This window comes from Hippopotamus amphibius, chromosome 3, assembly GCF_030028045.1.
Source record: "Hippopotamus amphibius kiboko isolate mHipAmp2 chromosome 3, mHipAmp2.hap2, whole genome shotgun sequence".
Classification (NCBI taxonomy): domain Eukaryota; kingdom Metazoa; phylum Chordata; class Mammalia; order Artiodactyla; family Hippopotamidae; genus Hippopotamus; species Hippopotamus amphibius.
The window spans coordinates 154553999-154624658 of record NC_080188.1 but is presented as its reverse complement, the minus strand read 5'-3'; the positions used below and the strand labels follow the sequence as shown (position 1 = coordinate 154624658).

Below are 70660 nucleotides of genomic sequence, written 5' to 3'. Positions count from 1 at the left end.
GAACTGTGACGAACAGAATGAGGTTTTACTAACACCAGGTAAATCATCAACTCATAGATGCCAGAACTGGGGCATCTGTAAACACCTCCCTCAGTTTAAGGATCACGGACAAAACTGCAGCCCAAGAAGGAAGGTTCTTCTCATGGCATACTCCACCTACCATGTTCACTACTTAGCTGATGTTTGGACTCTCCTCAACTGGAAACCATATTTACAAAGAATACTTAAAATGTAAATATCCCTGGGAAAATAACATACTGATATGAATTCATAAGAGAATATAAACGATTTGATGAAAATGTTTTCTGAAGAGTAATTTTTGGTAGGGGAAGGCAAGGGTGCAGGTTAAAAGACAGACATAGTTCCTACCCACTTGGAGGTCTTGATTAACGAGAGTTTCAGAGATGGACAGGAGCAAGCCATGCATGACGGGAATAGTTTGGTTCTTGAAAGTGAAAGGAGTAGGCATTTGGGACAGTGGGAGGTGGGGTCCTGGAGGGGCAGCACAGGCCCACAGACCTCACCTTCTTATGACCTTGAGAGCTGACCCAGACCACTGTCGTCTGTGCTGTGCTGGGAAGCTTGAGACTTTATACATCTGGGGGCATGAATGGCTGGAGCTGACCCAGTCCTTAATTTCAGTGAGCTCGCAGGAAATTTCTGAAAATACCGACTTCTAGCAGTAACGCTTGCCTCTTTTTAAAAATAACATTTTGTGTGCATGCGTCTGCCTTCCTGGCTACATTAGGATATGTCGTGGGTAGAGTGGGTGGCTGGCTATGTTGGGATGTGTTGTGGGTAGAGTGGGCAGAGGCTGTTTGGAACCATGAGGTGACCAGAAGCCTATTTTCAAATCTTACGTGTAACTTTTCTGCTTTTTGCTTGTATAAAGCTTCTGATTGAGCATTCTCTTTGGGTCAACACCTTGAAAGAGAAAGCCATGTTATGACAGTCTGGTCAGTATCATAATTGTCCTTCCTACTTAGAGCAGGGGTGGGGAAGATTGTGAGGGTACTTGAAATGCCATCACACGAAAGTGAAGGAAATGGGGATGTGTTTAGTTTGGGGAAGAGACTCCTCAGGGGACTTGAGAGCAGACTTCAGCTATTTAGAGAGCTGCTCTGTGGAGGAAGAGATGGAGTTTTCTGTGTTCTCCTGAGGGCAGGGGGCTGGGGGAAGGTTACAGGAATACAGATATTGATAGTCAAGAGTAAATGGGCTGCTTCAGAAGGTAGGGAGTTCTCTGCACGGGAGGCACTGGAGCATGGGCTGGATGAGTGCTTGGTGCAGAGTAAGCATTAAGGGCTGGTTGGTCTATATTATTTTTAAGTGCTTTCTAACCCTGAGATTCTCTGATATGAGGCTGTGGACAATGGTCAGTTGTCACAGACAGAGCAGTCTGAAGAGACTTAAGTATGACCATTCATCCAACCAAACGTGTTGGTCTGTTGTGTTCGAAGCACTGTATTTCTCATGAGAAACTAAAGTCCCAATCCCAAGGCACAAATGGCTGTAATACAAAGTGGAATGTTGTATAGGCTGTAAAGAGGTATACACTTCTCTTCCTTTTCTGTTAGATACAGAATCTGGACAAGCGGGCAGTTAGGCTAGAACCTAGGAGATTGTTTGAGGATGGCTAAGGAGAATGTGTCAGTAGGAAACAGAAAGAGGGGACCAGGTGAGGAAGGTGTTAGGGATGATCAGTCCCACGCTGCTCAGAGAGGCTCCCTTGCCTGCACCCCGCTGTGCAGCTGGCATATCTAGTTACCATGTGCTATCGTCTGAATGTGGGTGTCCTCCCCAAATTTGTATATTGGAGTCCTAACCCCCCAGAGATGATGGTATTAGGAGGTGGGGCCTTTGGGATGTGCTTCAGTCATGACAGTGGAGGCTTTGTGAGTGGGATTATAAAAGGAAGTCCACAGAGCTCCCTCGCCCCTTCCACTTTGTAAGGACACAGAGAGGTGTTGGTTCTGACCCAGGAAGCAGGCTCTCACCAGAATGCAACCGTGCTGGTGCCATGATAATGGGCTTCCCAGCCTACAGAACTGTGAGAAATAAATTTCTGTTTAGAAGCTATGCGGTCTGTGGTATTTTGTTATATAGCAGCCTGAATGGACTGAGACATCATGGAACATTTGACTCATTCAACCCACTCCCTCTGCCCAGACACCATGCTCACCAATTAGCATGATGGTCATGATTTGGCTTTTTATGTTAACTTCTCTACAGGAAAGATGTGTGACAGAAGGACCTCATCGCAGCACTTATCTCAGCGATCCAATTGTTTGCTTGTTCGTCTATTACCCTGGACTGAGGTTCCTTGTGGCCCTTTCTCTTAGCACAGTGCTTGGTACTTAGCAGGAACTCATGAACTTTTTGTTAAGTGATGAAGGCTGGAGGGAACAATCACATCCAATTGGAGTGGAAGTGGGCAGTGGGCAGGAGAAATAGGGAAATAACATTTGAGAGCTGGGCCTTCCTTGAAGTGGGAGTTCCTCATTTCATATTTACTAAATCCCTATTATGTACCAGGCTCTAGGTGAGGAGACACTGGGTGTACAGAGATGATCGACACGGTACTTGCTTTCAAGGAATTCCAATGGAATGGAGGAGACATTCCAGGCTGAGGGAGCTACACACACAGAGTCCTGGAAGTACTTGATGTGTTCGAGGGCTCTAGTGTGTGTGGCTTGAGATTAGGCTAAAAAAGGGCTAGACTGTAAAGGGTCACTAATCAAAATAGCAAACGCTGTAGGATGGTATGGCCTTTAAACCTTGCTCTTTACAGCCCTGTTGGGCCAGAGTTTGGACTTGAACCTGGAAGCAGCAGAGAAATCAATCACTGGACACGCTAAATCAGATGAGCAACATAAGCAAATGTGGGTTTCACTAATTTTCCTTGTGGTAATGCAGAGGATGGGCTGGAATGCCTGGATACCAGGAGAGAAGGTAGAAGGCTACTGCAACAGTCCTAGCAAGAGAGGGTGAGAGCCTTTGGGACAGGCATGAGGAGGGGACAGATGTGAGATATTCCAGAGATTAGGTACAATTGATTACGGTGACCAATTGTGGAGGATGAGGAAGAAGGAATCATTAGAGATGACTGAAATGTCTGTGTAATGCTTTCAAGTGAAATTGGGAAGGAGGATTTAGGGAGGTGTGGCAGGTGCAGCTAATGAACTCAAGTTGTATATTCTGAGATGGAGGGAGGGTCACGAGGACATCCAGGTGAAAAAATTCTGCAAGAAATTGGAGGGGACTTTCCTAGTCACACAGTGGTTGAGAATTCGCCTACCAATGCAGGGAACATGGGTTCAATCCTTGGTATGAGAAGATCCCACATGCCATGGAGCAACTAAGCCTGTGCACCACAACTCCTGAGCCTGCATGCCGTGAGCCCGTGCTCCACAACAAGAGAAGCCACCACAATGAGGAGCCCGCACACCACAACGAAGAGTAGCCCCCACTCGCCACAACTAGAGAAAGCCTGAGAGCAGCAGCGAAGATCCAACACAGTCAAAAAAATAAAACAAAAAATAAATAAATAAAATTTTTAAAGAGCTTAAAAAAAAATTGGAAACATGGATACAGATTTCAGGGCAGAAGTAAGAGTCAGAGATAAAGGTTAGGGGTCATTAGCATTTGGGTGGTGAACAAAGCCTTGGAGAGAATGAGGTCCCTTGTGGGGAGTGTGTTGAGGCACAATAGCCCAAAGATAGATATTCCAGAATCTCTGAAATATCTCACATCTGTTGCCTCCTCATTCTTGTCCCAAAGGATAGAACTCACTCTTCAGAGCTGGTGGAAGAGAAGCCCCCAAAGAAACAAAAACTGGCCAGAGAGATAGAAGCAGAATCATGGAAGCTGAGAGAGAACTGTGTTTCAGGGAAGGTGCCAGGAAGGGATATCTAAGCCTTCTTTGGAGGTGAGGGGATGTCTACCTAAGGAGGTGATGTCTGAATTAGTCTTAAGGATGGAGAACAGGACGATGCCTGGAAAGCTGAGGTCGGATCTGGTGATTAGGATGGCTGTAGCCTTCACCAGGGAAGAGTCAATGGTGGGGCCAGTAGACATATTCAGTGGATTGAAGAGTGAGTGCAAGGTGAGAAAACATAGTGGCAAATATAAATCATTATTTTTTGAAGCTAAAGGGAAGGAAAGAGAGGAAAAGGTAGGGTGAGAGTTGAAAGGGGATGCTTCCTTAGGCTGGGTGACTCAAACCCCAACATGCTTCTCCACGTCAGGCATGTTTGTGCCCTTTGCTTACATGATCTAGTCATTCCGTGAGGATTTACTGAACAGCTCTCAGGGCAGGGACTGTGCTGCGTGCTGGGCTGCAATGGGGAACAAGACCTCTCAAGGACCGGGGCCAAAGGGTTAAAGAGACAAATAAGATATTTCAGGTCGGTGCAGTGAGTGCCACAGACAGGGTCAGTATTGGACGTGATGGGAGACGCTGGAGGTCAATCTAGGGGTTTGGGGGGGACTCCCTGGAGCAGGAGACATCTGAGCTGAGACCTAAAATAGAAGATAGCCAGCCAGGTGGGGCAGTGCAGGGGAAAAGGCATTCCAAGCAGAATGTTTTTCCTGCACATCCACCCCCAACAACTTTCTCTAAATCCTAGACACCCTGGATGCCCACGGAGAACAGGAGGAGCCTCCCGCGTGTCATACCCCCAAGTCCCAGCACTTCGTTTTTACCCTTATTTAACATGCCTTCCTGTGTCACAGTGGTTTTTACCTCATCTATTAGAAACTTCTAGAGAAGAGACTGGTCTTAGTCACCTGTGTATCTCCTGAAGCACCTGGTGCAGTGCTGAGCACATGGCTAATGCTTAAAAAAAATTTTTTTATATGAAATCTTCTCAGGGCCAAGGACCACTGTCACGGCTAATACATTTTCAAGGGGGCCACTGGCAGGGTTAATAAACAGAGGTACAAAGGGAAAGGAAAAGTAGACATAAGAAGAAAAATAAGGCTGAGAGAGAGGGCTGGGGTGGGAGGCGGGGAGGAAGCAAAGAAAGGAAGATAAAAGTGTACACAGGGTGGGGAGGGATACAAATTCCAAACAAAATCTAACCAGAACTCTCTGCTCCACAAAACCTTGCCTTTGGATTCTTTCGCGTCATGAGCAGAACCCCCGATTCTCCCTCTACATGAAGGCTCTCCCACTGGAATCTGATTTCTAGGCATATCTGATCAATTACATGCATCACAGCTGCATTTTCTCAGGAATGGGGAGAGGCTGAGAGAAAAAGGGGAGGAAAAAAAGACCTCCAGACCCAACAACTTTCCCACTTTACAGGGTGAGCCCAGACAGAATTCAAATTTCCTTCCCTTGAGAGATGGGAGCTGGTGGCTATGTCACACTTCTGAATTGGGTACACAACTCACAAGCTAAGTTCTCTAGCATAGCAAAACTAATTTTGTTTTGCAGCTGGATAAATAAAGTAACGAAGAAAAAAGCTGGCATTACATATTTTTGAATTAGCACCAAGTCTTTCAAAACTACACCTCTTTCAGGAAATGTTCCTTAATGTGGTGGGAGGTGGTAATTTCACTCCCTCTCCCAATCCCTCCTCACCACAAGAAACGCTGCCTGTTTAGAGCTGCACTTACCCGTTCGTCTGCCCTGCTTTGCTTTTCCCATCATCTCTGGATCCTTCACTGAATTCTTTGTCTATGTCAATAGGATCAAAAGAGATAACATGAAAGAACTCTAAAAACAATGGAAATCGTAGATGAGGATGGTCTCTGAGGGTGTCAGTGTCACTGGTTCAAGACTGAAAGTTCCTAGGAAAAAAGAACAAAACCTCTTTGAGTTTATTCTACAGCTAACAGCTTAGTGTTATGCTGAGCAATAGTATTGGTGAATTAATTGTATTTGAAAAAGAAAAAAATTTCCAGCCAAACACAATATATACAAAAGAGGAAACAAAACTTCTAGTTTAAAATACAGAGCAATATGTAACCTGTAAGGAGTTACACACGAGGTGGATTTCATGAGCTTTTGTCAATTAAGTTATACCTTTTCTAAAGGACAGTTAAGAATAAAGTTCCCTTCTCTTTCTCTAGAACATACTCCATATCATTTTTCATAAGCCTGGAAAAAAGTACATTTATCAAAGACCAATACAATTATTTTCGGTTAAAAATATAATGGAGGAGGAAAGAAGTAGCCCGGGTGTAGATTCCAAAGATGAAAATTGTATGAAGTTATTCCTGAGGTGTGTTTGTGACAGGTCATTAAATGTATTAGATAGTTGCTATGCCCCAGGCATGTAACTGCAATAACTCATGTCTCGTCATGTTTTCCCCTCTGGGAAAATGATGTGTTGTGTGAAGGTTACAGTTGGGGCTGAAAGATGTTGCAATGAGCTTTCCTCATAGTCTAGAGGCCACAAGTACCTTGTTCAAGGTCCTTTTCATGATTTTTCTCTGGACCTTGAATATTCTCTGATTACAAGTCTTATTACTGGGGATGAAACGTCTTTGCCCAGAATAATCGCCTTGGTAAAAAGACATTTCTAACCGTCATTTCACTGGTTGTCTTTGGCAAATTTTGGGTCCTTGATAGGTAGTGGGGCTTAGCAAATACTGGCAAATTTGATAGACAGCTAGTTCGCATTTTATTTTCACAGATAACTTTTCCTCTATCTAAGATCTCAATCCTCACAAATATAGTAACTATAGGGTCATTTAACAAGCGTTCAGGCATAGTTTGATCAATCATCTTTTTCTTTTACTCTATACACCACAGACTACAAATGAAAGGTATGATTTTATTTTTAAAGATGTTGAAAGTGAGGCCCGAAAAGATAAGGATATTGTTTATTTAGGATTTTATCAAGAGGATTTCCTCAGGAGGATCAAGCTTTGGGAGACTGAAAGGCTAGAACCTAGAGATCCCTGATTTTTCTTCTTTCATCTCAGACATGATGCAGTTTGCCTCACATCTGTCCCTGCCTGGGGTTGTTGGTGCTCCTTTTGATTTAAGGCTCTCTCTTTATTTTGTATGCTGCAAGACATGATCTGAAAGACACACCAGGCAGCTGAACGGCTCCATGCTTGCTCAGTGAGTCAGAGTTAGAGTCCATGAAATACTTCTTTAGGAAAAAGGGATACAGTCAACCTTCAGTATCTGTGGAGGGCTGGTTCCAGGACCCCCCAAGGATATAAAAATCTGAGGATGCTCAAGTCCCATATATAAAGTGGTGTAGTATTTGAATATAAAGTACACCCTCCCATATACTTTAAATCATCTCTAGATTACTTATAACACTAATACAATGTAAATGTAAATAGCTGGCACACAGCAAAGTCAAGTTTTGCTTTTTGGAAAGTTCTGGAATTTTTTTTCAGAAGGTTAGTTGAATATGTGAATGTGGAACCCCTGGATACAGAGGGCTAACTGTGCTAACTTCGGGTTAATGATAAGGCAGTGAAATTGAAGAGAGGGAAGGGGAAGTCACCTTAAGAAGAAATGATTATAACTTACTGTTCCTTAGAAATGTAATTAAATTAGGGGAACAGGGGTGACATGGCTGGGATAACTGTGAAGGTTAAAACACACAATCTAGGGCAGATCAGGCAGAAAACATGTGTTTAAACAGTGAATAAAATCTGCAAATTACATGTGAGATAGCCCTGAGTAGCTAGGGCTAAGAATAGGAATCCATCTATCTGGTGGGAAAATGATAAACAAGATAACAAAAAAGCACAATCTTTTTGGTTGACCAACATAACCACCCCGGAGTGTGCAAAAACAGAACCATCTGTTGTGTAAGGAACCATGGAGAGAGATTTTATATTTATAGAATCCTGAGTGGGAAAAACAGGCACATTAGTAAACTTTTTTTTTCAACTCACTAATCTGAAATGCACTTTTCTTCTGGTTTCTCTGCTGTCAACATATACTGTGTTTAAAAAAACAAACTAACAAAAAATCCAGTCAATTTAAAATCAGACAGACTTGCTATGACTAATTTAAGAACTCCCAGAGTAGGCTCTTTTCCAAAAATACATAGCAATTGACAATACTGGCAGCTCTGTCTACAGGGTTATGATATAACTACAGACCCTGAGGCTAAATCAGATGTTTACTGCTAGTTTGGGCACAGCACGGTAGTCTGCAGAGGAGATCTACAACCCTTAACTGCTCTTGGTATGGGACTTTAAAATGAAATCGTCCCATAAACAAATGTTTCCAATGGATGTACCTGAAACAACCTACCTTAATAATTCTTATTTTTTCTCTTGGGTTCTAAAATGGAAATTGTTGCAAGGAAAAAACTTGTAGTAGGGGCCAAGCCTGCTTTTCAGATGTTGCATGTTCCTTTTAAAAAACATATATCTTAGTTGCCTCTTTAGTGCAGTGGACAGCCTGTCAGTCTCACAAAACACATTTCTTTTGTAAAAAAAAAACTATTTATTTATTTATTTGGCTGCTCCAGCTCTTAGTTGTGGCACGTGGGATCTGATTCCCTGACCAGGGATCGAACCCAGGCCCCCTGAATTGGGAGTGCGGAGTCTTAACCACTGGACCACTAGGGAAGTCTGAAAACACAAATTTCTTAATGAAAATATGTGGTAAAATTATTTTAGAAAAGCTAACATCTTTAGGTAGCGTTGCTTTTCCACGAAAACCTCTGTGTGTTATAATTACTGTGTATTATGGTGGAGGTTGGAAATTAAAGGAAGTGATGATTCTCTTCCAAAAGCCTTCAAACGGATAAGATTACATTTCTTTCTTTTTTTTTTTTTTTGAGTCCATTTTATTAAATTATTTTTCTAGGAATTTTCCCTTCAACTAAGTTTTCATATGTATCTTCATAAAATTATTCATAGTATTTTCTTATCATCTGTTTAAATATAGACTGGATGGTGATGTCTCCCTTTTCATTTATGATATTGGTTATTTTAAAAATCAATTCTTATTGGAGTATAGTTGATTTACAATATCGTGTCAGTTTCTGCTCTACAGCAAAGTTAATCAGTTATACATATACATATAGCCACTCTTTTTTAGATTCTTTCCCCATCCAGGTCATAAAAGAGTATCCTGTAGAGTTCCCTAAGAGGATCACATTTCACTCGGTGAGTTCAATTAATTTTACCAGGGGGAATTCCCTGGCAGTGCAACGGTTAGGATTCCAGCTTTTACTGCTGTGGCTACTGTTCCGTCCCTGGTCAGGGAACTAAGATCCTGCAAGGTGCTTGGCTCGGCCAAAAAAAATTATTATTTTTTTTACCATGAATTCAACTGTGGGGATGAGGAGGCAAAAATGACATCACATTCACTGGGTGTCTACTATGTGCCACATAATGCACTAAGCACATTATAGCCTTTATCACATTTTGTCTTTTCAGCAATGCTGCACATCATTATATGCATTTTACATGAGGGGACTGAAGTTCAGAGAGGTGAAGCAACTCACTGCAGGACACACAGCTAGTAACCAACACACCGGCCTGTCCTTGGTTTCCTGTTAAATGGGATACACGGTATATTTCTTGGAGGTTTTGTTCAGCAGTCTCTACCTACCTTCTGCTGCTAAATTGTTCAAGCAGTTTCTTGTACCAAGCGTGACCAGCTTCCTTAAGAATTGTATCTAATGAGAACCTATGGGCTAGACACTGCAAGGTGATTATGCAGCTTATTTCCTTTTCATTACAGCTCTAAGAGACTGGGTTCTCTCCATTCTACACATGATGAAACTGTTTGGGGAGGTAAAAAAAAAAAAAAAAAAAAAGCTGCTAAAGACTGCCGAGTTAGTGAGAGGCAGAGCCACGGATGGATCCCAGGTCTCGGACTCCAAGGCCAGAAGGAGCCTTCCCCACGACACCAGCGTTTCCATTTGTCAGTCCCGGCCGCTACTGAGCTACAGCACTGACTGAATGTTCGTAATCTTCAGCGTTCGTAGTGCTCTGGGATTTGGCACTTCGAGGAGAAAGCTGTGGCAGTACCGACCTCTCCGTCCACCCAGCCAAGAAGGCAGGACGGAAGGCCTGGAGGGAGAAGCCGTCACGTTTAAACTTCATGACAACACAAGGGGGCCCCTGGAGGACGCTCGGCGAGCGCCACCTCTCCCCTCGGGCGGGGGAGACACGCAGGGGCCCCAGGCCCTCCAAGGTGCCGACCCAGGTGGCAGCTCTGGCGTGCGGGTTCGGGTCGTGAGCCTCCGTAAACAGCAACCGGTTCATGGCCCGGCGGAGAGCGCAGAGGGGAGAACCCCAGGGGGCACCCCTGGCCCCCCAAAACAAGGGCGGGGGGGGCGGTGGCGGCCGGCCCCTCCCTTCCCGCCCCCGGAAGTGACGCCCGGCGGCTCCGGCGTCCGGGAGGGGCCCCGACGCAGCTGGGGGGTTTGAGAGTGGCGGCGGCCGCGGATCGACTGGCAGGCCCGGCCGAGGCCAGGAACGCCCCGAGCGCGCGCCCGGCGGGTAGCGGCCCCGACGACCCGCGGCGCCGCCGCCGCGCGCGGGGGCGGCGAGGGCGGGGCGCCAGGAGCCGCGGCGGGGGCGGCGGCGGCGGCGGGAGATGCGGGCGGCTGCGGGCACCCCGCGGGCTCGGCTCGGCCGCCGGCGCCTTCTCCGGCTCCGCCGCGGGGGCCGCAGCGCCTGCCGCGCCGCCCTCGAGTTCCCAGCGTGAGAAGGTGGCGGGCGGAGAGCAGCATCGTGTTCGAGGCGGAGACCCGGAGGGAGCCCCGCGCGCGGCGTCGGTGAGCGGCCAGCCCAGCACGCGCTGTCCACCCCGCGCCCCGTCGGGCTCTCTCGCGGCCGCCGCGCCCAGCGGTGGGGAGCGCGGGCGGGGGCGAGGGGCTCGCGACACAACAGGAAGCGAGCGCGCGGGGGCGGGCGCGGGGGCTGCGGCGCGCGCTCCCCTGGGGACCCGCCTCCGGCCCGCCGGCCCCGCCCCGCCGGCTCCTTTAGTCCAGAGGCGCGCAGGTGGACGCGGGAGCGCCCCGCCCTGCTCTCTTCGCCCCATATTTGGTCCCGCCAGGCCCCTGGGGCAAAAGGTGGTGGCGGTGGGTTTCTTTTGTTGTTTTCTGGTTTTTGCTGGGGTGGGGGGCAAGAAGGGAGCAGTTGTGACTTTCTGTAGGGACAGGAAGTTGGAAAGTGAAAGTACAGTAATTCAGTGCTTACCCAGGCCGGGCGAGGTTGCGGCTCTTCCCCCGGACTTTGATCTCCTCTGGGGCGCAGGGTCATCCGTGCCTCTTCCTCTCCGCCAGCTCGCTCTTCATCCGGTGTCAAGTTTCATTTATTTTTCTGCTCGTCTCCAGCAACCCCCCTCCCCTCTTTACTTTCCGCTTAATGTACAGCTGCCGCGAGGCTGGCGGCTTCTTCATTCCTAGTAAGATCAATTGGAAACATCTTTTGGGGGCTGAATCTTAGTAACTGGCTTTGGGCAGGAAACCGAGGGCAGTGTTGACTGAAGTAGTCAAAAGCCACACAGGTGGTTTTTTTTTCCAGGCTATTGCTATTGGAAGTTTAGGGCATTTGAATACAGACTCTGGAGTTTTATTCCTGATCAGAACGGTTCACCCATCTCTTTGGTTGATGGATCAGATTCTCCCTCCCCCTTTGCCATCTCCCGCTCACCGCCCCACTGCGTGCAAAACTTGGTGCTTCAGTATTTGAGACTGTCAGTGGTGTTTTCGTTAAAATATATTGTGATTCAGTTTTCCCCCTCAAGAACCCTCCCCTCTTTGGTTTTGTTTAAATGTTAAAACTGAGTAAGTGGAATCCATTTAAGGAAATGTTTTTAAGTTTTATTGTAATGTAACAGTACAATTTTAATATTCTGTTAGTATAGGGTACTGTATAGATACACTAGGCTACTTTTTGACAACTACGGTGATTTTAAGTCAAAACTAGTCTCGATACATTCCGTAATTTGTTTTTGTTTTACTTAAGCAGCACTCTGAATATGGAGACATTTATTTTTTGGGTCTTAGCTACTGTTTCTGAAAGATAGCTGGGCTGTGGGTCTCCACAGCAACTGGACTATGTGTATTATAAACATGTTTAGGGTGGAAAGGTTTCATTTAATAGAGACTTCCTTTCACTAATGAGTTACTGCAACATGCTCCTTCATTTTAGCACAGGGATTAATCTGCTCTATTTGTTAAGTTAGAATCAATTGTTTTCTACATTTAATCCCTCAAAAATCAGATTCCTTCATTTGGATCAGTTAAGTATTTCCCTCCCTCATTGTACTTGTACTAAAAAACTTTTAAAACTGTAAACTTTTGGGAAAAAACTTTAATTGTAGAAACATTGAGATTTTTGTGAGAAGAAAAATAAAAGGTTTGGGGGGTTTTTTGGCTGATGGATGATAAGAATTAAAGTATTTAATATTTTTGACTATTTCACCTTTGTAATTTTAAACGATTGCCTTCTGTAACTTTTTCCTTTAATTCTTTTATAGCCGAAGAAATCATTGAATTTAATGTTAACAGCACACTTTTAGGAACTAAAATGAAGAGGTTCAGCTTAACTATATGCCCAAAGGCTTATTTTCAATCAGAAAATAAACCGATATCAAAATTGAATGAGTAAAATATTCCTTTAAAGTACCCGCTGAGGATGTCCGTTTTATGTCTTTGTTAGTTTTTTGCAAAAGAAAATTTTTTTTCCAGTACTTCAGTCCCAAACCACGGTGCCCATTTTCTTTCACAATAATTTTCTATCCCAGATGCTTTTTAAAGTATACTAAAGAAGCTTCAGCGTTTTCCACACAGTTAGGGTCTGCCCTGCAGTATCCAACAGCTCCACCAGCATTCGGCTAAGGACATGCTCTCTGCTAATAACCAAAGGGAGAGGTGGAAGTTAAACCCACACCACCTTGGTAACACCCATTTGCTCAGGATGGCACTTGTGTGCTCATTGCAGAGATGTTGATGGTTATTTCTGTCTTTTTGCATGTATTGCTTAGCCATTATAAACCTGTAGGACTCAAGAAGCCCTACAGGTAAGCATTAAGATTTGGTTTGGGGAATTTTTCCAAAAATAAATGGGATTATAGGCACCAAATTTGTAATAGTCTTGAGATTCCAGTTCTCTGTCCGCCTTTCCTCCTCTCCCTCCTCTTCCCCTCTTTCTAGCTTCATATTCACACTGCTGTAAGCATTCTTGATACGAAGATGAGGTCTGGAAATATGGAGACTGACTTCTTTGGTTAAGCTGAAATTTATTAGGGAGTAGTTGTAACAGATTTAGAGTAACAAATAATTGTTTAAATGGGAAACAAATTAGTTAAAAAGTAACTTGCCATGAACAGGCATCCTCAGAAGAAAAGCCTCTCTGGTAAATTCAGAGAAATGACGGCTCCCCCCCCCCATACTTGATGGATATAATATATCAATAAGGCCACTATTTTAACCCAGCTTAAGTGAGGCTATGGGAAGCTATGATTTCTAGTGAGCATAATTATTTAGCATTAAAGTAGCACTTCATATCTGTAGATTGTTATCATTCAGTATCTAATAATGTAAAACTTCTTCACAACCCACTGGTGATACGAATGCTTTTGTCCATCTAGGGAAGTGGTTTCCCTAATGTACATGACTGTGATGAAGGAGACTTGGATTCATGGCCTCAGTTTCTCCATTAATTGTTAACTGTGGGAGACATCTCCCCTTTTCTACTCTTTATTATTTTCCCATCTCTACTTTTGGACGACAGTATCTCTGTATAACCAGCTTCCAAGTGATAACTGAGGATAATGGGAGGACGTTTTGAATGTCTCAGAAAAGTTACAGAAACTCAGATATTTTCCAGTACAGTTCCTCATCTCTGCCCCTTTTGGAAGCAGACATAGTTGACCCTTTGTGAGTTATACATAGAGTTAGGTTTCTCAGGCGTAACTTTTGTATTTGTAGGGTTTGTTTTTAACATCTTTATTGAGATATAATTCATTTACCATAAAATTCACCTACTTAAAGTGTACAGTTCAGTGGTTTTTGTATATTCACAGAGTTGTATAACCACCACCACGATGTAAATTTAGAATATTTTCATCACCCCGTTAACAGTCACTCCCCTTTTCTTCTCCCCACCCATCCTCCATTCCCAGCCCTAAGCAACCACTGATCTACTTTCTTTGCCTATTCTGGACATTTCATATAAATGGCTGGCTTCCTTCACTTAGCATAACGTTATCAAGTTTCATCCATTGACATAGCCCATATTAGTATTTCATTCCTATTTCTGGCTAGTATTCCACTCTGTGGTTATACTACATTTTGCTTGTCTACTCATCAATTGATGGACATTTGGGTGGTTTCTACTTGGATATTGTGAATACCACTGCGAACATTCCTGTGTAAGTGTCTGTGTGGACATATATTTTCACATCTCCTGGGCATATACCTAGGAGTGGAATTACTGGGTCATATGGTTACTCTATGTTTGGTGTTTTGAGGAACTGCCAAATTGTTTTCCTAAGTGGCTGCACCATTTTACATTCCCATCAGCAATGCATGAGGGTTTCACTTTTCTCCACATTTCTAGCTATCACTTATCAACTCTCTTTTTGATTGTAGCCATCCTAGTAGGTGTGAAGTGGTATCTTATGTGGTTTTGATTTTATTTCTCTAATAACTAATGACATTGAGCATCTTTTCATATGCTTATTGGACATTTGTATTACTTTTTGAAGAAATAACTTTTCAAATCTTTGTCTATTTTCGATTTTTTTAATTGTAAGAATTCTTTATACTTTTTTGATGAAAGTCCCTTATTTGAAAATACTTTCTCCCATTCCAAGGATTGTCTTTTCACATGATGGTATTGTTTGCAGCACAAAAGTTTTAAATTTTGATGTAGTCAATTTACCTGTTTTTATAGTATTATAACAGAATTGATTTGATTTAAGTCTTGTTCTGATCCAGTGAGGTCTAATTCATAGATTTAAAAAAGGCAGTTTTTTTGTTTGTGTGTGTGTGTGTGTAAGGTTCTATTATAGACTTTTTAGGGTGTTTTTATATATATTTGGCCAGAGTTTCTGCTCTAAAAAATTCTTCCTCAAAAACAAGATGTTTTGAAGTATTGGTGAGGAAACTAACTTTGTGAGAACATTTCCTTGCTGCTCCATTTCCTAAACCAATGGTTATTAACTGAGACGATATTGTCTCCCAGGAGAACATCTGGCAATGTCTGCAGACATTTTGATTGCCAAACTGGGCAGGAGGTGCTACTGGCATCTAGTGGGTAGAGGCCAGGGGTGTTGTTAAACTACAATGCACAGGACAGCCTCCAGGAACAAAGAATAATCTGGCCCAAAATGTCAGTAGTGCTGAATTTAAGAAACTCTGTCCTAAACAGGGAGATCCTAAAACTTGAGATACTGAAAGATTTTTCAGTTCCAGTCTTGATAATCAAATAAAGGTTGCTAATCAAATAAAAGGAGGATCTGTGCAGGTGGAATCCCAGTGGACAGAATGGTGGCAGAACTTGTAAATTAGGGAACATTTTGCTGAATTTTCAGTGCTGCCAATTTACATGTAAATTATATTTATAATAATGGAAACTATTTGGAGGAGAAATAGTAGTGGAGCAAAAGTAGATTATTCCGTATACCTCGGGCCACCCTGAGACACACGACATATCCTAGCATATAAACCAACTGGGCTAATTTAGATAGGTGCTGAAATGGTGGTGGTCTCCTCAGAGAATATGACAATGGGTTTTTAAGATAAAATTTAATAACAGTGATATTCTACAGGTTGGCATCCATCAGTCTGCTCCTGTAATTTATGGAACTGGCTTTATCCCACAGCAAGGATTTTCTTTTTTTAATATTTATTTATTTACTTATTTTTGGCTGCTTCGGGTGTTAGTTGCAGTATGCGGGCTTAGTTGCCCGGTGGCATGTGGGATCTTAGTTCCCTGACCAGGGATTGAACCCTCATCCCCTGCATTGGAAAGCAGATTCTCAACCACTGGACCACTAGGAAAGTCCCTGCAAGACTTTTCTTAAGTGGCATGGCATGCTTAAGAGTTTGGACTCTGGATCCAGATTGCCTGGGTTTAAATCTCAGCTCCACCATTTACTTGTGTGACTTTAGAGAAGTTACTTCACTCTTTAATGAATCATTTTTTTCATATGTAAAATAAGGCTGCAGTAGTGTCTGTCTCATAGGATTGTTGTGGGGATGAAATGAATATAATTCATCTAATACAATTAGAGTACTTAAAACAGTGTCTGACATATAGTGTTGGCTGTTAATTGTATATCTTATCTGATGCCTCTTTCAGCTCATTGCTATGGACAGTGCTATCACCCTGTGGCAGTTCCTCCTTCAGCTCCTAAAGGAGCCTCAGAACGATCACATGATCTGCTGGACCTCTAATAATGGGGAGTTCAAGCTTTTGCAGGCAGAAGAGGTGGCTCGTCTCTGGGGGATTCGGAAAAACAAGCCTAATATGAATTATGACAAACTCAGCCGAGCCCTCAGATACTATTATGTGAAGGTAATACACACGCATCTCAAAACAAGAATTGTTCCTTCTCTTCTGTTGAGGTTAGAGGTACTAATGTCCTGGTTTATTTGTTTATTAAAAGAAATTTTTTTAATTGAGGTATAATTGACAAAATTATATTGGTTTTGGACATACAGCATAATGATGTGATATGCGTATACATTGCAAAATGATCACTATTCTGGTTTATTTTAATTCAGTGTTATAGCTTCAGCAGTTTGGATTTAGGATGAAAGATGTAGATATTCCAGGTGTATTTCTGCAAATTCTTATTCAGTACCCAACTCCCACTGCACATATTTTATTCCTAATTGCAGTTGTCTTTAAAGAAAAAATGATTATAGAGTTGGAATAAGGAAAAGGAAATTTAAGATTTTTGAGGATGAATAAATACTCCTGTTTATATCATAATTTACTTTAAAAACTGTCTCATATTTACTCATTTTTTAGCTCTCCTTAATTTTTACTATTTAGTTTAACCCGGAACACAAATTAAACCTTAAAGAATAGCTGTTAATACCTAGATTTGATTTCTTAGTTAAAATTTTTTTAATTTCTTCTTATTTTGAATACATTCTTGGGCACTGAAGTAAAATAAATGCCTCAAATGGATACAATTAGAGTGAGAAGCTGGGATCTTAAGTTTCTTTCACCTTTGAGTGGTTGATGTTACCAGCTAGTTCCTGTATGGAGAGACTAGGTAAGAAACTGCTGGAGTTTCTGAAGGAAGTAGGAAACTTAGAGGAAATAATATTCTAAATTCCTTTTTACTTCCTCAGGATGTGAATGGCTGGTGTGTTTGGAGTTATTTGAGACTGCAGTTCAGCAGTGTTTGACTTCATACAGACACTTGGTTGACAGTGTTAAGCAGTTAAAATCTCTCAGCTTTTATCTAACATATTAGTTCAGTTGTTAATAAGACATTGAAATATGTTTAACTTGTACTGCATAATAGTAGGAACTGTGTTTGGTATGGCTAGATAAATTTAGATGATTTTGAAGCTTACAAGTAAACTACTTATCGAATAGAGAACCCCATTAGGTAAGCTTTTTCATGAGCTATGGGGGGTAAAGTTTAAGAAATGCTTAAGAACGGTTTAACAAAGTCTAAGAGTCTTACTTCATTTATCTACAGAATATCATTAAAAAAGTGAATGGTCAGAAGTTTGTGTACAAGTTTGTCTCGTACCCAGAGATTTTGAGCATGGATCCGATGACAGTGGGCAGGGTTGAGGGCGACTGTGAAGCTTTAAGCGTTAGTGAACTCAGCAGCAGCAGTTCCAAGGATGTGGAGAATGGCGGGAAAGAGAAGCCATCGCAGCCTGGTGCCAAGACCTCTAGCCGCAATGACTACATACACTCTGGCTTATATTCTTCATTTACTCTCAACTCTTTGAACTCCTCCAATAGGAAGCTTTTCAGATCTATAAAGGTTGAGAATCCAGCTGAGAAACTGGCAGAGAAAAAATCTCCTCAGGAGCCAACACCATCTGTTATCAAATTTGTAACAACACCTTCCAAAAAGCCAGCAGTTGAACCTCTTGCTGCCACCATTTCAACTGGCCCAAGTATTTCTCCATCTTCAGAAGAAACTCTCCAAGCATTGGAGACTTTGGCTTCCCCCAGACTGCCTTCCCTGGAAGCACCAACTTCTGCATCCAGTGTAACTGCCACTTTTACCACCACACCTCCTATTTCGTCCGTGTCCCCTCTGCAGGAGCCTCCTAGAACACCTTCACCACCGCTGAGTTCCAACGCGGACATGGACACAGACATGGAATCAGTGGCTTCTCAGCCAATGGAACTTCCAGAGAACTTGTCACTGGAGCCTAAAGACCAGGATTCAGCTTTGCCAGAAAAGGACAAAACAAATAATTCATCAAGGTCCAAGAAACCTAAAGGGTTAGAGCTGGCACCAACCCTCGTGATCACGGGTAGTGATCCAAGCCCACTGGGAATATTAAGCCCATCTCTCCCTACAGCTTCTCTTACGCCAGCACTTTTTTCACAGGTAACGCTTTTTTTCTTTTTAGTGCCACCATTTTTTGTTTTGTTTTTACTCACCTTTTTTTTTTTTTTTTAATTTATTTATTTATGTATGTATACTTATTTATTTATTTATTTTTGGCTGCATTGGGTCTTCATTGCTGCGCACGGGCTTTCTCTAGTTGTGCCAAGCGGAGGCTACTCTTCATTGTGGCTCACGGGCTTCTCATTGCAGTGGCTTCTGTTATTGCAGAGCACGGGCTCTAGGCACGGGGGCTTCAGTAGCTGTGGCTCTCGGGCTCTAGAGTACAGGCTCAGTAGTTGTGGCGCACGGGCTTAGTTGCTCCGCAGCATGTGGGATCTTCCCGGACCAGGAATCAAACCCGGGTCCCCTGCATTGGCAGGCAGATTCTTAACCACTGCGCCACCAGGGAAGTCCCTGTTTTTACTCACCTTTTAAAACAAATCCAGAATTCATAACCTCAAGTTCTCATTCTGCCACGTAGGTTTACCTTAGAGAGGTTATATGACCCTGTGAAGGTAACCCAATTCCTCACCTCAATTAGGATTGTCAAAGTAAAAGATTTGGAGTATTGTGTTAAAAAATACATTGTTCTACAAATAAATATTTCTTTTTTTCACTTCCTCCTAAAGAAAATAAGTATATTCCCTCTCCCTCCCTCTCTCTCACCCTCTCCCTCTCCCTCTCTTTTGGGTCTTTTAAAACAACAGTGATAATCTCAAGTTAGAAAACATTAGATCCTGAGAACCTTAATAAAAATGGTGTGATGTTGAGTAACAAGTTTATACAGTTATTTTCATTAGCAATTTCTTAACTTGCTTATCTCATATAACATTTAAATAGCTAGATTACTCCCAGACCTACTCATTATTAAGGGGAACATATGTTTGTGACTCAGTTAGCCATAATTTCTCCATACCCAAATTCAGATTGGTTTTGTTTCTCTGTTTGAAAAAGATTCTACCAAAAACGGGTTAGAAAACATTTTGGCCTTTATCTTTCCTTGGGTTGTAAAAGTAATTTCTAAGTTCTTCCTCATGATAAGATTTCAGACTGAGAGATACTTGGAGTGGAGAATAGGACGCTATTTGGGTTCCGGGCTATTTGTGTGTTATTGTAAGGATGGAACAGAATCCTGAGAAGCTGCTGAGTGATGTTTTTGGTTTGTGTCCTGCAGACGCCCATCTTGCTGACTCCGAGCCCCTTGCTGTCCAGTATCCACTTTTGGAGTACTCTCAGCCCTGTTGCTCCCCTGAGCCCAGCCAGGCTACAAGGTGCTAGCACACTTTTCCAGGTGAATTACCGAAACGCTGTCTTTTGTCATTGGGGCAAGGTGAATGAAGAGAGAGGCAAAAAGGCAATATCCCCTCTTAAGCTCATCGTTGTAAAACTTCTACTTAATAAATATGCTTAGATTTGTTTTTGAATTTCTAAGTGTTAATTTTCTGGCCAGCAAACAACTCAGATAAATATTCATGGCAGTTTCCTTTTCATTATTCACTATTCCATACATTTGAATTAGACCAAGAATTGTTCAATACTGTAATAGATTTTGAGCCCATCCAAGTTTTTTTTGGTTATTTTAAACGCTAGAAATCCTCTTTTCTAAAAAAAAAAAGTGTATGTATATTTTTAGTGGGGTTCTCTGCACATAGGTTTCCCCTTTTAACTGAGGATTTTTAAAAAATAGAGAAAACTCTTGAGAAGAGTATACCAAATACTCCCATTTCCCCCCACTCAGAATTGATATTCATCAGCATTTTAAATATATATATTTTTTTAAATGAATATTGTATTACCGTTTAACCAAGATCTTAGGACTAGATCTTGGTTAAACGGTAGGCTAGACTTTATAACTTGTAGGCTTTCTTGTAATTGTTTCATTCACTTATTCAAGGGTGACTCCCTAGGAGATTTTCTCTCTTTTTTTTTTTTTTATAAATTTATTTATTTATTTATTGTTTTATTGGCTGTGTTGGGTCTTTTTTTGCTGTGCGCGGGCTTTCTTTTTAGTTGTGGTGAGTGGTGGCTACTCTTCGTTGCGGTGCGCGGGCTTCTCATTGCCATGGCTTCTCTTGTTGAGGAGCACGGGCTCTAGGCACGTGGGCTTCAGTAGTTGCAGCCCGTGGACTCAGTAGTTGTGGTGCACGGGCTTAGTTGCTCTGCGACATGTGGAATCTTCCTGGAGCAGGGATCGAACCCGCGTCCCCTGCATTGGCAGGCGGATTCTCAACCACTGCACCACCTAGGAAGCCCTGGGAGATTTTCTTAGATTTTGTAATTTAAATTTTCATTTGTTCTTTTGGAAATGGAATGATAAGGGGAAAAAAAAAGAAAACTAAAAATCTTTCTATTGCTGCAACTTTTTTCTTTTTTTTGCAGAAACTTGTAAATTATTGAATAGTGTGTTGAGAATTTTCTGTGGTTCATTTTCCAGTTTTCTTTGCCTCTCACAAACAGATAATTGAATTACAGAGAGAAAGTCATAGTGCTTATGTAGCTTCAGCCTTGGAATCTCCATACAGATTTGGACTCAGAATACAAGATGCGGAGCCGTGTTGTAGAATGAGCACCCTATAGACTATTTGTAGCAGTTAAGAGATGGGTGTCTCCGTCTGGACCTCTTTTTGATAGTCTGTGATTTGCTATATAATTGAATTACACTCTGTAGTGCATGCTGTCATTTATTGAACTTTCTAAAACCTTCATTTTGAAGTCAAGTGTGACCCTGTGTACCTTAGCATCTGAGGGAAAGTATAGGTTTGTTCTTTCCATTCCATCAACGCTGGAGAGTGTTAATATTTAACATGTAAGACAAACACATTTTTTTAAAAGTTTTTGTGACATCATATTCCTCCATGATAAACAATTACTGCCTTTGTCCTGTGAGCCATTGAAGGTAACTGTTGTGTTCTGCCTCAGGGAGTATAATAGGGACAGAAAGTGAAATTTAGGGTTGTGTAGTAGGATGATAATGTGTTTTATTTTCTTCCTCAGTTTCCCTCTGTGCTGAACAGTCATGGGCCATTCACTCTGTCTGGCTTGGATGGACCTTCGACCCCTGGCCCATTTTCCCCAGATCTACAGAAAACATAACCTATGCACTTGTGGGATGAGAGAACCAAGGAATAAAGAAACAAAGACATTCAACATGATTACATTTAAAGTGAGCGATTGATACGTCACAATGCTGATAATAGGCTATTGTGATTTCTGCCATTCCCCATTAAAATGCTTTTTTAGGATTCCCTTTGAATAGGACTCAAGTTAGACTGTGTATAAAAATGCCTTAATTGGAGTCCAAACTCCACCTCCCTCTTTTTCTTTCTTTTTAAAGAATATTTTGAATTGTGTGTTAAAGAAATTTTTGGTGGGGTTTAGCGGCTAGCTATGCTTTGCAAGAGAATTAAGAACAAAGTTACTCCTCCTGCCTTATTGGGACCCTTTGGCCAGGAAAAAAAATTATGCTTTGAGCATGTTATATAAAGAAATATTAGTTAAACGAAATTGGCCATATCTTTAGGACTTAAATGTGCTCTGTTGAATACTAAAAGTGAGCTGTGCGTAAGCAGTGGAGGAAAAAGAATCACTCCTATTCACACAAAGTAAGATTGGAGCAGGCCTATTGGGGAGATTCTGTTTTGCTGTGAACTATAACATGTAAGCAACTCCACAAAAAGGCACTTATTTACACTTATTCAGGGTGGATCTCTTAGCCATATGTGTGATCTTGTCTGAACCTGTCAACAAAGCATGGAGCTAGTTTATTCCCACATGGGGAGATTTTTAAACCTGGGGCGTAAAACAGTGTTTGGAACAAGCAGTGAGAATAGGGCACTCACGTCTGGCACAGAAATGTCCTCTGCTCTCCGAGTGCTGTATGATTACACCCCCACAGAGTACAGTGTGGTAAATGATGGCTTTCAGGGGAACGAACCTGGGGTTTGAAATGCTGAGGCGTCTCTGAGTCAAAGATTCAACTAAATAACTTGCAACAGCATGTAGGGCTTTTCCCAATTAGAAGATAACCCGGCATGAAGGACCTTTTTTTCTGTCCATTTTATCCCATTTCCTGCTGTATATTTATGTTTTAAATTTAAGGTTGTTAGAGGTTGCGATAGTTTCACCGATGTAATTAGGAAGATGAAAAGCAGAATGAAGCCTCCAAATCTGTAGAGAAGTAAAGATATGTTCATTTCTTTGAGGTTTTTGTTTTTTTTCTTAGGAAGGAGCAGAATTCATTTGTAAATGCTCATACTTAGGAGTGGGATCATTCATAGTAGTAGTGAAAAACTTAGGCCTTTATCTTTCCCAAATGTATAAAATATTACCATATAGTAATCGATGCCAGGTGCAAACAGATTTGTTGATCCCCTAAACTGATTTGATACCAACATCACAGTGGAGTCTTTTGAAAAACTTGGTTTTAAAGTCCAGGATTAGATGATATGCTGCCGTCACCCTGCCCATCAAACTAGTCTTTTAACCCTAGAAATGGTTCCTATAATTGAACCACCTGAACTAAATGGAATAAGGGAGTAGTAAGGACTCGAGGGCTCAAAGTGACACTGCTATAAACCAGCATCTTCCAGATGTATAATGTTCACTTTAAATTTGTTTTATACAGTATAGAGAAACTCTAGTATAAGATGTCCATGCTGGTTCATTAGTAGTGGAAAGACAGTATTCAGGCAGCTGCCTTTATATTTGGAGACCTGTTAGTGGTTCATTTGTGGTTATCAGTTGAAAAGTTCTGTTCCTGAGATGTGCAATAGTGGTGTTGAAAGGTAGTGTTCGGTAGTGATGGGGAACAGACATACTGGATTTTCTTCCCACACTGAATCATTTAGTTTGCATGCCTCTTTGAAATTAGACTGCTCAGCATCACTGTGGACTAGTTTTATTAGGTTAATTCACATTTTGTACATTAGATAAGTAAATATTGATGGCTTGATTTAGCTAGATATTTTAAATTTTGAAAGCACAAAAGTATCTTATTTTGAATCAAAGGAGAAAAGCCATTGGTTTGTTTCCATGCATAGTATCTTTGATAATCGTCTCAGCACAGGGGTGCCTGGGAACCAAGGGCACCGTTAAAACTCAGTCAAAGCAACTTCCTAGGAACCAGTTTCAGTGAGTCCTCTGCCTGTAAACCTCTCCTGGAAGTCTCTGAGAGGTGTGGGCCTTAGGAGGGTCGTGATGATCTGCTTTCCCTTTGAGATCAACTATTTTGGGGAAGTTGGTGTGTGTGTTTGTGTGTATGTGCGTGCTCACTTTTTTACATGAAATGAAACTGCAGCCGTAGCGCGTGTGTATGAGGCAGATCGTCCTATTTGTAAACTACCTCCTTCCTGGAAAAGTCTCTGTTTTCTATTTTTTTGAACATCCACAGAGTTCTTCTTAGCATCAAAAGGTGACATACCACTTAAGATCAGTATTCATTGGAGAGACTTATATTTGGTAGCTGTAGCTGGTATCCATCACTAGTCACTTTGCCAGGATGAATGCTAGTGGGCAAAAGTAGCCCACGTTAAGATAGGGGAGCAGGTTTAGTGAGTTTTGGCGACTTCTGCTGTGATTAGCTTAGCTTTGCATTTGCTCTGGCCAATATCTAGTCAGCTGCATGCTGGGAGATGTTTAACCACCAGGCTCTCTGAAGGCAAAAAAAGGCCCTTAAATTGCAGCATTTGCTGATTTCCAAAATGTCAGTTACTCCCTCTGTGGCTGATTTTAAGCCACCACTTTGGAGTTGAGAAGGGATGCACACAGTTGGCTCAGGGCCACGCACTTAACCAGCAAACCACTGCATTTATTCCACCCTAGGGTGGATTTTCACATAATTTCTAAAATAAGTTTTTCTTTTTGGTTTGTCACAGTGCTTTTGTGATTAATATTTCTCATGGCATATTCTGTGTGTTCAAACAAAGGTGGAAACTTTGGTTTTTTCTGGGTTTTTTTTAATGTTATACGTAATGGAAGAGTCCAAAAACCGTCAAACAGTCAACCTTAAGCTTCTTAGAGTTAAAATATAGGTTTAATTTTTCTACATCTTGGTGGTTAAAATACAGGTAATAGTAATTTTTTTCTTTAGATTTTGATGTGGGGAAGATAAGCCCATGGGCTTGTATAGTAAAAGGGTACTACTGGATTTTTTTTAAACTCAAAGAATTCCTTGAAGATTTACATACTATGTTAGAGATCAAAAAAATGCAGGACTGACTGTTGAATCTATATACACAGCACAGTTTCTAGTTTTCTCCATATTGTGTGTCACTTAGGCTTGGAGGAGAAAATAAATCAGGCTTGGAATTCTGGAGCTGTAACTGCAGGCTGTTGATATTATCACTTCAGTTCCATTCACACCTAGCATTGTGTGATGTCTAGTCTAATGACATTGTTTCATCCTGATCTCAGAACTTGTGTTATGATTCTAAAGTTGTCAAAGGCAGTTTTGTACATCGCTAGTGAATTTATGCAATTAGAGCCACTCATCAGCATTTCAGAAAAGCAGTCTCCAACATTTCTGAACACACACCTTGATCACTAAAAGGCCTTGAACACAAATACCCTATTGCAAATTCATATGTATATATGTTGAGTTATATACTGCTATACTAGAGTTGTATGTACGCTATAAGACATACACAAAAGCAGAAATTAAGGATGGCATAAAAATAAGTCTTGAGTAGAAATTCTAATATTTTTTTCCTGCACCGAGTAGATTGTCTTGTGTACCCCCCCAGAGGCATGTACTCTACTTTAAAGACCCCTGACTCAGGGTACTGTATCTCAGTCTAATGTTGAAAAAAAAATGTGGAAGCTTTGGTTGTGATATATGGGGAAACCCTTTACATATTTGATCTGATTTTTATGTAAAATCCTGAGAAGAGATTAGGAATTTTTCAGCAGAGCTTGTCACCAACTTTCTGAAATTTCCTATTTCTTTTTCATAAGAAATGTGTTTTTCATACGTTGCTAAATAGCCCATTACCAGATGTTTTCCAGAGCTTCGTGCCTATTATTTTTGACAGCCTGTTGTCTCTTTCCTTTTCATATTAGGTATGACTTTATAATTTAGTTTTATTTTACTAGCTGCTCACAAACTTCTCTTGGCCTTATTAATGTTATATTTTACCAACAATTTCAGAATTATTTCAAGTTGCTTTATGTTAAAATACATAACAACCTCCATTTTCTTGCTGCATTAGTAAGTTTTTATTATTATTTTGTAACATTTTAGCATCTGAAGAAATACTTTCTTGATGGGTCTGTTCTATCTGTCACTTCATTTACTGTATATATTTTATTTCCCACACCGGGAATCTAGAATTGTGCTGAGGTGGCATTCTTAGGTGTGTAAAGAAGTACGGCGACAAGTGCAGGTCTCTTTGCAGAAGCCTGGAGCTCTGAGTGAAGGACCACACCAACAGGAAAGCCAGACTCCTCACAAAGTACGTAGTCTGATCTGAGGGTGTGACAGGATGGAACTGAGAAGTTAATTGTTCAGTTCATAATAGCGTGGTGGAGGCCAACCATAATTGTCTTGAGCAGGTACTCTGATCAGAGAATTAGTTCGATGGAAAGTGTTTCGTTAATTATCTTCTTGGTTTGGGGTCAACAATTAAATGTTTTGTTACTGTTTTTAATGCTGCTGGCATTGCCTGAAACAAGGTACCCTGTTATTCCTCTGTGTCATCAGAACTCTGCTTACTGAGGTTGAAGTTTTAATCTTAGAATCTAGAATTCTTGTGGGTGGTGGTATATTAAGCAAGAAAAGAAGGCGGTTTGATTTCATTTCTCGTACTTGGTGGAACCTGTTAGGATGAAAGTCATGTTTTTACCTGTAAATAGAGCAGATGTGAAAAGGTGAGTAGTTGATGTAGTATAAATGTTCCATTTGACGCTGCCAGTTTCTTCAAGCTACTTTTTGAAAAAAAAAATTGTGATAGATGGACAACCTGCCAGAAAATAGTGATTTCTAGGGTGCTGCCAGCCACACTTAGCCATTGTGAAAATGGAAATCAGAGTGGTTTGTGTGAGAGAGGAAAGGTTAGCTCTAAGCTTTTTACAGAAACCAGGAATTTAGGCTGTTGTTAACGTTTTAAATGAAACCTTTAACAAGAAAATTTATGAGGGATACAATCAAATATAAGTTTCTTTAATCTTTTGAGTATAATATACATCAAGAAGTTTTATGAGGCTTACATTTTTATTTTAAAATATTTAATTAGGAAACTAGAGCATTTCTTTCCAAGTCATTCTGATTGGCTGAGTGCATATATGTGTGTGTGTATATACTGATGTATTGACTGAGTATATGTTTGTGTGTATGTGTATAAATAAATCTATTTTTCAGAGGGAACATACGGTCATCCTAGTCTAGGATGGTTCCTAGGCTATTTTATAATAAAATTTTTTAAAAATTGGCTGCACTTTGCAGTTGTCACTTTTAAAAAATTAATGCCTTGCACATTTCAGTTTTTTTAAATGCATAGAATCATAGGCCTTAAAAAGTAATTGCTTGTCAACATTTAGAAATACTGTACAGTGCTACATGTGACATACTCTAAGCAAAGTCATCTTAAACTGTTTGCTTATGTTCATGTAGTATTGAGCAAATAAGAATGTTCTTTCTAAAAATTTCTACACTTTTGTGTAAAATCCTTATGTTGGATTCTAAGTTTCTCAGAGAGGAGGTTTATACTAGATGTAGTATTTCTAAAATACAGATTTAACTATGATTGATACAGTGGTGGAGGAATTCTGGCATTGTAGCCTATTTATCCTTTTGAACTGTTCATAAAAAGCATTAGCGGAAACCTCAAAGTATCTTGGGGTGAATGGTCTTCTCAACTTTGCCTTGTTTCCCATCTCATAAGGGTCCATTCTGGTTCTTGTCCCCTCCAGGGATTATGAGCCCTGCAAGGACAGGCCTGGGATCTTCTGGACGGGGTGGGGTGGGGAGGTGCCCTGTGGCTGGGCCTGAGTTCTAGCCAGTGGAATCATTCAAGCTTGCCTAGAGTTCAGGGGTGGGGATGCCATATACTGGTATGAAGTCACTTGGCACTTTTGGGGCACCAGTATTATCACTGTTTTGCTTTTAATAACTGGAAGCACTTAATGATTATTTTGTTTAATTTCAACTTAAGGATATTGAGGGTGGGGGAAGTTAAGGTTTATTTCTTGTTTATGTTTTCTAGAACTTAGGACTGTTTAGAGAAGGGATAAGTGGATTACCCAATGAGCCATTCTAGGCTCTGTAACGTATGCTCTTTGGCTAGGATGCTTTACGGTAATTTACAAGTTTTTAATATTGTGTTTTGTAGAGATGTATGACTTTTAATGGTTTGCAGTTGGTGGATTATACTCAACTTTGTGAATTCACCAACTTTAAAGTTTCTTTTCTGTTTCATCATTGTTGCTTATTGTCTGTCATGTAAGGGACACAGTCCCTTCTGAGACATTTCATACTTTTTGTTTTTGATGGCAGTATTACCAAGGGTCTTTATGTGTGCATTACATTCATTGCTTATGTGATAAAGTAGCATATTGTATGAACTTCCCTGTTCAGTATTAATGAAATTAACTAAGATGCATATATGTAAAGACAGAAATGAATGCAATTAATTTTTGATTATTTGAGGCCTGTTTATTTGGTTTGGCCATTTGACCTTTTCTAGTCATAATCGTATGTATTTCTTCACTTTTACCTTCTAGCAGTTTCATTTATCTTTGTGGGTAGGGAAGATTAAATATGAAACTCAGTCCAGTCATTTTGCTACTGGTTGGCTTTGGTTTGAGGCAAATAAAATTTTTGACTAAAATTAGTTTTTTAGAATTATGCTCTTTTCACTAGATAATCAAGTTGGCTTTAAAAAAAAAAAAGTGTTCAATTTTGTATTTTGAAGAACAGCTAATAATTTTCTGTGAGCCCTAGTGGATCTTCAAGTATGGATATCACTTGAAAATTAATGTTATACTTTTGATTTTCACCCACCCAATCTATAAATCAGAAAGAAAAGCATATGTCTGCTATGTTGTTAACATAGAGATGTATTCTTTTACATCAGTGTCTTGTTTGGCCTCTGTGGTAATAAGAGCTTGTCAAGGTGCTTTCCTCAAACTTCGATTCATTCAACTGAGAAGACAGTTACTTCACTGTTTATTTTTCTCCTGGTTTATTTTATTGAAATCTATCTCTTATAATATCTAGTATCCACTACTTTTGTATAAACAAAATACTTACATATCATGCCAGTGCACACCTACCCAAAAGACTGTGTTACTGTTAAAGTGTCGTTAATAACTTGTCTTGATTAATCTCAGTGTAATTTACATGAGGGAGACCTTCAAAGTATTAAAATCACTTTTCTTTCTTTTCTTTTTCCTAAAAAAGCAGTTCAAATGATGGTAACTGCTAACATTTATTAAAATCACATGAATTGTTGATGCAGCTGGAGAGAAACTGCCACATCTTCTAGCTAAGCAGTCTGACTTAACCTGTTGGGAAACTAAGAGGTGTTGTTTTAGGGTGATTAGGATGGCTGTAGCCACAGCCTTGAGCTCTACATGGGTGTGGCAAAGAAACTCTACAGAGTTTAGGTTGGTAAGGAGGAGCATGTGCTAGCATTTTGAGGGCTTTATGTTATGCTGCTTTTAAGAGGAAGAAGTGTAGTTGATACTCAGTGCATCTCGACATAGTAAGGGGTTGCTCTGAATAACCAATCAGGTGATTCTTTTTTTCTATGGCTTCAAGTTTTATGCGAAAATATTGTTAAATTCTGTAGTGATGATATGCATCTTTTTGGAAAGATGATACATTTTTGAAAACTATTTTATGTAAGAACTGACAGAGGAATTTGCTTTGTATAATGGCACGCTGGCTTTAAAAAAGCACTGTATCAAATTTACTAAAGCCCCAAATTATACAGATATGTTAATAGATGTATGTGCAACTAGATATGGACAATTGTATTTTTTTAAATAAATATTTTTAACAAGATGACTTTCTGAATTTATTTCCCTCCTCTCACATCTATTGAGGTAGTCTCTGTGTATTATATTTCTTTCCATCTATGCTAAATGTAGGTAAGGAAAGTTCAGCTTTCCCAAAGGTTATCATTAAAAGCCTGGCCATCTACTATCTGATGTGTATCTACATTAAAATATTTAAAGCCTGTATTGAGGTAGGGAATAAAAAGGGGAAATTGTAAAATGATTGTAGATATAAAAAAGGAATTAGAAGAGTACTGACAGGCTAGAAAAATTATTTGCCTTGTGAAATCTTTTTATTTTACTTTAAAAATTTATTTACATTTTTAAAAAGTACTTAAATTTTAATCAGATTCTTTTGTTTTAGCCTTTTGTAAGAAGCAGCTTTTGCTTATTTCCACTCTAGGCACTGTTTCTTCACGTAGTTTTTGAGATTAGAAACTAGAGACTTCATTTCTTTTAGCAAATGAAATTAGGCCTGTTTAGAACTGGTCTGATAAAATATACATGGGGGCTAATTGGGTTAATCGGTGGCAAAAATCTCATCAGAAGTCTGTTTCATATCTCTAGATGAAAATAAGAGTAACAAACTATTCTGCTGGCGGGGTGGGGAGGGGGCGGGGTGCGACAGTTCGCTAGCCCTGGTGAGATGTCCCTTCAGATGGTGGGGCAGTGTTCACTCAGCACAGTGGGTTGTGACCACTTGTGAGGACTGCTGGATTCTCCTAAACCAAAGTTCTCAAAATGCGTTACCTAGAACAGTAGTCCCATGAGGGAGAATAAGTTGGGAAATGGGGTCTTCACTTCTTAGAGAGTCAAAATGCATATTAGAATAGGAAAAGCTCTAAGAAGTCTTTTAGTAAAAAAAGTCTGTTTACCATTTTCTAACCTTTCTGATTGCTGACACATCCTCTTATGAGAGGCATAATGTCTATTTTGTGTGTCATAGGTGCATCTAATGAGAAACTAATACCCTAATATTAGGTAATTTTCCAGGGCTGGCATTATTAGGTAGGAGATAATCATTAACAGTTGTAAGATTTCACATTGATTGTCACTACAAAGCACTGCACGTATTGGAATACACCCTGTAACTGAAGGGAGTCCATGAAGTTGACTTCATTTGGAATCATTGTACAATAGGAGGACATTATATAATGAAAAAGGAAACAAGAACAAGAATTTCTAATAGCTGGGCAAGTTAGGTGGCAAGCAGTGGTGCCAAGGAGGTTGCTGGAACATCAGAGTTGATTTCATGATTCTCGTGTGTTCTGAACACACCATCATCATTTGATAGAAATCCCTCTCTAGTCAAGGTCACCTTCCGTATTGCTAAATCCAGTGGTTGATGTTCAGTCCACATGGGACCTTGTGGCAGCACTGATTACTTCCTCCTTCTTAAGATGCTCTTCACATGCCTTCCAGGAAACCACATTCTCTCCTGAACTTCCTCCTACTTCTCTGGTTGCTTCTCTCATTTGCTCTGCTGGATCCTGTTCTTTTTTTCAAACCTCTCGGTGTTGCTCAACCTTCAATCTCTCTCTCTATTCACTCCCTAGATCTCATTCAGTCCCGTGGCTTTAAACACTCCTTATATGTAGGTGACCATGAAATTTATATCTTTAGGCTTGACTTTTCTTTTAACCTGTAATTTTATATCTATCAGCCTCCTTTTTAATCTTTAAAAATTTTTTAATTTATTTTGGCTGCACCAGGTCTTAGTTGCGGCATGCGGGCTCCTAGTTACTGCAGGTAGGCTCTTACTTGGAGGCATGCATGTGGGATCTAGTTCCCTGACCAGGGATCAAATCCAGGCCCCTTGCATTGGGAGTGAGGAGTCTTACCCACTGGACCACCAGGGAAGTCCCATCTGTCTGCCTTCTTGACATCCAAGATAGCATCATAAAATGAACATGTCCTGAAACAACTCTTGAGTACCCCCATTGTCTTCCAGTGTTAAATGGCCTTATCACATGCCCATTACACAAGTCAAATGCCTTTGGGGTTATCCTTGATTCCCATCTTTCTCTCCTGCCCCCACAGCTGATTTATCAGGATTGTCAGTTTGACTTTCAAAATATACTTTAACCCAGTCACTTTCACTACTTCTGATGCTGTCAACGTTGTGTAAGCCACCACCATCTCTTACATAGTTTACTGTAGTTATACCCTTTCTGGTGTCCCCAGTTTCATCCTTGTTCCACAGTCTCTTCTTCACACAACAACCAGAGTATTACGTTTAAACATGTAAATCAGATCATGTACCTTGCCTGCCCACAACTCTCCCAATAACCTCACATAACTAAAAAAAAAAAAAATCCACATTTCTGCCATGGCTTACGTGATCTGACCCCCAGCACCACCCCAACTTGTTTCCTGCCACTCTTCCCCCTTCCTCACTGCACTTGGCCACACTGGCCTGCTTGGTGTTCCTCAGACACTATAAGCATATTCAGTCGAAGGCCCTCCCACCTGCAGTGTCCCCTGCCTGATAGGGTCTTCCCCAGGTCTTCGGATGCTTGCTCCTGCCTCTCATTTCTGCACAATGGCACCTTTTTATTTTATTTTTATTTTTATTTATTTTTTAAGCTCTTTATTGGAATATAATTGCTTTACACTCTTGTACCAGCTTTTGAGGTACACCAAAGTGAATCAGCTGTATTTATACATATATCCCTATATCCCCTCCCTCCCGTGACTCCCTCCCGCTCTCCCTGTCCTGGCCTTCTAAGACATCACCCATCATGAGTTGATCTCCCTTTGTTATACAGCAACTTGCCACTAGCTATCTATTTTACAGTTGGTAGTGTATATATGTCTATGCTACTCTCTCACTTCGCCCCAGCTTCCCCTTCGCCCCACCCCCACCCCCCCAACCCTGTGTCCTCCAGTCCATTCTCTGCATCTGCATCCTTATTCTTGCCCTGTCACTGGGTTCATCAGTACCTTTTTTTTTTTTTAGATAACGTATATATGAGTTAGTGTATGGTATTTGTCTTTCTCTTTCTGGCTTACTTCACTCTGTATGACAGACTCTAGGTCTATCCACCTCATTACATATAGCTCCATTTCATTCCTTTTTATAGCTGAGTAATATTCCATTGTATATATGTGCCACATCTTCTTTATCCATTCATCTGTTGATGGGCATTTCAGTTGCTTCCATGTCCTGGCTATTGTAAACAGTGCTGCAATGAACATTATGGTACATGTTTCTTTTTGGATTATGGTTTTCTCTGCGTATATGCCCAGTAGTGGGATTACTGGATCATATGGTAGTTCTATTTTTAGTTTTTTAAGGAACCTCCAAACTGTTTTCCATAGTGGCTGTACCGACTTACATTCCCACCAACAGCACAGGAGAGTTCCCTTTTCTCCACACCCTCTCCAACATTTATTGTTTCTAGATTTTGTGATGATGGCCATTCTGACCAGTGTGAGGTGATACCTCATTGTGGCTTTGACTTGCATTTCCCTGGTGATTAGTGATGTTGAGCATCTTTTCATGTGTTTGTTGGCCATCTGCATGTCTTCTTTGCAGAAATGTCTATTTAGGTCTTCCGCCCATTTGTGGATTGGGTTATTTGCTTTTTTGATATTAAGCTGCATGAGGTGCTTGTATATTTTGGAGATGAATCCTTTGTCTGTTGCGTCATTGGCAAGTATTTTCTCCCATTCTGAGGGTTGTCTTCTTGTCTTGTTTATGGTTTCTTTCGCTGTGCAAAAGCTTTTAAGTTTCATGAGGTCCCATTTGTTTATTCTTGATTTTATTTCCATTATTCTAGGAGGTGGGCACCTTTTTAGAAAGGCCATTAGAGCATCTCTTGACATTCCCTCTTCCCTTTCCCCTTCCCTGCTTTATTTTCCTTTATGGCATCCAATTATAACACACCCTGTGGCATGGTGTTTGTTTACTGTCTGTGAGGCAGAGACTTCTATCTCATTCTCTGCTGTATCTACACCTAGATCAGTGCTTTAAACCTAGCGGGTGATCAGTAAATCTTCTTTAAATGAATAAATGAATTCTCTAAAAGACTTTTATGTCACTGTGTCTTCCTTCTGTGCATCTGGGGTACTGGTGGATTAGATTCCCACCTCCAAGTGGCAGAAGGAAATCTAGGAACAGGGTGATTCCACAGCACTCTGAAATGTCAAAACCCTTCAAAGAAGATCAGGAAAAAAGCCCTGTTTGCTCTGTAACTGATATTGAAGTGTGGTATAAAATCTATCTGCCTCCCCTCCTTCTGATTATATGTAAGAGGGAATAGTGGTTCTCAGTCCTCCCTCTGAGAGTTCTGTTTCTACGAAAATGTCAGCCACGTGGACCTATAGTATGAGAAAGACCTATCTTCCGGGAACATTTGATCATTTGTTTCTGAGCTTATACACAAAGACTGATCATCCCATAATGGACAACATGCATATTAAATTTAAAATATTTTATTTTAGGAAAGGTGCTCAGATTTGTTTCAGTCTTGTTTTCTATATTCACAAATTAATCAAGATCACCTTAGATACAGCCATTGATTCTTCTTTCTAAATCTGCATAAAAAGGATGTTTTCTTGGAAAACCACAAGAAAAATATAGCTGCTTTCTTTTTCCCTAGGTCAGTCACTCAGTCCAGTTAGATTGCACGTGCAAGTCTGGCTGCCACATAATACTTTTAAGTATTTACAGACATAGTTAAAACTATACCCCTAGACCCCCAGCTTTCCAAAGAATTTGGGTCTGTTTGATTTACAATAAATACGTACCAAACATATGAACAGTTTCTAAGCTGCTAATGAGGAGGTTTTAAAAATAAAAATTGCTAACAGTTATTAAGCAAATTTCTATGTCAGACATATAATAATTGCTTTACACAAATTCACTTAATTCTTTCAGAATTCCTTTGAGGTAGGGTAAGGTTCTTTTAGAAATGTCACTTTACAGATACAAAAAAAGCAAGGTTGGAAGAGACTCAGAGATCTGCACAGGACCCCACAGCTACAGGGGGAGGCCAGGGCTTGAACCAGGTCTCTCTCTATAGCCAGATTCTCACCATGACACCATGTTTGGTAGCAGATGGAGCTGGCTAACATGACAATGCCCACAGTTCCAGGATAAGCCTTGTAGTGTGGGGCGTGTGCTCTGCTCCACTTGGACAGGTTACTGAGAACCATGATTCACTTATTTTGTATATTTATACATGTACATTTGTATTTACACAGAGAAAATGCAGGTAAACTAACACACAAACAGCCACTGTAGTAGCCATTTCACTATTTACAAAAGTCTCAGCACTCTTACTACTCCAAATTGCTGAGTTTGCATTCTCTCTCTGTATTACTACAGGATTTGATCTGGACGGGGTGATACTCCTTGACAGACACTGCTTTCGGTATACTGCACAGCTCAAATTGTTCAGTCATCCAGCTTTTTGTTAAAGAATTCTGACATGATATAGTTTTTTTCCTATAGAAGATGTAAAGGTTAACTTAGGTATTTTTGAGAAATTCTTGCCACTGTTTCTATACTTTTTATAAGCTATTCAGTGTCAGTAAGAAACGCAGAACCTCCATCCCATTCTCCCAGACAACTTCTGGACCAATTAGCCTTGATGATTAGCAGTGGTATGCTGGTAAGTGTTTATCAAATGGCTCTCCAAGGATACCAGAAAGCCATGATTTGTAGCTTCTGCCAGTTTCTGTGGTATAAGTATTCCCATCATGGCTGATCTCAAGCCACTAACATGTTGGCACTGAACGTGGAGCTGGAAAGAGATACACAGAAGCATACCTATATCTAATATTTCTGCCCTGCAGGTACAAGAAATAACTTCAAGAGCATGAGTATGAAAAAGTTAGGAAGTGATGAGTTTTGAGCAGTTATAGTTAAATTACATTACAAACAAAGGTAATACATTTCTCTCATTTAATTTTGTGGTTAACAGCCAGCTCTCAAAATGAAAACTGAACAATTGGCTTTTATAAGCCGGTATGAGCTAGTCCAGCATACCACTGGATTAGTGTCCCAAAGGCTGTCAGATTCAGCTTCTCCTTTCGACGTTCTAGATTTTAGATGAACTACTGACAGCATCAGCAAGGAGGTGGAGGGCCTCTGGTAAAAGTAAAAGCACATAAATCCTCCGAGCATGCCAGGGAATAACTTGGGGTTCGTTCTCATTAATGTAAAGGCTATCTACATACAGCAATGACCATCGTTCTTTATAATTTCAGCTTATTTTTTCAAACTTCAGTCAAGAGCGATCTTCACACCCAGGGTGTGGTCCATGAAGGAGGGGGCCAGTGGATTAAAGCGTTTAAGCGGTCTTCTTCCTTCCCAGCTGGGTATCTTGGCCCACTCTTAACAAAAGTCTGAGCCGGGGAAGAGGAGGGTAACTTGAATAGCCAGGTAAACATCTAATGATTTGCCCAGGGAGGTCCCAGGTACCAGAACTCAAATTTAATTTCTTCTACCCAAACAAGGATTAGCGAAGATCAGAACCAAGGCGCTGAGAGGTTCCTTCGCCGCCACCCCAGCTTTCTTTAGCCCTTTGACCTGTACGGGTGCTCGAGAGGCCAGAAGTCTTCACCTGCCTTCTTCCCCTAGTTTTACCTCTGGTAGCACTCCAGGCTTTCCATTCCAAGTGCTTTGTCCTGGATAGGAACTACAAGAGAAAAAAACAGGTAGCATGTTTCAGCAGCTCTGATTAACTAGCCTTTACTCGTTCTGAGAGCTTACGCAGGCTTTTTGTTTCTCTGCCATTCAGTGGCTAACATTAGGGAGTTGGGTTGTAAGTCAGACCTACTAGTTCTGGCAAACTAGTTGGTGGAGGCAGTTTGCTGAGACTAGTATCTAGGGCTTGGGGAATACATATCTCTTTTTGTCTCCCATGGACAGGGAACTCATTAAGTATTACTCATCGGATATTGAGAAAATCTTTCTGGAACAGTGACCTCCTGAAGGCCCTGTGCCGAGTGCTAGACTGAACAGCTCTGGTACCTGCCACCTCAGGCACGAGGCTGTCGTGGGTGCTGACTGGGGGGCCCGCACACTGATGTTTAAAGGGAGCATATGTCCACCTACTGAGAGATAGGACCATGGATTCCTGGCCCTGCAGTCTTTCTGATTGGTATTTTGCTGTCTGTGAAGAGGATGCGAGTTCTGCCTGGGCACCTTCTCTTTAAGAACTGGCTATGTACACAGCTGCTTCAGTTGCTGGGACTGAGAGCTCTGGGCGGAAAGGCAGATGAGGGCTCAGGGTTATGAAAATAGCTTTGGGACTCCCCCTGCCTGGGGTCTCCAGGAGCGAGGCTATTCTTAGGAGGTGTCTCTGCACTGAAGGAGTTTTCTTTGCCACTTGGCCTGAAGGACTTCTTTTTGAAAAAGACATTTGGACCCCAGTCAAGTCCCAAACTGCAAAGACATGGCCAATTAGGCTGCTGGGCCGAGTTCCAGCCAAGGAGGCAGGCTCGGCCTTTCAGTGCTCAGCACAGGTTGGAAAGCGATTCTTGGCCCATGGTCCCCTGGCCTGGTGGGATGCAGGAAGCTGGTTCACAGACCATGCCCCTCTCCTGATGGAGAAACCATGAGTCAGCCTATCCCGTTCCCTCCTGCCCTGAGAGCCCAGCGCAGACAATGGCAGGGCAAAGCAGGAAGAGGGGAAGAGGAAGCTGTAGAAAAATAAACATTTCCTTGCATTTTACTTGGAACAGAACATCATTCATTTGTGGTGTGCTAAGATCCACGGCATCTCCCACGTGCCCCCCTGCTCTGTTTCCCTCCTCTTGTGTAGAAACAGATTCTTTCCTTACCTGATGAGAGTCCAGGGTGCATCCTGTGGAAAAACAGGAGCAAGATATAGAAGGTAAAAGCCAAGCCACCAAAGATCACGCCACAGACCAGGAAACTATAGCTGCCCTGAGCCTGGAATATCTGCCAAAGGGGAAAACACAGAGATACAGACCATCAAAACCTCACATGAAGATGTATTGGAGGAAGCGGCCTTCTCAGGCCTCGGCAGGTTTTTCAGTCAAGTTCAGGCCCATCACACCAGAGGATAGAAACACGGGTAGGAGGGACATCTTGGCCTCGTTTCAAGGTTATGTTTCTGTTCTGGAGGTGGCAGAAATCCTTCTGTATGGCAGAGGTTGGACCCAGTGACCCCTGCAGTCCCTTTCAACTCTGTGTCCCGGAACCTTTGAAAACCTCCATATCCTCCTTAAAACGCCAATCCTATTAGGTGTTTCTATACCCTCAAGCCCTGACCAGAACTCTGCAGAGGAGATAGATATATATATATATATATATATATATATATATATATACACACATATATATATATATACACACACACACATACATCCTTTTATTATATATATATATCCTTTTATTATGATATATATATATATCTTTTATTATGGAAAATTTAAAACATATGCTAAAGTAGCATATGGAATTCCCATGGACCCATCACCAACTTTAGCAATTCGCATGTTTCCTCTGTACCCCTCACTTCTTCCCTGCACTAGATTACACTGAGGCAAATCCCAGACATCACGTCATTTCAACACAGAAGGTATCATAAGGTGTAGCTCTTCCTCCTGTCCAGCAAGGCAAAAGGAAAGGAGAATCAAGTAGTGATTAGAGGGATTTTGGAGACTGAAAGACCTAAGTATGGACGTCATCTCTGTTGGTTATTAGACGTGTGACTGAAGGCAAGTTGCTTAATTTCTCTGAGTTTCAATATACTCCTTTGTAAAAAGAAGCATAACAATATCTACATTATAGTCTCCCATAAAAAGTAGATGGATTTTTTTTTTCCTGATGAACAAACGAAACATGGGTATGTTTGCAGAGAACTGGGTGAGTTGGCCCTTGATCAGGGCAAGAGTCCGGCAGGAAAGCTGGGCCCTTTGTAGAGGGACCAATGGCGAGGAGAGGTGGGGCAGGGAGTGGTGGGTTGAGAGGGATGGAAAGGAACTCCGTCTGCAGCCCAAACCCATCCCAGGCTCAGAGAGCTAAACATTCCCACAGGGCCCCCTGGCCCTGCTCCCAGACATGGCTCGTGTTTGCTTTGGATGATACCTCACATCCCTTCACATCTCCAGGTCCCACATTTGGAGGCTCAGCTTTCAAGGGTGGCTCGGAAACGGAAACAGGTGACATGGACAGAGTGGGGCCTCGCTTGCTGGGTGGGAGGCTCAGGGAAGGGACAGCCTGGGTTCAGAAGGGGGCCGGCCATGTCTTCTCACCTGCCTGGAGGAGCGCGCCCCAATTACTCCCCCCACCCCGAGTGTCCCCACATACCGAACCAACCAGTATCTGGAGGACCATCTCGCCAATGCCTGCCCCTGTCACCAGCACTGTGGTCGCGCAGCCTAACCAAAAGAGAAGGATTTGGCTTAGTAATAGCAAGTTAAGGAGACAGAAATCTGCTGGCATGATCTAGGTTGTTTCCTGGAAGCTCTTGGAAAGTGGTACGGCTGCCTAAGAGGAGTACTTTGGATTCCTGAGATTTCTCAGACTTCAGCCCTTAACTTTGCTTAGGTCCTACTGTCATTACATCCCTTCCTTGTTCTGAAACCTTCAGTTACTCACAATTGTCTTAAGTGTAAATTCCAAGCTGCTTAGCCTGGCTTTCAGGGCCCTTCCCAATCTGAACACCAACTACCTTTCCGGAAAGATTTCCTGATCTCCTCTGCTAGGCAGGCTAGTATCCTCCCTGCCCTGGCATCGCACTGACCAGCGGCATCTCTGATCAATCCCGAAACATGGCACAGACCTTCAGAGCCAGACTTGGGTTCCAAGCCCGCTACGTCACCTACCAGCCATGGGACCTTAGGCAAGTCCTTCCCCTCCTCTAGGCCTTGGTTTCCTTCGGTAAAATGGGCATGACAACACCTCGTCCTCAGGGTTGCTGTGTGGATAACTGATGCAATACAGAGTGCTCAGCAGGGCGCCAGGCCGGCTCTGCACTTAAACCCTTCAACGCTGCTATCAGGATAGGTCCAAATGCTTTAATGTGGTTTGCAGGGCCCTCTATAATCTGCCCCCGTTGAGAGCGCAGACTGTCACACTATCTGCTTGCAATCTACCCTCCAGCCGAGAGAAACTCTCTTCCGTTTCCTGACCCTGCACACCCTCTCACCGCCAGCCTCCGGTACATGTCTTCACCCCCTCCTGAACATTCCTCGTCCTCCTCTTTGTCTGGAAAACTCCTGTTCATGTTTTAAGCTGAGAGTTCCATCATGATCTTCTCCCCCAAGCCCCCGTCCCTGAACCTGGATTAGCTGCTCCTCCTCTGTGCTCCCTCAGCCCCCCGCCCCCTACTCTCATATATCCCCCCACTTGCTTACCAGGCAGCCTCCCCCCTAGGCTGGAAGCCCATGAGAGAGGATGTGCCTTGAATTTTAGCTCAGTGGCATATACCACTGCTTATTATTAGCACAGTGGCCAAAGTATGGTAGACACTTAGTGTTTTTTGAATCAGATCACCATCATCTCCTCTGGCCTTCAAATTCCTCGTTTATCTCACTTACGTTTGTACCTGTCTCTGTGCCTTTGCCCTCACCCTGTTCACTGCCCCTGCCCCACCCTTCCCTGGAATGCGTTTCCTTCTTCCTCCAAGTTTCCAAACCCTGGGCCAGCTCACATTCCCTCCCCTCCATGAAGCTATCTCTAGATTCAACACTGGTCAGTAGCACCCACTGTTTATTCCACTCATACATTCAAAAACCTTTCAGTACCTTCTGTGCATCAGGTACTGTGCTAAACACTGAGGATACGCAGATGAATAACTAGAGTTAACATATATACTGAGCATCTGTTAAGTCAAGAGCTTTATAGTTCCTCTAGTGCACAATACAATCCTAACAGGAAGGCATTTGCACCCCAATTCTGCACATAAGAAAACTGAGGCTCAGAAAGCGGAAGGAAATTGAATTGCACAAGGTCGCAAAGCCAGAAGGTGTGGAGGCAGGACTGACCTGCAGGTGCTGATGACCTCAAAGCCCATGCTCTTGCCCTTGTCCCTTGCTGGGGCATGCGGGGAGCATGTCGTCAAGGAGAGGACACAGGTTCAAGAGCCTTGGGGTGGGACAAACACGAGAGGCAGATACAAAGGAGGGGGCCACACCTTCCCAGCGGAGTCAGAGAAGCTTCCCAGTGCAGGTGGAAGGGGAGGGACTTGAGCAGGCCGATCAGAGGGTGGGATGGAGGAGAGAGGGGATTCCAGGAAGGGGGTTCACCATGTACTAATGTGGAGCTACACAGCGGGTTCTGTACCATCAGGGAATAGCAAGGAATTCAACACGGCTAGAATGCGGGCTCTGAGGGGAAGCAGGGGGAGAGAAGGCTGGAGAAAGGAAAAGAGCTCCACAGAAGATATGAAGGCTGTGAGCAGCTCTGTGTTTCCAAGCAATCCCTCTGCAGCCGGGCAGAGGACAGCCCAGTAAGTGCTCCTCACCCTGGCTGCACGTTACAATCACCGAGCAGCTCTGGACCAGTTACATCAGGCTTTATGGAGATGAAGCCAGGCAGGGGGCTTTATTACAAAGGCTCCAGGTGATTTTAATGTGGAACCAGCAGTGAGAACCACTGGTGGAGGCAAATCTGAAGGCCAGGAGACAAGCCAAGACCTGTCAAGGCAGGGATGGGGGTGATTAGAAATTACGAAAAGCTGAGCACCCTTAACTATTCCAAACAGGTTAAGTGGTTGATAAAGGCCTGAACTAAGGCAGGGATGGTAAGAAAAGAAGAGGACAGATTTGAGTGATCATTTACAGCAGAACCAACCAACATAACATTACTATTATTAAACTCTAACGTTTGTTAATCACTTAAAACCTCTGTGGGGATATACTATGTGACATGTGATACCAACATTCTTTCATTACTTCATTTACTCGTTTGAAGTTTGGGGATTATGCTTTGATTTCAAGGATCCCTGTCTCAGGCTCAACTCAGCGGATGAGTGGGATGTAGCTCTAATTGCTCTGATCCCGCCGTACCCCCACCTCCCGCCCCGTACACCAACTACCCCCACTCCTGCTCTAAAGAAATCACTCATCTTTAATGATGGTTTTCCAACACTCTGGGGCATCTCTGATTACTTCTGAGGGTAACATTAAATGTTCAAAACATAATTATTTTTAATTAACTTTTTTTAAAAAAGATCTTTGCAAAAAAAAAAAAAAGATCTTTGCTATACACACTTGGGAGGCTACAGAAAGGGAAGGAGACTAGTTGAGAGAATCTGTTTCCAACATCAAAGAAGCTATGTCACAATCCTGAATCATTGTTCTAATCCTCTATGTTTCGAACAACATCCACCAGAATAACAAAGCAAGCAGGTACCTTTACTCATAAGTTATAAAATCCCTTTCCTATGCTATAACTTCCCCTGTGCAGCTTTGCTTTACTTTGAACTTGGAATTTTCAGCACATGCATGTTACACAAAATGTTAGCTGTGGGGCAGTAGACACTACTATGGGGAAAAAGAAAACGGGAAAGAGATGCGTCCTGCGTCTCTGTGGTCTGAAATCACGTGATCCAGTATAAGGTTGAATGTGGGGGAGTCACGTGGGCCAGAACAAACCACCCCCCTCCTCTTGTAAACCTGTTCCCACCAGAGCCAGGAGGGGAGCATTCACTTCCGTAAGAAGCTGGGGCAGGGGCCTTCTGGCTGGAAGACCCCAGGGAGAGGGCCGTGGGGGGAGGAAGCAGCACCCGGCCGGAGGGAGCGGCTCTTGGGAGGGCGGGAGGCTCACCTTTGTACTGCAGGATGTCCTCGGTGTAGGCCAGCATGCTGGGAAAGGTGCTGCTGAGGAACAGGCCAAGGCTGGCTGTCCCCACGAACAGGAAGACGACGTTGTAGGAGAAAACAAGAAGCACCAGGAACGTCATCACCACGCCGACCTGTCATAGCGGAGATGGGGCAATGAGAGATTGGGGAAAAGCTGGGTGGTCCCTGAGAAAGGAAAAGCGGGAGGCAGTCTCCTGACTTGACAAGTTCCTCGCGGGCTCCAGGGGCAGCACTGTGTGACCAGTGCACGGCCCTGTGGAATATGTGGGAACTGCACCTTCCCCAGTTGGCCAAGGAAACCCTGAGAACAGGAGAAGGGGGAGAGGGGAGGCATCTTGCAAAGCGCCTACCCCGCACGCTCAGGAAACGCGTCGCTCCCGCTCCCCTCCTGCCAGCCGGCCACTCCACTTACAGACCAAGCCTTGAGGAGTCACCCTGAAAATCTCTAGACTTGGGAAGTTTTAAAAACACGTAACTCTCTTATGTTAGCATGCGTGACAGAAGACTGAGAAAGCCCAGGGCGAGTTAGCAACTCTGCCAACCAACTCTGCTCCCCCGAGCCAGCCGTGGTCCCCTCCTCAGACAGCCTGGCACAGACTGGCTCTCAGCCTGCTTCCCACCTGCCCACCAGCCCCTCATCCTCACCTTCCCTATATGGACACACGCTCCCTCTCCCCTGCCCATCTCCTTCCCCAGCCAACTGTAAGCTCCTTAAAGGCAGAGACCTCATCTTACAGAACCCCAGCAGTTCCCTGCAAGGCCTCCGCACAAGTGTTCTCATTAACCAGTAAGTGGTGGTTGAGATCCAGGAGAACATCGAGAGCAGAGGACCCTTAACTTTAAAATGAGCGGAATCTGGGAAGAAGTTGCAGTGAATTTGAGAATTGGCAGCTGCAGCACCCGGGAGCTTGCTGAGGGCTGTTCAGCTGTGATCCCGACAGGCTGCCCACGAAAAGCACCTGAAAAGCCTTAAAACAATTCAGACACCCAGGTTCCCCTCCACACCTCCCCCTGTTCCCCGAATCAGAATCTCTGGGGTAGGGGCCCAGGAATCTGTGTGTTCCAGAAGCACCTCCAGTGGGTCTAATGTATTTGGGAATCACTTGCTCTAGGATAGTGTTTTCCCAAACTGGCTTGATGACATAAACCCCCAGGGTGTTTGTAGAATATATAGGTTGCTAGCCTCTCCCCTGGACATTCTGATTCACGAAGTCTGAGTTGGCCCCAGAAATCTGATTTTCCTTCTTAAAAACCAGCACCCCGGGTGAGTTTGTCAGTGCCTAACTCATTTGGAGGCTTCAGACTTCCTTCTTTCTCACAAACCCAGAGGCATACCAACTCTCTTCTCTCTAGGCAGCTGGCCTCATGTGCTACAGGAGCTGGCCACCAGCAGCCCCTGTACCCTCACTCTTCTCTGCCTCACAGACCTGAGGAGTCTTCCTGCCTGCATCACATCACCCCAGCTCCACAGAACAGGGGCCCTCTTCTTACTGAGCTTAGCACTTCCTTTGCCTCTGCCCTTTAACCCCTCTCCCTGGGCCTCCTTCATTCACTTACTCTCTGACATGGTATCTTCACAGGCCGCCTCCTTACAGGCTTCCTGCCTTTCTCCTCTGCCTACATACATGCGTATACCACCCAACTCCTGTCAAACAAGACTCCTTTCAGCTCAGACATATTTGCAATTCTCACACCTCCACTTCCTTCTTCTCACCCTCAACCTCCTTTTTTTTTTTTTTTTTTGTCCCTGCTGCGCAGCTTGTGGGATCCCTGGACCAGGGGTCAAACCTACCAGGGATCACACCCATGCCCTCTGCAGCAGAAGCACGGAGTCCTAACCATTGCACCACCAGGGAATTCCCACCCTCAACCTCTTGAGTTTGGCTTCTACCCCGCCCCCCAGCCCCACCTCCCATCTACAGCAAACGGAAATTACTTTCTTGAAAGTCATAACCAGCACATGGCCAAATCCAAGGGCCTTTCTTGGGGCTCATGATCTTTGACCTCTGTAGCTCCTACATTATTTCACAGCCCTCTCTCCACTAGAAACTCAACTCAAGGAAGTACTTTCTGACAGTGGATTGCACTTCCTGGAAAGGTAGTCTGTCTAAACACCCTCCCGTCACTGGGGGCTGTTTAGACAGACTGTAGACCCCTTTGGAAGGGATATTATAGAGGTGATTCAAGCCCTGGTTGGAGGCTGGGCTAGACAACCTTACAGGAATCTGTAATTTGGACCTCCTTGTCATAGATGGTGGCATGGACACATATGAGGGCAAAGGTCTTAACCCACCTCTCAGGCCCAGACCTCCTGCCTCTGGAACAGGCCAGTTCCTTAAAGGCCATCCGACATGCCAGTCTGGCTACTTAAGAATCATCTGGGAGAGCTGCAAGACGTAAACCCCCAGGGCCCAGCCCAGAAACGGTGATTCTGAAGGCCAGGGGATCCCTGGCCTCCACTGGTCACAGGGCTCTGACCAGCGGGGCACCAAGGTGAATAAGAGAAGATCAAGGCCAGCACCTGCTTCTCTTTGCAGGCTGTCAGCTGGGATCTGCTCCAGATACAGCACTAATCGCCTCCCACAGCCCCTCTCTTCAATGGGTACAAAATCAGAGGTCCAGAGAGGGGAAAAGACTTTCCCAAGATCGCACGATCTTGGATTTCCATCCTTTCCCCACCAGCACCTCTTTCCTCACCTCTCCTCTCCTCCCTCTCCTCTTATATTCCCCACCTGCTGGCAGAGTCCAATTCCGAGCAAATGTCCTGGGGCAGAGGTAGCGCCAGGAGTGAATGGTTCTTCTGGGTCTCCAAAAGATGAAAGGAGGCCACTTACCACATTGATGAAAACCATGGTGGCTGGCTTCACTCTTGAGGATATGGGAATGGAGATGAGCCGACCTAGGGTGATGAAGCCCCAGAAGAGACTGGGGAGGTAACCGGCCACCTTGTGTCCCACGGACAGCGGTTTCTCCACTGCATAGCTGTACACAAAGGCGGAGTATGCCCCCTGTGGGGAGACAGGCCCTGCTGAGCCCCTGTGTGCACCCCCGCAGAGGAGGCCCAGCTGGGGCAGGCGTGGTATGGGCTGGTGGGGACTGGTCCAGCTCCTAGAGGCTTAACTAGGGGAGGGCTTGGAGCCGAGACCACGTGGCACACGCAGGCCTGAGCTGAGAGGGGAACCTGGGCACCACAGCTCACAGATGCTACCTGTGGGATCCAGGAAAGTGTCTCTGGGTCCCCACAGGAGTCCCGAAGGGTCTGGGCATGCAGGCTCTGCTCCCCACTTCAACCAGAGCAGAGTTCCACTATATGCCTTATTTATGAGGATCCCACAGGTTTTTTGTTGAAGGAAGGCTGCTGCAGCTTAAAAAAGTGTGTATAGGCATCTCATTTTACAGATGAGAGGGCAGAGGGAAGTGACTCGCCCAAGGTCACACTGAGAGCTGGAAGTCAACCAGTACGGTCACGAGTACTTTCCACCAGGTCATCTAGGTTTTTAGGGCCTTTTCTTTGGAGAGTCCCTCATATGGCAACCAGGTAACCAGCCATTCGAAACTGTCCTAATCTAATCCTTAGAGATTTCTGGAAAAAAGGAACTAAATAGAGTGACAGAGGTCACTAGTGGACTGAAGAGCGGGGCCCAGATCCCGCCTGTAGCTTGTTTACCATGTGGCTTGTGAAGCCCAGGCTTGGAATGTATTCCAGGAAGCAGAGTCCCCTAGGAATATATGGCGTGACCTCTACCTGCGGGACTAGGGCACTGCCCCTTTAAAAGATGTGGGGCGCCTTTACTCAGTAACAAACCAGAGCCCTCTATCCACAGAGTTCATGAAAATAAAAACAACTGAATGAGACAGGAGACCACAGTTCCAAGGGGCTGTATTCAATTCTGGAGAGACTCTCCCCCAGGACTTGTACTTGGTTTAAACGTTTGGATCCACTGTACTACAGGCAAAGTCTCTAGGAAACCTCCATGCTCCCCCTTTCGCTCACCGTCCCCAGACTTGAGGCTCAGGGGGCCCAGGGGGCACCCAATAAGGGGCACCCTCCGAGGGCAGGCTCACCGTCAACCCGTCGGTCATGAACAGGACCAGGGCGGCTGTAATGTGGATGGCGAAGAAGGAAGAAGGGACTCCTTGGTAGTTCTTCCTCTGACAGCAGCTGAACAGGTCCTCATGCCCTGGATGAGACACGAGAAAAGCAGGGACAGGTCTCAGCTCCTTCGCCATCCGTCTGTGCACCCAGGGACAGTGGCTGGCAGTCAGGAGAGCCCTGGCAGGAGGGGAGACCACTGACTGCCTCCCACCTTCTCCAGCTTCCAACTGTCCATTAGGAACAGCCCCTGTCCATCTCAGTGCTGCTGGACGCAAGGCTCAGAGAGGTCAGGTAGCTCACCGAAGGTCGCCCCGACGGGGCTAGGCAGGACAGAGGCTGGAGCCAGAAGTCTGCCTTCCTCATTCTCTTGGCCAGTTTACTCCATCTCCCAAGACCAGCAGTGTCAAGGGATTGTCCCCAGCCATGATCACCTGTGATCTATGTTCTCTGGGTGGGAGGGCTTGCCAGGGAAGCCTCAGCATGGGGCCATAAGCCTGAGAGTTTATTACAGCCCCCACCTGGGTGAAACTTTGGGGGCAGCGAGGAAGTATCTTCCTTCTCAGGAGGCTGTGTCTCCAGGGTAAGCTCATCTGCAGACAGGAGCAGGGGCCTCCTCTGAGGGCAGCAGGTCAGCAGCCGCTCTTTGAACAGCAGATACAGCACAGCCATGGGCACCGGGAGCTGGGGGTGGGCAGAGGGTCAGGAGAGCCCTGTTCCCATTAGGCTCCCCATTTCCCACGCCCGGCCTGCGGCACACCCCCCCACAGGTGCCTTGATCCTGGGCGGGCTTGGTGTAATTCCTGCCCGATGTTAACCACAGTCATTTCCCTGAAAAGACAAGTAGTTGTCACATGCAAAGCTTGGACTCACAGTGGGCCTCGGCTGGCACAGGAGGCGCTAGAGACAAACTCCTTTCTATCACCCTTGTCCTGAGCAGGACCGGAGCACGGCCCCTCACACACATTCGTGCTGGTAAAGTGTGTGATGCTTTACAAAGGGGTTTGGCTTTTGTTCACCACAGTTCTGTAAAACGTGCTGCAGGGAAATCATTAACCCCATTTTCCAGGTGCGGCAACTGAAGCTCAACGTCGTCACTTAGTCAAAACCTATTACAACTGGAAGAGACCTGAGAGCGTTTGTGCCAGTCACACAGCTGACTTGAGGCAGAGCTAGACGGGCACCCGGGCATCCTGATTCTGACCAGTGCTGTCTCCATGTCACGGGCTGTTCTGGGTGATGTTATACCTGACGAAGGCACAGAGGCTGTCCTCAGGGAAGACAGAGACAGGGACGCCTTTAGATTGAAAACTGCATGCTACGAGCAACACACACCCAGAGCCCGGTGTCATGTTCACGGATGTTTATGTGAAACTGCTTAGGTTTCGTGAACTCCCCAGAGTAATGAGAAATGTCTCCTGCTCCTGAGGTTGCCTGGAGAAGCCTCCACCACCTCCCTCAGGTGCCTTGCCTGTGTCTAACCACCCTCGCTGCCAGGAAGCTCTTCATCAAATCTAATCTCTGCCCTTCCTGCTGCAACTTCATCCCAGCTCCTTTTGCTTCAAAAAGAGAGGAAACCCAGAGAAGTGCGGACGTGTCCCAGGAGCTAATGGGTTCCTCTGGGCTCGCAGGCAAAGCTGGCCTAGTAGATGGACATCGGCGGACTACCAGCCCCTGCCTGGTGCTGCTCTGGGGAAGCCTCCCCCTCGCCTGGAGGCAGGCTGGCTCACATAGGCATTTTCCCAAGTCACCTGAATGCCACCCCTGTGCTGACACCTCCCTGTGGGCACCTTGGGAGCCTCCCTCCACTTATAAATAAGTCAGACACACCCCAGCAGCATCAGAGCCATACATTGGGCCTGAATGGAGGAGATAGCCCCCGCCCTCAGGAGTCAGCCCCCGCCCTCAGGAGTCCTGGGTCTGATGAGGGAGGTGAAGCCCTCCCTCTAGTCTGATGGGGGAAGCAGGAAACCCACACGCAGAGGCCTGGGGTAGCAGAATGCCTGGGTGAAGGCCAAGCGGAAGCAGCTGTAAAAGAGGTGTGCTCACTCAGGCTGGGCTTTTCAGGGAGATGGGTGGTGGGAAGGACTTCACAGAGGATTGGCTGACATTGCCAGCAGGAACACACCGAATCTTTATAAGAAGCCCATTCAGGGAAGGTAGGCTCCACCTTAAAAGCCAGAGAATGCCAGGTGGGTTGGCCTGTGTATGTGTTTGCCCACATGCATGCACAGCCCATTCTCTTCTGGGGTGGACTGTTTATCTTCAGACACAAACCAATGGAAAAAGTCCGGAAATCCTGCAGCAAACAAAGTGCCTTCAGTCTGTACCTCATGCGGCAAACAGGCTTAAGCTGGCTGGACCTTCTGGCTTCCTGGTCCCAAAGTCTCAGGCTTGACATTGTACTGACGGTGCTCTTTGCCTTCGTAGGTCCCCTTTGGAGGGCACAAGCCCAAAGCGCCACTGTTTTCAAAGCAATGATGGGCGTGGGCAGCGAAGAAAAGGGGCAGAGGGAGAGGGGTATGTTTTCGAGAGCCCCCGGTGAAAATTCTGGTACAGGCCAAGCTCCAAAAGAGAAGGAAAAATGAGCAGTGACTGTGGGGCAGCTGGTAGGGGCTTGTGCTGGGAGTCAGCGCTCCAGCCTGGCCAAGCCTCTTACCAGCCACTTATCAGGCTCTTGAGCCAGTGATGGTATGACACCCCTGCCCTGCTGTTTAGTGGCACTGGGCACCCGCAAAGGCCTCTTTCAATGCTACGTGTGTGGCATCACTCTGAGGCCCAACCTGCCTGCCTTGGGAGGGGTGACAAGTCTGCCTAGAGCAAAGACAGACTCCAAGTCAGGGTGACAAACCACGTGGCATCTCCATCCCATAGCCAGGCAGATGGCCACCTGGAATACTCCCCACCCCAGTGCCTGCTCCTGGTGTTCCCCACCATCCTTCCTAAGCTGGAGAGGAGCTGGGGGGGAAGTGTGTCCCACCTCTCCCTCTAGCCCCAGCCTGGGCTAACTTGGGCCGCAGGGCACCAGAGGAGGTTTCTCGCCAGAGACCACAGTCAGTCCTGACTTAGCAGGGGAGGATAAGAGCTGGGGTGCAGAGGGCCTTGGGATCTGACCCAGTCACAGTGAGCTGGTCTCCCTGTTCTGCTCCCACCAGGGCAGCCTTGGCAGGCAGGGTCCCTTGGAGGTCATCTTGTCTATCCTCCAACCTCCACAGGGGCCCATCTCACAGCAGGCACAGGAGAATCCCACCAGTGACTGAGGACCCTGGAGAAGAGCATGGCATGTCCTGCAGTGCTCTGTCCCGGGGTCTATATCATCTGGCCTCAGGAAAAGAGCTGGCTCCCCAGGGAACCTCTGATGACTTGGAAGTTGACCCTGATCTCATTGTGCTAAACCTGCTCACTGTTCTACCTCCCTTGAGAATCACAATCCCAGGATGTCACAACTGAAGGACCTTAGAGGTGATCTCCTGTGTGAACACAGGCAACTCCCTGTGTTCAGGTGACCCCCCAGGGGTCAGTTCTCCCATCTTCTGGCCAACCTGAAGGCACATCGCAGCCCCAGTACATGTCTCAGAAACAGAAGAATCCGTCCTGGGAGGTGGTATGGACTGGTACGTGGGACTGTCCACTAGTCCCCACCCAGCCCTGCCCCAGTGGCACTCACATTGATCAGAGCCATGATCCAGAAAGCGTAGGACACGCGGGTCCCTGCCCCGTCCTGCGGAGTCAGCCCAGGAAGCGTCTGGTTGGACCACGGCCGGGCCTCAGCGTGGTGGTGGCCCAGGATCCTGGCGGCATGGAGCAGGTGCCTGCCGGAGGTGGCGTTGGCTGTGCCATTGGCAGGCAAGCAGTTGGCCTCAGATAGAAAGGGGTCAGCGATGAGGGGGCTCAGCAGAGCACCAAAGCCCACAAAGAAATGGAGAACCTGGGGAGGGGAGAGCATCAGGGTGAGTGGAGGCACGGCTCAGGCTCTGCCTGCCCCTACCTTGTGTCCCGTCTGGGGAGCCCCTGCCTGGGAGCAGTAGGGGGTGGGAGGCAGGAGACATGAGACGTGAAACCCTGTCACCACCTTCCTGCCTGAGATAACCTGGTGACAGTGGCCAACCCCTCCTTCACTCTTCTTTCCCAAAGCTTAACCCCCAGCTGGGGGCTGTTCCCCTGTTAGCGTCCACCAGCTAACACCCCAAAGGGGAGGGGACTTAACACAGGGAAGGGCTGGACTGGAGTTCTGGGTAAGGGAGGAGAAGGAAGGAAGAAGATACAGAGCGAGAGGAGGAGACAAGAGAAAACAAGTCCTCCCGTCACGCCCCTTTCCAATTTACAAAGAACCTTTTCTCACTAGCACCTAGATTCCTGAGACCACCTGCAGGCAGGGGTCACCACTCCATGTTAGAGACGAAGAGACCCAAGTGCAGAGATAACAGCCCAGCATGGTCCAGCTGGAAGCGGTCACACTGAACTTGACCCTGCTGCTCTTCCGGGGTCACCGTCCTGGCCTCGGGGAGGAGACGCCCGGCCCAAGGGAGAGGGCTGAGGGAGCTCCCCTGTGCCCTGCCCACCCCCAGCCCCACGCCTGCTGGGGGCTCACCTGGAGGAAGACCGCCGAGTCCTTCTGGTAGATCCTCACCAGCTGCATGTTGGCCACAGTGTCGATGCAGCCCATGGCCAGGCCCGCCAGCGCCATGACCGAGGCCAGCACCTTCACGTCGCGGCAGAAGGGGATGGCGGCGAACACGAGGGAGATGGCCAGAGAAGAGGTGAAGAGGGCCCATAACGACTGGGCCAGGCTGCAGTGGCGGAGGGTGCAGTCAGTGGAGGGGGCCAGAGCCTTTCAAATGAAGAGCCCCCCAACCCGTCCTCCGCTTGCCGGGTGGCCCCAGGGAAGCCGAGACATTTCCCCCACCCTCTGGTCCAAGGGCAAGGGGAGCTGTGGCAGAAGCTCTGTTACTTATCAGCTATTGGTCATGGGCAAGGTGCCTGGGTCTCCTCAGATAATCCCTACCACACAGGGTGCTTGTGAGAACTACGTGATGCAGCGGTCCCCAACCTTTTTGGCACCAGAGTCCGTTTTTTGTGGAAGACAATTTTTCCAAGGACCGGGGGGTGAGGGGGATGGTTTCAGGATGATTCATTACATTTATTGTGCACTTTATTTCTACTATTATGACATCAGCCCCACCTCAGATCACCAGGCATTAGATCCCAGGGGTTGGGGACCCCTGATTTAATGGACATTTCACAAAGCGTAACTGCTATTATTGGACTTACAAGTGACTTTGTATCATTTACTTTAAATCGTTTGCTTATAAACAATTATATGCGAAGATATTTCCATCTCTCTCAGGGAAGGTGTGAGGGGAATCAGCTTGGAGCACCTCCAGGGAGCCGTGCCACACCCGTGAGCCTGGCGGTGAGGCCGGGGAAGGCTGCAGAGCCCTCCCCACGCAGGAACAGAGCACGCCAGGCCCTCTGCAGGCAGCAGGCCTGAGCTGCCCGAACCAAAGCCCGCAGCCGAGGTACTAGGGTAACTTGGAGACCCCTCTGTGGGCAGAGGTGTTGGACTGTGCGCCTGGCAAGCGTCTGAGTGGTGACCTTCCCCCAGAGGAGGAGTGAGCGAAAGAGCAGGCGGAGGGAGTGAATGGATGCGTGAACGCAGGGATGAAGCCTTAGGCTCCGTCAGGTCTTTCGGGTACATGCCGTTCAATCACCAGACTCGAGAAGAAAGAAAGGAAGCCTCGTATTTTCTGGGGCCGGTCTGAAAGGCTAACGTGGGGGGAAGGAGAGTGGGCAGCGAGAAAATTCTGGAAGAGAGAGGTTGTAGAGGAAGCGTCTCAGGTTATGAGAAGGTGGAGAGCCCCAGGCGCAACGGTCTGGCTGCCAGACCTGGAGGGGTGGGGGTGGGGGTGTCAGTATTTAATGTCAAGAAGACCTGCGTTCCCAGCTCACTGAGGAAAAGGGAGAGGCCCCAAGAGACCCCTCAGACTGGCTTTTCCAGAGGTTCTTGCCTCTGACTCTGCTGGCTCTCAGCTTTTCACCTCGTCCCATCTTTGATGAAATCCTTTATCAGAAGGGCTCTGCTGATAGCAGCAGTTCGTTATTTTCTCTCGTTTCCAGGCTGATCTGCTGGGGAGATCACCGATCAAGACCCCTGCCTGTTCCCAGCTCAGAGCTGTGTGTAGGGGGCCGGGGAGACTCACTTTACCCCAGCCACTAGAAGGAGAACAAAAGGATCGTGCTGTGGGGAGGCCTGTTCAGGTCCCTCCCAGCACCACCCCTCCCCATTCCCCAGGCTTCCGTGCTCTGCCAGCCACCAGCACTGACAGCCTGGGCCCCTTACCAAGCTTCATGTGTTTCTGCTTCCTTCTACCTGGTGGCCTGTCTCACTGGTACTGGCACAGAGGCGATGCCCACACCTCCGCAGCCTGATAAAATCGACAGGCCTCTCAGAATAGCTCTCTCTTTCCCCTTCCTTTCCCTGCACAAGATCGACTAGGCAGCCTCCTGGGTGGCCTGACTTCAGGGATAGCAAGAGGGTCCCCATCTCCCCCTCAAGTGTTCCCTGCTCTGAGCCGGTACATGGGCCTGACATTGCCACCATCTCACTCACCACTTTGCAGTAAAGCACAGACACCCCAAGTACAAAAATGCTCTCTGGAAGAATTAATGCACTATTAATGCATTATTACCCTGAAAAACCTGGACGAGAGTGGTTAACTAGTCCTATAGCAGAGTCTTGGGGGAACTGGACCTGGGATCAGGGAACTGAGGTGGGCAGGAGCTGTGGGAAGGTATGGGAAAAGAAAGGAGAACTAACATTACAGTATGTGCGAAAACAACGAACACTTGTTTACAGTGTCCAGGGCATTTGGTGCACATGACAATGCTGGCAAGGTAGACCTTGCAGTTGTGCCTCTTGTGACCCACAAGTCAACTGAGGCTGAGAAAGGCTAAGAACGTAGCAGACAGATGCTGGACCCAAACCCAGGGCTTCTGACTTGTTCCCTATGCCATGCTGCTTTCCCTTGGAGGGGTGTGCACGTGCGTGCGTGCGTGTGTAAAGAGACTGATGCTGGGCCACAGACCCAGCCAGGCTGGAGAGGGGAGCAGCCAGCAGGGAGCAGGAGGCCTGACCCTGCAGAGCCTTGGTCTTAGGGAGCAATGGCAAACAGCTATAGCCGCTAGAACAGGAGCCCCCAGTGGACCCTCTGCTGGTGTCCTGGGAGCTCCGACTGCTTCCAGGTAACTGGCTCCACTGCAAGCCTCTGCTGCATCCTGTTCATTGTGGGTCCCCATGCCTGGACTGTGCTTGGCCTTGAGGTGTTTGATCCAACGTTGCATGAAATGGGAATGCTTGAGAAAGGCTTGTCTTATCACCCCACATAGCTTGGCCTGGAGGAAGGGATTAGAGACAGTTAGGAGGTTGATTTGGGATAGTATGGGGGTGACAGAGAGAGAGCCAGAGATAGAGACAGAGGTAACAAGATAAAAAATCTTGTGGGCCAGGTTGCCAGGAAGGTGCTGAGTGGAACAGCAGAGGCTCAGGAGACGGGCATGGGGTTCAGGGAGGGCTGGTGGCCAGTGGGCAGCCCTGTCCAGACCTCTCCTCTCTCCAGTTGGTACCCTCTCACCTTGTTAATCTAGAGAAGGACATTTGATGCCCAAAGGGGGCTCTTGTGTCCCCAGGTCCAGTGACAGGCAGGAGAGAGGGATAAAAAGAGGACAGGAAGAAAGGAGAGGCTGGAGGGAGGCAGGCCTGGGAAGTCCCCTCTCTGCTACTCCTGTCAACCTCAGGGCCGTGGTTCGAGCTTGCAGCCCAGCCTGCCAGCTGGGTTCTTGGGGGTATTGGGCGGGATGGGGGGTGGGGGCACGGGGGGAAGGATGGAGACCTGTTCCTAGTATATGGGGACAGCGACACCACCACAAACCTTGGGTCTGGATCCCGGGCTGCCCACCTTCCCCAGTTGTTTCAGAGGGGCTGTGCCTGGTCATTCCAAAAACCAGCCTGAAGAAATTTCTTTAGAATGATATGTTGTTGCCAAGAAAAAAAGGAGTCCTAGAGACATCCCAGAGCCAGAATGAAATACACTAATGGTTTGGTCAACGGCCCCTTCCAGGAATGTGGGTAATTGAAAATTACAGAATAATAATGTCATCGCAGCTTTGGCAGCACGAATGTGGTGGGATTTGTACTCAGAAGACTGGTCCTAGGCCCACCTCTGCCACTTCCCAGTGGGCAGCTCAGGGCAAGCTACTTACACGTAACCCTTCTGAGCCTCAGTTTCTCTGCTGTAAATCAGGGATAGGAAGCACTGCCTCAAGAGGCTGCCGTGGGGAGGGAGTGACGTGTTACAGGTGGTCCTCCTTCGCTCACTCACTGGCAGCTGTCCACCCCACCCCCCGACCCCGGGGCCACCCACACCTCACCCCCTCTGTGCAGGCCCGAGGCTGCCCCAAAGAGCACCATCAGGCCCAGAGAAGCAGGCTCGCTGGGCAGCAAGGGTCAGAGAACTGGAGCCAGCTCCCGCCCGACACGCCGCCCCCTGCCCCGCCCGTTCCTGCTGCCAGGCCCTCTGAGGTGATCCTGGGAGGCTGACCCGGAAACTGCCAGAGTGGCACTGAGGACCAAAGAGTCCTACCCCTCATTTTACAGATCAGGAATTGGGCCCAGGCAGGGAAGAGAGCAAGTAACACTGAGTGGGGGCCCAGTTTCCGACTCCCAATCCAGGAAAAGGCCAGCGTGGTGTCATCTGAATGTCCCTCCCCTGGCCCTGGGTTCTAAGGTTAATTCAGGCCAATGAGAGGAAGGGCCCCACTCTCCCAAGACAGTCCAGGGAACCCTTCCTCAGGAAGCCTGAGAAACGTTCAAGTTACTTATTAACGGCTCCACACAGAAGGTGCAAATGGGCGCGGGAGAGCAGGGAGCCAGGGCCGCCCTGCCAGGCTGCTGTGTGACCTTGAGCACACTGCTGACCTGTCAGCCCCGGTGCTCTGCCTTACCCAGAGGGTACATGTGCTCACCTTGTCCTTGAGGGTGCCTGCTCTGGCCTTCCTGGTTCTGTGAGGACAGGAGAGGCTGCTTGGGAGCCTCCAAAACAGCGGAAGGGTTTGAGCAAAGAGTAAGATGTCAGCCAGCTGTCCTGCCCTCCACGGCCCAGGGGTGGGGAAGAATGCCGCTGAGGGCCAGCCCTGTGCCACCGTGGGGAGTGACCCCTGGGCGGCACGGACATTCGCCTCACCTGTTTACCTCAAGGGACTCCCCCTGTCCGCCCTGGACAATCTCCTTCTCTGAGGGACCAGGGGAAAGGGGCAGAATGCAGGACCAGGAGGAGTCAGAGGCCTCCCCACCTCTCTCCACCCCAGGAGGGGCAGGCAGTCACCCAAGAGAGGAGTGGGGCTGGGACAGGAACCGCCAGGAGTGAGGGCAGGCTGGAGACTGCAGCTCAAGCCAGGGCGAGAGGGGAGCGGTGACCCGCTGAGGGAGGGGCAGGGGAGAAGGTCCCCCTCTAACTGGGTCACCCCCCACTGACACCCCAGCTTGTCCGACACCCTTTGTTAAGGCTGGGGGGACCCAGAAGGAGGAGCAAGGCAGCCTGTCTTTGGGGGGATCCCAACCAAAGGCAGGCTGCCTTGTTAGACTCAGATCAGAGCAGCACCCTCCCGTGACAAGGTTCCCTGGCCCCACGGGTGCTGGGCCCGCAGGGAGTGCTCCTCACACACTGGTTAAGCTCGCTGCTCTGTCTGCGTGCAACACCTCTCCCCACATTCTTTGCTTGCATGGCTCTCTCCTGTCATCCAGGTGTCAGCTCAGAGAGGCCGTCCCTGACCACTGAGCTAAAGGAACCCCAGCTCTGTAACTCTCCATCCTTACCCTGCTTTATTTCCTTCCTTTCACTAAAATGATCCTCCAGAATGTAAGCTCCATCAGAGCAGGGACCTGTGTCATACTCACCCTGAAAACAGGGTCTGGCTCAAGAGATACTTGTTAAATGAGTGAATGGAAGGGTGGGATGAGTTTTGAGATTTTTTAATGTACAAAATTGAGATATAGTTAACATACCATAAAATTAACCTATTTAAAGTGCACAATTCAATGGGTTTTTTTTAGTATATTCAGAGTTATGAACTCATCACCACAATCTAAGTTTAGAGCAGTTATATCACCCCCCCAAAGAAACCCCTTCCTCATTTCTCTCTGCACCCCACCCTCAGCCCTAGGAAACTACTCATCTACTTTCTATCCCTATAGATTTTCCTACTCTGAACTTTCACATAAATGGCACCATAACTGCATGTGGTCTTTTGTGACTGGCTTCTTTCACTTAGCATGATGTTGTCAAGGTTCAACCATGTTATAGCATGAGTCAGTACTTCACTCCTTTTTATGGCTGAATAATATTCCATTGTATGGAGAGAACACATTTTGTTTGCCTCTCCATCCGTTGATGAACCTTTGGTTTGTTTCCACTCTTTGGCTACTATGAATAATGCTGCTATGAACATGCAGGTACAAGTTTTTGTGTGGACATATTTTCAGCTCTTTGAGGAATATACCTAAGAGTGAAATTTCTGGGTCAGATGATACCTCCCATGTAGAGATGGGTTTTTAAGCAAGAACCATGTCAGGTGTCAGACCCCGGGAGACTTTCAGCCCAGGTTTGCTACATGCTGAAAGGTGGACAAGCTGCTGGAGAGAGAGGCAGAGGCTTTCTAGATGGGAGACCAACCAGGGTCTGGCTCAGAGCAGGGAACTGGCTTTTGTATTGTGTTCCCAGAACGGCACGGGGCCAGCATCCTGGGGACTTAGGTCAGATAGTGGCCTGGGGAACCTTGCATGGAGACTGGGTTTCATGCAGTGGGCAGGGGAGAGTCAGAGGTGGTGCTTGGGAAGGCAGGACTGCAGGAGATTGAGAGAAAAAGAAAGGTAGAAAGAGGTAGTTAATATAGCAAAGAGAAGAACTCAAGCCTTCAGTTAAGAGCATGCGTGCAGAGGTGAGGCCCAGGTGAGGCTGGGAAAAGATTGGGGAAGCTGAAAGCCATGTATCTGTCCTGATGCCTTTGAGATAAAGGGGTCTCCCAAACTGCCCAGGGTGGTTAAACAGGTCCCCAAGAAACCAGGAACAAAACCCTAACCTTTTGTCTAAATACCACTCCCCTTTCCTGTCTGACAAAGCACATACCCTGCCAACCAGGTGGCTTTGGGTTTTTCTCTTCTGTGAAAGGCTTCCTGCTCTCGATAAGCAAGATTTTTCCAAGGAACGTCTAGTCCAGGTTTTTCTGTCCCTAACTGCACCCTTCTCCCTCTTGGCCTGCTTATGGTGGCCTCCTTCAAGATCTTTGTCTATGTCAGAAGAGAGAGAGAGAGCTGGTCCCATCCTGAGTGGAGGGCTCCCACCCTCCTCTGCACCCACTCTAACATCAAGGCTCTCCACATCCAGTCCCTATGCATGTCCCTATGGAGGCGTCCAGAAACCCTATTCAGCCCTGGAACTCAGTCTGGGCCAAGGAGTAGGCAGGACTTGAGCAGGAACCCTAGAGAAAGAGCTGCCCTGACTCTCCTTTCCCTGGTGTGTGTCATCCCGCACTTTCCGCCACTCCCCCGCAACAGCTGGCCCTCCTGTCCCAATTTGCTAAACCAACCCCCCACTCGAAGTACCAGCCTGGCCGCACCAGCAGTAATCACTTAAGCTGAAAAGCACTAGCAGGGCTATTAGCATTTTAACTTGTGGTGAGGCCCCAAGGAATCAAGCTTTAGAGGCTGGTTTCAGGGCAGGTGGAGGTTTTCTTTGCTTTGGGGAATGGGGGATTGCGATGAACTATCCAGCCCTAGCTGGGCAATGACTCCTGTCTACATACAGGCCACCCTTGTGATATCCCTCTATTTCCACTGAAGTCTACTTTGCTCTTAACCAAGGGAAAGGGTTAAGTCCTGGGGTGGGAGGACTGAGGTTCAGAATTTAAACCTGAACCACGGATGGGACCTACTCCCCCTACTCCACATGACCTCCACCCCTCAGATCCCAGCAGGAAGCCCCAGAGGCCCTCAGTTTCCTTCCCAGGAGTGTCAGCTCAGGAATACTCAGCCCACAAGCCTCCACAGGGATACTTATTCTATGCCTTTGCCTGCTGAGTATACGGTATAACTTGTACCCTGCAGAGTGGAAGCTGACTACTATGAGTCAGCTTGCTTTTTTATTAAAAAACAAGAGGCATTTCCAAAGTATCTGGTTCTAGACACAAATGTGTGGGTTCATATCCTGGCTAGCTTAATAGCTGTGTGACCTGGGGCAGGTTTCTCAACCTCCCTTATGCACTAAATGGAGATATTTGCACTATGCGACAGGGTTGTTGTGAAGGTTAAATGAGTTGATGCAAGTGAGGTACTAAGTAAGAACAGTGCCTGGCACTGCCTAAATGCTCAATAAAGCTAGCTATTTTTGCTACCTCAATCGTTCTTCTTTTCTGTGAGCCGGTTTCCTGCGGCAAAATACTCTCCACTGCCGGTTCAGAGCCCCTTGTTGAGTAAGGAGCCCTGAGGGAAGCACAGTGCAAGTAAGGAATAGCTGGCCCAGTTGGGCGTGTATCTCTGCTGTTTTCACAAAGCCTGGCATGCCAACCTGCCATTTAGAATTATCTTCATTCCCCTTCCTGTTCTCTGCACCACACAGGTTCCTAAAAAGTGCCAGGTAAGGGAGCTTTTGTACATCAAAATACTTAAAAACAAAACCAGAAAAATACCCTGATTGATTTCTAATTAAACATCTTGGCAGAATCAGAAAGGATCTGAAGCTTTTTCTTAAGATTTTTTGAGTCCCCCATGCATCGAATCCTGCACAAAATCCGCAGAAACACTAGTGTACACAAGGAGGCTTGCTTCTTAAGAGGAGAATTCTTCGGTTTACAAGAGGATATTGGTAGTGGGGATAATCACTCCCGAATTGATAATGTTTTGTCAGTCGAGTGGCTTAAAGTGGGGTCCATATGTGTGGACACCTCTGCTCCTCCCCATCAGCTCTAGAAGTGCGATGGAGGGGAAAACCCACCTCACAGATACCTCTACCAGTGAGCCGAAGGGCAGAGCTCTTGCCTAGAACAGTCCCCCAGAGGTTTCAACTGTGGTTTTGCTCCCAGGCGTCTGCTTGCTTGAGTCCATGCAGTCCAGGAAACCACCCAGCCAGGAGCCAGGACTAGGGAAACCTCCAGCAGCCTCCGACTTGCAAGTCATCCAGCCCCTGCTTTGGGTCTGCTCTCCCAGCTGCACTAGGAGAGTGAATCCTGCTGCCTTTCCAAAGGGCTCTGTGGAGGTGGCCCTGTCAAATTTGAGCCAGGAGAATGAGGCTCTGCAACGGTATCCAAAGGGGCACCTCTAGCCAGGCAGTCCCGAGCCCTGACCTGGAGCACAGGCCAGGGAGGAGAAACATGGGGTGGGGAAGTGAAGGTGGACGCTGCCACCAGAGACAGAGGGTCTCCCTGCGCCTCCCCTGTGCATGTGCCACCTCCAGGGGCCAATGCAGGAGCCTTGGCTCTCTCAGGAGCGGGACCACACAGGACCCACCAGCGCCGCGGCCACCCAGGGGAAGAGACCCCGTGTCAGCTGACCTGGAGCTGAGGATCTGAGTGGCGCCCGCCCCAGGGCACTCTGTCCAGCTGCAGCCAGTTCTGGCACTGGGCACGGCCCCTGAGGTGACACTCCCTCTCCTTCCACCTCGCTTCCAATTGTACCCACCCCCCGACAGCAGGGGTTACAGACCTCAGATCGGCTGTGCAAGAGGGCGACCCTCCCACCTCTGCGAACTCCATCACCCCTCTCCCTGGGGGTGTGGGTGGGAGAAGAGGGGTGAGAGCTGGGTCTGTGTCCTCACAGAGGTGAGTGAAGGCAAATAAATAACCCAGAAGTCACCTTCGGTCTCGGGAGAGAGTTTTGCGGGGAGAGCTGGGGTGGGGGAGGGAGGCAGCCCTCCAGCTAAGGTGGGGCACGGCGACCGGAGCGCGCAGGGACAAGCGGCGGCCCGAGTCCCGCGCGGGCAGAGCAGAGGGCGGCGGGAAGGGTCGGGCAGGGTCGGGGCTGCGGCGCTCGGGCGCGCGGACCGGGCACTCACGTCCTCTTGAAGACGCCCCCGAGGGCGCTGCCCAGCAGGAGGCAGAGCTGCTGCGAGAAGAAGACCCAGGAGATCTGGGGCAGCGAGCTGTGCGTCTGGCAGCGCAGGTCCAGCAGCGTGGGCCCCAGGAAGGCGATGCACAGGCCGAAGCTGAAGAAGACGCTCCAGTAGGTGAGCGTGGGCTGCAGGTTGCGGCGGAACAGCCCCGACACGCGCACGTCGCAGCCCATGGCCCCGGCTCGCCGCTGCTGCTCCGGGCGCGCGCGGTGCCCGAGTGCCGCTTCGCCCGCAGGAGGGCCGGCCGGGCTGGGGAGGCCGGGGCCGGGGGAGGGGCGGGGAGGGGCGGGGAGGGGCCGCCCGGCGAGGGGCCCCGCCCTCGGGCCCAGGGAGCACCGGGGGCTCCTGGGCCGCCCGTGGGCACCGCGTCCGGGCCCTCGCCTTCCTCGTGCGGTGCCAGGCGCCGGCCTCCCCTCCTTCCTGAACTCACGTTTCCACCCTCCCCCGGCTTCGGGAGACCAACCGGGAGCCGCTCTTCACCCCACCCCCCTCTCCCACCCAGCTCCGCGTCTCTCCAGCCTCCTCATCCAGCCCCGCAGGGGCGGAGGGGCCTGGGCGCCCATTTTAGAGCTGGGCAAACTGAGTGCCTGAGAAGTCCTGTAAGTACACCGAGAGGCTGGGGAGCGGGATCTTCTAGCGCTTCTCCGGAGGCTCGGGGCAGCTGCAAGCCCTCCCCGGACACCGATCTGGCCTGTGCTTTGGCGGTGAAGGCAACCCCGAGCCCGAGCCCGAGCCCGAGCCCTTCCCCTTCAACCTAGGGGCTTCACAGATGGACTTCGGGGGTCTGACAGCGCCCCATCTTCCCCTGAAATACAAGGCAAAATCTCCTACATCCTTTTTTTCTTGGCAGAGTATTCATGGCTTTCACCAGAAAGGCAATCACTCTAAGCTCTACAGAAGGGCCTGAGACAGGTCTTCACCTGGCACGTGTCATCAGCGCCCTGTACAGGTGCAGGATGGAGGAAGATGTAGACCTTCCTCTAGACTCCATCTCTCTCTCTTCTTCCTAGCTGGGGGAAGGGTAAGGAGAGGGCGGGAAGAGCAGGGCAGTGACTTGGAGGAATTCTGAAATAATCCTCTAGGGAAAGAAAAAAGAGTTTTAAGGAAAGTTGCTTTTTTTGCTGCAAAAAGCTGGATGGGGGGTGGAGTGGGAGAATGTTAGACTTCAGACTGGGAGTCCTTCCAGAAGCCTGCAGCTGACACAGGCTGTTACTCCCCCCAGGTGGCCACAGGGGCTGTTGGGTCCGGTGTGGCTCTGCTCACAAGGGAGCCAGACACATTTCCTGCGCTGACCCCTGGAGGCAGAGCAGAAAGCCCCTTCAGGGTCTCCTCTGCCCAGTTGTCCTAGTAGTGGCAGGAGCCATGACATCATGACTGCTTGCCCACCAAGGGGACCAGGGCTGAAAGAGCTGAGGAGATAGATGGGTGGATGTCCCCATGACAGCTTGGCATGTGGTGAAGGCAACCAACTTCTCTTGCAGGTACCGGTCCCACCTCATAGTGGCACCCCAGCATCTGCTCCATCCCCCCTAGGCTGTGAGCATCAGGGAGGCAAGCCCCAGAGTCCCTCTGGCTCAGTTGGTCTATAGGTGGTGACAGTTTCTTATTCAGTGGTAATAATGATGGACCTGCACAGTACTTGCAATTAAGTAAACAGTTATCTCAGGAGGAAAAAAGCAAAAACAATAACTGCAAACGTTTAATTTGAATCTGCCATTCTCAAAGAATTCCAGAACCATAGAGGCTCAGAGTTGGAAGGAGTCATCTCCAGTTGAATCCTGTATTCCTACCCCATCATTGCTGGTAAATGCTTGTCAGTACTGTTCTTGACTGATACCTCTTACTGATGGGGACCTTGCTTATCATTTCCTGGGGGTCTGCCTGCAGTGTGGTTCAGCTCTGGTTACAGGAAAAGTTTTATGAGGAACTGAGATGCTTCTCCCTGTGGCTCTCCACTGCCACCCACAGGACAAGTCTGATTGCTTGGTGTGTGTTAGCCCTTCACAAACATAATGACCCCCCCACCCCCACCCCCAACTTGGTTTCTCCAGCCCAAATACCTGAAATTCTTTCATAATTTTCTTAGATGGTGCTTCCCAGTTACATCACCCTGCTGGTTCAGTTTCTCCAGCCACAGTGGCAGTGACTCTGGTCAGTGAGGAATCCCACAGTGTTTGGAGTCCTAGAAGCATTCTGTAACTTGATCTGGGTGGTGGTTACACAGCTGCAAACATGGACTGTATACAGCCATTCATTGAGCTGTATGCTTATGATTTGTGCCTTTCACTGTATGTGAGCTATACTTCAATAAATAGTAAAAAGTAAAAATAAGTAAACAAAAAGTGAGACATCCCACCATGAATGCAGTACCCAGCCACCTTATAGTCACAGGCCTGCCTTCCTTCCTTCCTTTCTTCCTTCCTTCCTTCCTTCCTTCCTTCCTTCCTTCCTTCTCTCCCTCCCTCCCTCTCTCCGTCTCTCCGTGTGGGGCCCTTGAGTGGAGACAAGGGATAAGGAAGCAAGCAATAAGGTACATTCTGTAATAGCCGTGCTTTGAGAGCCTGGGGGGTGGTGGGGGGCAGTGTGTGGGGTACTGTCTAATTCTGCCTGGGAAGACTTCATGGAAGAGGTGATTACCGAACTGAATCTGGAAAGGCAAGTATATGAAAAGGTTTTGCTTATGTGCTCTTTCTTCTCTTTCTCTATCTCCTCTGTTTTCCAGAATCATTACATTGTTCACCTCCTCCAGGAAGCTTTCTCAGAAAAATTCTATCCAGCCCTCAAATTCCAGCAAGCCCCCTCCACTCCTTTCTCCCTACAGTCTTCATAGTGTCAGCTGTTATATTTCACCAAGTGTTAGCTTCCTGTTCCTGCCACCCTGCCTCTCCTGCAGCCAATTAAACGGTGAGTTCTTAAGGGCTGGGACTGTATTTATCTATATTTCTAACTCCCCACCTTTACCCAGTGCCTCACAGAATGCCTTGCAGATAGCAAGTCCTGGATAAGTAGCTGGGAACTTGCATAACACCTTTATGATTATTTTTGATTTTCATTTACATATCTTATCTCCCAGTAATAACAAGTTTCCCAAGGGCATAGTCTGTCCTATATTGCCTTTGTGCTGTGTATTCAAATGTCTAGTCCTAGCTGGGTACCCTGTTGTCATTCTTAAATTTGAAAGAAAATCTTGGGTAGTCCCTTAGCCATTCTCTGATTTACCTCCTTGTAAATTGGAAGGAAATTATCCTTGTCTCTCACAAGCTCTGGAAAACAGTTTGAGACCCCTAAATATGGAAAGACTGAATAGACTGGCAGAAAGAATCTGAAGGAGTGAAGAGTTCTCAAGCTCTTGCCTGAAATCTGTTCTTTTGCTTCAAACGTCACCTCTTCCAGGAAGCTTTCTCTGATCTTCCTAGGGTCCCTCCTTGGGGATCCAAACCTAAACCGTTGCTAATGATTCGCTTACTGCTGGTTTTTCAAGGCAAAGGTCATGGGGTGTGTTCTTCACTGTGTGTGGGGATTGACTCCTTGGTGAGAGATGTTTGCACTGTACTGACTCCTGCTAACACCTGGAAGTTTACAAGCAATAAATCAACTGCACATCTTGGACTATGGATAGGTTATTTACATCCTGGAAATACTCAAGGAAAAAGCAAACAAGATAATGAAACACAGAGTTTCATAAGAACTAGGTACCCTCACCATGATTCTTTTACACACATCACGGCTGTCCAGATTCCTTAGTGTAAAAACCCATGATGTACATTTTGTTTTTCTGTTAGAATTGAAAACCTTAAATGTTTAAAAAAAAAAAATACAAAGAGAAAAGGTCTGATTATAGCAGCCTAGAGGGGAGTCACTGGGACTTGGGCCTGATTTCATATTTGGCAGGATCCTCTAAGCAACCATGGACCTGCCCTTGGTCTCTAGGGCCCTCTGCTCTCTGCTTCCCAGACTCCTAGGAGGCCAGACAGGAGTAGTAGAGTGATGTCTCCAGTTCAAGATCATTAAGCAGATTTTGCAGTTCCGCTGGCCTTTCTGGGGCATGAGGCTGTCCGTCCCTTACTTCTGGATTTTGTTTTCTCCACATCATTACCTGGCTGGTCAGACTTTGGAGAGTGAATTGTCAGGCTCTGTCTGGGATTGGCGTGGGGTGGGTGGCAGACAGCTTGGTGCCAAGGACTGCACCTGGATGACCCAGCCACCCCACCACACATGAACTCAAACAGCAGAGATGGATGTGTGTGCAAAGAGCCTTTTTACCAAATATCCAGATGAACTGAGTGTTTTCATCTGCATGGAAGGTGAGAGGGATGGTTTCTGCAGGTGCCAAGAGGGATAGGAAGGATAGGAACAGGTGAAATGGCCCAGAAGCATCTTGAGAGTTAGAATAGTGACCACGCACATCCTGGAGAGAATGTTGCATAGTACCTGGCATTTAGTTGGTGCTTGAAAGTGCTAAGTGAAGCTAGTCTAAATTTGAGAGTTGGAAGGACTCTCTGAAATTATCTAATGCAACCTCCCACTCAGAAAAGGAATTCCATTTACAGCATCCCTGCAGGTAGCCACAGCTTCAGCATGCTCAGGCTTCAAGTTGGAAGAATCTAGTCTAAGCTAGAAGGCCTGTGCAAAACTGAGCCTCAGTTTTCTCTTCTCTAAAATGGGGAGAATAATTCCTCCCATACTGAGATCAGAAAATGCAGACAGAGTGTATAACACAGGAGCTAGTACACCAGGTTCTCAATAAATTACTGTTGTTGTTGTTGTTGTTGTTTTTATTGTTATCATCAACAAACAAATTGATCTGGTCTTGTACACTAGAACAGTGGCTAATGAAAGTGAGTCCCCCCCCCCAAACTAAGTCCCCCTTCTGAGTTTATGATTAATCTCTCTATCTCAGACTATTCCCCATCTTATCCCCTCTGGCCTCTATCCTGTGCAAACTTATCACCCAGGTTCAGATTCACTTTTCACTCAGATTCAGATGACTAAAATTGCTGTTGTTGATAACGTCATTAACATACGGACTCAGATTGTTTCTCCAGGACAAGATGAGCTAACATACCCCTGGGTCATAGACCACCAGGCCAGAGACGCATAAACCTTAGGCATCCTGACTCCTAAAACTGTGATTAAGAAATATCATAAGATGATGATTAATCCTAGCTTCTTTTCCTTCCCCTTTAACAACCCCTAACTCAGTTGTTGTATAACAAAGGGAGTCCAACTCGAGGATGGAAGATGCCTTAGAGGACTGGGACGGGGAGGGTGGGGGGGGGCATCGAGGGAGGGAGGGAATACGGAGATATGTGTATAAAAACAGATGATTGAACTTGGTGTAACCCCCCCAAAAAATAATAAATTAATTAATTAATTAATTAAAAAAAAAATAAAACAACCCCTAACTCAAAGACCAAGTGGGGTGAACCTGAGGCTTGTCTCCCACTTCCTTGCTCAGTGCCCTGCAATAAACTCTTACTTTGCTGCAAACACCTGCTTTCAGAGTTTGGCTTTCTCCACGGTGGGCTCATGAGCCCTTTTGCTAGGTTATATGTTTGGCAACCATGAAGGGACCTCTCAGTTTCCTCTGAAATTAGTGCCTGTGGTCTGCAGGCCTCTGCCAGTGTGGCGCTTTCTCTTAGCAGATCCAGCAGCTGAGGCTCTTTTGGCCAGGAGATCCAACCGGGGAATTCCCTTTTTGACCACGCATCAGCAACCCTAGGCAATAGTCCAGGCTTGCAGTGAAGGAGTGGTTTTTGGATTGGACGACATCTATTGGTAAATAACCAGCACAATGGTGTGGGCCAAAAACTTTCATGTTTGTGTATTGATGCCCTCCTAGGCCCATTGCTGGGTATTAGGGGAGGAATTGGGTTTGATAAAAGTATGAGCCTAAGGTTGCCTTTGGAATTGGTTTGGCTTTAAACCTTTTGGAATTGGCTTGACTTTCGTTGTGTGTGTGTGTGTGTGTGTGTGTGTGTGTGTGTGAAAGAGAGAGAGAGAATATATTTCTGTTAAAGAAGATGCAGTATTTTAATTGGCAGAAATGGCAAACAAAAGTTCAGTTCCTAAAAATAGCCTTTTAGGATACTGTAAAATTAGACTACTTTTAGTGATGGTTCCCCAAACTGGGTTGCTAACTTGATAAAACATCTTTTCAGGATTCTGATCCTAAGGGAACATGTGCTTCTAGGAAGAACTTGCTTTTCTCTGCCTGTGCCTTTGAGATGTAAATGTTCTACCTGGGCTCTCAGGAAATTTTATCTTACTCTTGTCTAGACCATCTCCAGTTCCTCAGACTGAGGGAAAAAAAGAGAAAAGAGACTCTTTTAAACTTAACTTATTCCAACTGTTATTTATAAACTAGTGAGTTTTATATTGTAATACCTGAGTCCTGACTAAGCTTTAAAATGAAGCTATGAGCTCTCTAGCTGTGTCTGTCTATATGTGTACATTTCAAATGTATGTCTTTACCTTTGGATGGTGTTATCAAAATTAATTTGTAAGTGAACTCTATTTAATTGGCTGAAAGGAAATTAAGCACTTACTTAAATTCTCAGAAATATAAAAGAAACTAACCCAAATTAATTTCAGGTTCATGTGATCTGTGAAATATTCAGTATTAAATTAATATCTGGTATTAAAGTTAGTTTAAGCTTGTTGGTTTAATTAATATAGACATGTCTTTAGAGTCATCAACATTAATACTTTTATTGTACCTAGGTTTACTGAAAGTCAAATAAGATCTTCTCTTTCTTTCTTTTTTTTTTTTTAATTGAGGTATTGTTGATTTACAATATAATGTAAGTTTCAGGTGTCCTATGTAGTGATTTACAATTTTTAAGGAATATACTTCATTTATAGTTATTATAAAATACTTACTATATTCCTTGTGCTGTGCAATATGCCCTTGTAGCTTATTTGTTTCTTTTTAAATTTCTTTCTTTCTTTGTTTATTGGCTGCATTGGGTCTTCGTTGCGGTGCGTGGGCTTCTCATTGCAGTGGATTCTTTTGTTGCTGAGCACAGGCTCTACCAGCACGGGCTTCAGTAGTTGTGGTACGTGGCCTCAATAGTTGTGGCTCACGGGTTCTAGAGCAGGCTCAGTAGTTGTGGCACATGGTCTTAGTTGCTCCACAGCATGTGGGATCTTCCCAGACCAGGGAATGAACCCATGTCCCCTGCATTGGCAGGTGGATTCTTAATAACTGTACCACCAGGGAAACCCCAATCCTTGTAGCTTATTTATTTTGTACATAGTAGTTTGTACCTCTTAACCCCCTACCTCTATCTTGCCCCTCCCTCCATCACTCTCCCCACTGGTAACCATTAGTTTGTTCTATATATCTGTGAGGGAGCTTATTATTTCTTTTTTTTTTTTAAGAACTTTTATTGAGATACAATTGACATACAATAAACTATATATTTAAAGTGTACAATTTGATATTTTATTTTTCTTATTAGTAATGTATATATAGCAATCCCAATCTCCCAATTCATCCCACCCCAACCCCCCCCTTCCCCCCTTGGTGTCCATATGTTTGTTCTCTACATATAAGTCTCTATTTCTGTCTTGTAAACCGGTTGATTTGTACCATTTTTCTATATTCTGCATATATGCGTTAATATACGATATTTGTTTTTCTCTTTCTGACTCACTTCACTCTGTATGACAGTCTCTAGGTCCATCCATGTCTCTACAAATGTCCCAGTTTCGTTCCTTTTTACGGCTGAGTAGTATCCCATTGTATATATGTATCCCATCTTCTTTATCCATTCATCTGTTGATGGACACTTAGGTTGCTGCCATGACCTGGCTATTGTAAATAGTGCTGCAATGAACATTGGAGTGCATGTGTCTTTGATTTTTGTGGGTTTTTTTGTTTGTTTGTTTGTTTTTAATTTTTTACAATAAACTGCATATATTTAGAGTATACAATTTGGTATCCCAATCTCCCAATTCATTCCCCCCCGCAACCCTCCCTGCTTACCCCACTTAGTGTCTATATGTTTGTTCTCTACATCTGTGTCTCTATTTCTGCCTTGCGAACCAGTTGATTTGTACAATTTTCTATAGTCCACATATATGTGTTAATATACAATATTTGTTTTTCTCTTTCTGACTCACTTCGCTCTGTATGACAGTTTCTAGGTCCATCCATGTCTCTACAAATGTCCCAGTTTCATTCCTTTTTACGGCTGAGTGGTATTCCATTGTATATATGTATCACATCTTCTTTTTTTTTTTTTTTTTGAAGAACTTTTATTGAGATACAGTTAACAGACAATAAACAGCATATATTTAGAGTATACAATTTGGTGTCCCAACCTCCCAATTCATTCCCCCCCAACCCTCCCCGCTTTCCCCACTTGGTGTCCATGTGTTTGTTCTCTACACCTGTGTCTCTATTTCTGCCTTGCATTTCCTCTTTCATAGTTGTTAGCATTTGCCTTAGGGATTGAGGTGCTCCTATATTGGGTGCATATATATTTATAATTGTTATCTCCTCTTCTTGGATTGATCCCTTGATCTTTATGTAATGTCCTTTCTTGTCTCTTGTAACATTTTTTATTTTAAAGTCTATTTTATCTGATATGAGTATTGCTACTCCAGCTTTCTTTTGATTTCCATTTGCATGGAATATTTTTTTCCATCCCCTCACTTTCCATCTGTATGTGTCCCTAGGTCTGAAGTGGGTCTCTTGTAGACAGCGTATATATGGGTCTTGTTTTTGTATCCATTCAGCCAGTCTGTGTCTTCTGGTTGGTGCATTTAGTCCATTTACATTCAAGGTAATTGTCGATATGTATGTTCCTATTACCATTTTCTTCATTGTTTTGTTGTTGTTTTTGTAGGTCCTTTTCTTCTCTTATGTTTCCTGCTTAGAGAAGTTCCTTTAGCATTTGTTGTAGGGCTGGTCTGGTGGTGCTGAATTCTCTTAGCTGTTGCTTGTCTGTAAAGCTTTTGATTTCTCCATCGAATCTGAATGAGATCCTTGCTGAGTAGAGTATTCTTCGTTGTAGGTTCTTCCCTTTCATCACTTGAAATATATCATGCCACTCCCTTCTGGCTTGCAGAGTTTCTGCTGAGAAATCAGCTGTTAACCTGATGGGAGTTCTCTTGTATGTTATTTGTTGTTTTTCCCTTGTTGCTTTTAATAACATTTCTCTGTCTTTAATTTTTGTCAGCTTGACTAATATATGTCTTGGTGTGTTTCTCCTTGGATTTATCCTGCCTGGGACTCTCTGCGCTTCCTGGACTTGGGTAGCTATTTCCTTTCCCATGTTAGGGAAGTTTTCAACTATAATCTCTTCCAGTATTTTCTCAGGTCCTTTCTCTCTCTTCTCCTTCTGAGACCCCTATAATGTGAATGTTGGTGCGTTTAACATTGTCCCAGAGGTCTCTTAGGCTGTCTTCAGTTCTTTTCATTCTTTTTTCTTTATTCTTGTCTGCATCAGTGATTCTCACCATTCTGTCTTCCAGGTCACTTATTCGCCCTTCTGCCTCAGTTAATCTGCTATTGGTTCCTTCTAGTGTATTTTTCATTTCAGTTATTGTGTTGCATATCTCTGTTTGTTTGCTCTTTAATTCTTCTAGGTCTTTGGTAAACTTTTCTATCTTTGCATCCAGTCTTTTTTCAAAGTCCTGGATCATCTTCACTATCATTATTCTGAATTCTTTTTCTGGAAGGGTGCCTATCTCCTCTTCATTTAGTTGTTTTTCTGGGGTTTTATCCTGTCCCTTCATGTGGTACAAAGTCCTCTGCTTTTTCATTTTCTCTATCTTTCTGTGGCTGTGGTTTTCAGTTCCACAGAAGAAATACTGCTGATACTGCTTGATTCTGCTGTCTGCCCTCTTGTGTATCACATCTTCTTTATCCATTCATCTGTTGATGGACATTTAGGTTGCTTCCATGCCCTGGCTATTGTAAATAGTGCTGCAATGAACATGGGAGTGCATGTGTCTTTTTGAATTATGGTGTTCTCTGGGTATATGCCCAGTAGTGGGATTGCTGGGTCATATGGTAGTTCTATTTTTAGTTTTTCAAGGAGCCTCCATACTGTTCTCCATAGTGGCTGTATCAATTGACATTTCCACCAACAGTGCAGGAGGGTTCCCTTTTCTCCACACCCTCTC

At 45.8% G+C, this 70660-nt stretch overlaps 2 protein-coding genes across 5 annotated transcripts; one reads left to right on the top strand and one right to left on the bottom strand.

The window, feature by feature from the left end:
- Positions 1–10497: 10497 nt before the first annotated feature.
- ELK4 (ETS transcription factor ELK4) lies at positions 10498–29495 on the top strand. 2 transcript variants are annotated; one of them, XM_057726898.1, is made up of 5 exons: positions 10498–10721; positions 16261–16476; positions 17621–18496; positions 19671–19787; positions 21491–29495. In XM_057726898.1, exons 2-5 carry the CDS (start codon positions 16270–16272, stop codon positions 21587–21589), a joined length of 1299 nt encoding a protein of 432 aa, XP_057582881.1. In that variant the 5' UTR covers positions 10498–10721; positions 16261–16269; the 3' UTR covers positions 21590–29495. The 2 variants fall into 2 exon arrangements, with proteins under 2 accessions (XP_057582881.1, XP_057582880.1); XM_057726897.1 differs by lacking the exon at positions 10498–10721 and adding an exon at positions 10768–11027.
- A 6420-nt stretch (positions 29496–35915) lies between these two features.
- MFSD4A (major facilitator superfamily domain containing 4A) lies at positions 35916–60774 on the bottom strand. Of its 3 annotated transcripts, XM_057730152.1 has the most exons (10): positions 60467–60774; positions 50959–51157; positions 50035–50295; positions 46889–47051; positions 46340–46455; positions 45109–45282; positions 42240–42387; positions 38778–38848; positions 37283–37403; positions 35916–36135 (listed from the first exon to the last, which is right to left on the bottom strand). In XM_057730152.1, the coding sequence occupies exons 1-10, from the start codon at positions 60694–60696 to the stop codon at positions 36080–36082; spliced, it is 1539 nt and encodes a 512-aa protein (XP_057586135.1). In that variant the 5' UTR covers positions 60697–60774; the 3' UTR covers positions 35916–36079. The 3 variants fall into 3 exon arrangements, with proteins under 3 accessions (XP_057586135.1, XP_057586138.1, XP_057586136.1); XM_057730155.1 differs by lacking the exon at positions 45109–45282; XM_057730153.1 differs by lacking the exons at positions 35916–36135; positions 37283–37403 and adding an exon at positions 37824–38071.
- Positions 60775–70660: the final 9886 nt, after the last annotated feature.

Coding starts and splice junctions, on each gene's coding strand:
- ELK4 (XM_057726898.1), top strand. CDS start 16,270: ATGGACAGTGCTATCACCCTGTGGCAGTTCCTCCTTCAGCTCCTAAAG. Junction 16,477..17,620: donor TCAGATACTATTATGTGAAG/GTAATACACACG, acceptor ATTTATCTACAG/AATATCATTAAAAAAGTGAA. Junction 19,788..21,490: donor GTGCTAGCACACTTTTCCAG/GTGAATTACCGA, acceptor TTTCTTCCTCAG/TTTCCCTCTGTGCTGAACAG.
- MFSD4A (XM_057730152.1), bottom strand. CDS start 60,696: ATGGGCTGCGACGTGCGCGTGTCGGGGCTGTTCCGCCGCAACCTGCAG. Junction 45,283..46,339: donor TCATGACCGACGGGTTGACG/GTGAGCCTGCCC, acceptor GTCTCCCCACAG/GGGGCATACTCCGCCTTTGT. Junction 37,404..38,777: donor TCCAGATACTGGTTGGTTCG/GTATGTGGGGAC, acceptor CCCCTTTGGCAG/ATATTCCAGGCTCAGGGCAG.